Source organism: Canis lupus, chromosome 21 (assembly GCF_003254725.2).
Source record: "Canis lupus dingo isolate Sandy chromosome 21, ASM325472v2, whole genome shotgun sequence".
NCBI lineage: Eukaryota > Metazoa > Chordata > Mammalia > Carnivora > Canidae > Canis > Canis lupus.
Window position 1 is genome coordinate 7093351 of NC_064263.1, and position 62267 is coordinate 7155617.

General features: G+C 44.6%; 2 protein-coding genes across 3 annotated transcripts; one reads left to right on the plus strand and one right to left on the minus strand.

The window, feature by feature from the left end:
- Positions 1-213: 213 nt before the first annotated feature.
- On the plus strand, positions 214-32260 carry VSTM5 (V-set and transmembrane domain containing 5). 2 transcript variants are annotated; one of them, XM_049098953.1, is made up of 5 exons: positions 214-508; positions 29471-29797; positions 29887-30027; positions 30147-30482; positions 31692-32260. In XM_049098953.1, exons 1-4 carry the CDS (start codon positions 226-228, stop codon positions 30188-30190), a joined length of 795 nt encoding a protein of 264 aa, XP_048954910.1. In that variant the 5' UTR covers positions 214-225; the 3' UTR covers positions 30191-30482; positions 31692-32260. The 2 variants fall into 2 exon arrangements, with proteins under 2 accessions (XP_048954910.1, XP_025275068.1); XM_025419283.3 differs by lacking the exon at positions 214-508 and adding an exon at positions 518-793.
- Positions 32261-38568: 6308 nt separating this feature from the next.
- Positions 38569-61833, minus strand: MED17 (mediator complex subunit 17). Its single transcript, XM_025419284.3, has 12 exons — positions 61402-61833; positions 58942-59108; positions 56857-57076; positions 53013-53149; positions 52840-52924; positions 52325-52477; positions 51075-51205; positions 50228-50412; positions 46909-47046; positions 42180-42297; positions 40358-40517; positions 38569-39126 (listed from the first exon to the last, which is right to left on the minus strand). Exons 1-12 carry the CDS (start codon positions 61649-61651, stop codon positions 38915-38917), a joined length of 1956 nt encoding a protein of 651 aa, XP_025275069.1. The 5' UTR covers positions 61652-61833; the 3' UTR covers positions 38569-38914.
- Positions 61834-62267: the final 434 nt, after the last annotated feature.

The window sequence follows — 62267 nt, forward strand, 5'->3', positions numbered from 1 at the left end:
TGAACCAAACACTACTGGTTCAAACATTTCCTCCATGCTCTCTGAGTATCTACTATGTGCCAGTCCTTGTGCAAACAAGGAGGCTGTCAGTGAACACTTGGAGAGAGAGAGGGATGGATGGGTGGGGGGATGGAGGTGGATGGACTGCTGGATGGATGGGTGGATGGATGGAAGGCTGATGGATGGGCGAATGGCAGCTAGAGGCCTGGATGGATGGATGGGTAGATGATGGATGGTGGGTGGATATCACTACTATCCAATGGCTTCACCCAGAGCAGCCTGAGACTCCCTTGTCACCCTTCTCACCAGTTTGTCACTTCACTTTCAAAAAGCCTTCTCCTCGCCCACAGAGCCATCAGATGGTCTCTACTGGTCCTCGGGCAGCAGCCACAGCCGGTACTTCCCCTCCCTCCCGCCATCCAGCAACCAGCCGAATCTGGAATCGATACTAGTAAACTGGGTGTGAACGGAAGCAGACAGCTCATTATTTGCCATTATTTACTCCTGAGTGAGTGCATTCCCGCCGCTTCCCCTTCCCTCGGTCTCTCCTCCTTGCTTCCCGCTTCTTGGGAACCGGCTCCAGCGCAGGCCGGCCGGCTCCTCCGCGGTTGGCCGCGGGGACCTGCGCGGGGAGGAGGGCCAGGCGGGAGGGCGCCGCAGCCTGGGAGCCCGTGCCCGGCCCGAGCGGCCCAGGGATCGCCCATGAGGCCTCCGCCGCGCGGGACTAGGCAGCCCTGCGGCTTGGCCCTGGGGCTCCTCGCCCTCTGCCTGGCGGCGGCGCGGGCTCTGCAAGGTAAGCGCGGGGCGGCGGGGGGCCCGGGGGGCTCGGGGCGGGGCGGGGGGCCCGGGAGGCTCGAGGGGGCTCGGGGAGCTCGGGGCGCGGCGGGGGGCCCGGGGAGCTCGAGGGGGCCCGGGGAGCTCGGGGCGCGGCGGGGGGCCCGGGGGGCTCGGGGTGCGGCGGGGGGCCCGGGGAGCTCGGGGGGGGCCCGGGGGGCTCGGGGCGCGGCGGGGGGCCCGGGGAGCTCGAGGGGGCCCGGGGAGCTCGGGGAGCTCGGGGCGCGGCGGGACTCGGGGGGCCGCAGGGGGCGGGGGGCTCGGGAGCGGCGGGGCGCACGGAGCGCCGGCGCGGCCCCGGGAGCCAGGGAGCGGCGGCGGGGCGCGGGAGGGGCGGCGGGGGCCGCGGAGCTCTGGGGCGCACGGAGCTGCGGGCGGGTCCCCGCGTCGCGGCCGGCAGCCACAGGCCCTGGCCCACCTCGGGGCCCGGGCGAGGGGCGGGCGCGTTCCCTGGGGCGCCGACGGCGGCGGGGGCACCCGCTGAGCCGAGGCTCTCCGCCCGCGCCCCGGGGCGCTCCGAGGTGCCCGCTGCGGCCCCGCGCGGCCGGGCGTTATCAGAGCCGGAAGCCGGCGGGGAGATAACCTCCTTTGCAGTATTTTCTGTTTCTTTTTCCTGGAATAACGAGGACTGCGGCCGCGGCGTCCCCGACCCCCAAGGGCACGCGGGCCCCGCTCCGACGGTGGGGACCCCTCGACCTCCGCGGGCTTCCCCCGTCACCCAGATGAACCCACGGCCACGTCTCTTGAAGAAAAGGGGTTCTGGGGGTTCGGGTCGGGTACTGGGGCCTGGGTTCCTCAGGCTGGAGGTGTCCTCGCACCGTGCACCGAGTGGCGGGCCCCGGCGGGTTGGCCCCAGAGTATCCCTATTTGGAGGAGTCTGCGCAAACTCCCACGACACGAACCACAGATTGTACCAGTTTAACCTTCTCATCTCATCCAGAACATTATTGTCCTCCCCATTTTGCAGATTAGTCCATTGAGATTTAGAGTAACGGGTGCAGGGCCATTGGAGGTGGGAGCACCTGCAGTAAAAGCCAGCACAATTAAGAGCCTATGCATTCACCATCCCTCAGCCTTTACAGGACTTCTCTCTTCGAATCCCCAAGGCATTTCTGTAAGTGCCACTCTATCACTTTTCACTGTTTCACAAGTGAGGAAACCGAGGCACGCAGAGGTTTTTGCTTGTACAGTCACCAGATACTCAGTCCAGACCCGGGCAATCTCGCACTGGACCCTTTACACTGCTCTGGCTAGAGCCCCGCTTTGGAGACTGCAAACCTCAGAAACCTAGAAAGATTGGGATAGATCATATACACTTCTGGAGGCCTGTTGAGAAAGAAGTAACTGGTTGTTAGTCCTTCGGGTAGGTCGGTGTGTCTGGCGTTGCAGTGAGCTTTTCGGTTGTTTTTCAGCCCTCCGACACGTTTCCACCTGCCATTCTTCTACAACATCTGTGCAGATGTTCCTGACACTCTGGGCCAACCATTTGCTACAGTGCATAATTCATTCATTCCCATTGCTGGCACCCTCGGCCTGTAGGAAGCAGGCCACAGTGGGGGAACCTAGTTCACAGTCGTGCCCTTAGAGAGCAAACGAGGGCACCAGCTTGCAGCAATGAGCCCTGAGAGGCCGCAGATGCTAATGTTCTGGGAGCCCCAGAGGTTCAGAACCTGGCACGGAGAACTGGCCCGCTGAGTCATTCATGGCCCAGTCCCCAGGAGAACAGGGGAACAGAGAGCAGGCTGAGTCTGGGTCTGAGGAGGGAGTGGATAGGCCAGGAGCAACCACCACTAGAATGGAGCTGTGCGGTCAGGGCTCTGCTGGGGGTGGGACGGGTGGGAGGGGGAGGGAGAGTCAGTGTAGGAGGAATCTCACTGAAGCCCCTGGAGAGGCCCAGATCCATTACTCCAAGACAAGGCCCTACTGGTCACCTGGTGCTGCCATCTGTCTGGCTCACATTTACTGAGCACCTATTAAGCATCGAGCTCTTCACTGGCCCTTGACGAAACAGAGACATACAAGCTGAGGTCTCTCTCTGCACAGTCATTTTAGATATATATATGGTGGGTTTGTATACATATAAAAGTACTCAGCAAAAAAAAAAAAAATGGTGCAATATGCTCGTTATTCAGAAACCTAGTGTTTACACCACTTTCTTTTCAACTCTACCCACATTGAGAAGCAGAGATCTTGCACATTGCCCTTGGCTGTTATACCTGTGTCATCCTATAAATATTCTGCTTTGTACTTAGCCAGCCCTGTCCTGCTAGACATTTGAGCTTTCAGTGTTCAGCCCCCACTCAGGCGAGAGCAGCCCCCCTTCCACAGGATGGATGACAAGTACAATGGCTATGATATGCACATCATAGGGACAACATGGCATGCCTTGCACACACACTTCCTTTCCACAGGGGTAGTGCTCAAAAAAATTATTGGAGGATTAAATGAAGCTATTGAGAGAGTGGTGAGGGCTTTCAAACAGAAAATCATCCAGATTTCTTAATTTCTGATCTCCAAGAGAGATCTGATATAGTCTATGCTGGTCTGGGATGGGGCTATAGTCAGGAGACCCTCCTTTCTCCATTAATTATCACCAGGACCTAAGGACACCTATATATTTCATTCCCTATAAAACTTTTTCTTTAACATTTATTATTATTTACTTATGCATAATTGGCATACAATGTTATACTACCTTAAAGTGTACACCATATTGATTAGATAATTCTATATATTATTCAGTGCTCATCAAGATAAGTATAGTCACCAAGAACATTGTTAAGAAATGATTGACGGAGGGCAGCTGGGTGGTTCACTTGGTTAAGGGACCTACTCTTGATTTCGGCTCAGGTTATAATCTCAGATCAAGCCCTGTGTGAAGCTCTCTGCTCAGAGTGGAGTCTACTTGAGATTCTCTCTCCCTCTCACTATCCCTCTGTGCCTCCCCTGGCTTATTTGTGCTCTCTTTAAAAAAATAAATAAAATCTTTAAAAAAAATTTTTTTTTTTTCAGAGAGAGAGAGAGAGGCAGAGACACAGGCAGAGGGAGAAGCAGGCTCCATGCAGGGAGCCTGATATGGGACTCCATCCTGGGTCTCCGGGATCACGCCCTGGACTGAAGGTGGTGCTAAATTGCTGAGCCATCCGGGCTGCCCTAAAAATTTTTTTTGAATGATTGACTGTGTATCCTATGCTGTACTTTTTCATCTCCATATTGTATTTATTTTGTAACTGAAAGTTTCTATCTCTGCATCCTGTTTACCCATCCTCTGACCCACCTCCCCTCTGGCAACTACCAGTTCTCTGTATATAAGAATCTGTTTCTGCTTGTTTATTTGTTCATTGGTTTTGTTTTTTAGACTCCACATTTAAGTGAAGTAATATGGTATTTGTGTTATCCATGTCTTATTTCACTTAACGTAATTCCCCCTAGGTCTGGCCCATGTTGTCAGAAATGGCAAGGTGTCATTCTTTTTTATGGCCTAGTAATACTCCAGTGTGTGTGTGTGTGTGTGTGTGTGTGTATACATACACCTCATCTTCTTTATCCATCCCTCAGTCAATGAACACTTGGGTTGCTTCTTTGCTATTGTAAATAATGCTGCAGTAAACAAAGGAGTACATGTATCTTTTCAAATTAGTGTCTTTGTTTTCTTTGGATAAATATCCAGCAGTGGAATTACTGGATCGTATGATAGTTCTATTTTTAATTTTGGGGGGAACCTCCATACTGTTTTCCACAGTGGCTGCACCAGTTTACATTCCCACCAGCAGTACATGAGGGTTACCTTTTCTCCATTCTCACCAACACTTGTTATTTCTTGTCTTTCTGATAGTAGTTACTCTAACCTGTGCAAAGTGATAGCTCATTGTGGTTTTGATTTGCATTTCCTAATGCTTGCTGATGCTGAGCATCTTACAGATGGCGTCTGTTGGCCATCTGTATGTCTTTGGAAAAATGGCTAGTCAGATATTCTTCCCATTTTTAAATCAGGTTGTTTGGGTTTTTTGGTGTTGAATTGTAGAAGTTCTTTATGTATCTTGGATATTAACCCCTTATCAGATATATCATTTGTAAATATCTTCAATAGGTTACCTTTTTGTTTTGATGGTTTCCTTTGCTGTGCAAATACTTTGTATTTCGGTGTAGTCCTGATTATTTTTGCTTTTGTTCCCCTTGCCTGAGGACACATATCTAGAAAAATGTTGCTAAGGCTAATATCAAAGAGATTACTGCCTGTTTTCTTTTAGGAGTTTTATCAATTCAGGTTTCACAGGTCTTTAATCCATTTCAGTTAATTTTTGTGTGTGATGTAAGCAAGGGGTTCAGTTTTCCCCACATCATTTATTGAAGAGACTGTCTTTTCCCCATTATAAATTCTTGCCTCATTTGTTGTAAGTTAATTGACTATACAACCATGAGTTTATTTCTGGTCTTTGTGTTCTGTTCTTTTGATCTCTGTGTCTCTGTGCGCCTACCACACAGTTTTTATTATTATAGTTTTGTAGTGTATCTTGAAATCCGGGATTGAGATAACCTTCAGCTTTGTACTTCTTTCTCAGGACTGAGTGGCTGGCTATTTGGGGTCTTTGTGGTTCCATACAAATTTTAGTTCTGTGAAAAATGATATTGGCATTTTGATAGGGATTGCATTGAATCTGTAGTTTGCTTAGGATAACATGGACATTTTAATGCTATTAATTCTTCCAATCCATGACCATAGTATATCTTTCCATTTGTTTGTGTTGTCCTCAATTTCTTTCATCAATGCTATTTTTCATCAATGTTCTTTCATCAGTATAGTTTTCAGAGTACAGGTCTTTCACCTCCTTGGTTAAGTTTATTCATATGTACTTTGTTCTTGTTGGTGCTACTGTAAATGGAATTGTTTTCATAATTTCTCTTCCTGCTACTTCATTATAGTGTATAGAAATACAACCGATTTTTGTATGTTAATTTTGTATTCTGCAACTTTACCGGATTCATTTCTTTAGGATTTTCTACATATAGCATCATGTCATCTGCAAATAGGTTTACTTCCTTTTTTTTTTTTTTTTAAGATTTATTTATTTATTTCGGGGCGGGGGGCAGAGACACAGGCAGAGGGAGAAATAGGCTTCATGCAGGGAGCCCAACATGGGACTCAATCCTGGGTCTCCAGGATCACACCCTAGGGCTGCAGACGGCGCTAAACCGCTGAGCCACCGGGCCTGCCCCTAGGTTTACTTTCTTACTAGTATGGCTCCTTTTCATTCTTTGTCTCATCTGCTTGCTATAGCTAGGATTTCTAATACTATGTTGAATCAGAGTGGTGAGAGTGGATATCCTTGTCTTGTTCCTGATCTTAAAGGAAACACTTTCCATTTTTCACCACTGAGTATGTTATAAGCTGTGGATTTTATGTATGGCCTTTATTATGTTGAGGTATGTATCCTCTAACCGCACTTTGTTGAGGTTTTCACCATGAACGGAAGTTGTACTTTGTCTAATGCTTTTTCTGCATCTGTTGAGATAATCATATGGTTTTTATTCTTCCTCTTGTTAATGTGATGTATCACCTTGAATGATATGCAGATATTGAACCACCTTAGCATCCTTGGATTAATCCCGCTTGATTGTGGTGAATGACTTTTTTATGGTTTTGTGGAATTCTGTTTGCTGTTTTGTTGAGGATTTTTGCATCTATGTTCATCAGGGATATTGGCCTATAATTTTCTTTCTTTCCTTCTTTCTTTCTTTCTTTCTTTCTTTCTTTCTTTCTTTCTTTCTTTCTTTCTTTCTTTCTCTCTTTCTTTCTTTCTTTCTTTCTCTCTTTCTTTCTTTCTTCTTTCTTTCTTCTCATGTGTTTGGTTTTGGTATCAGGGTAATGCTGGCCTCATAGAATGAATTTGGAAGATTTATTTCCTCTTCTATTTTTGGAATAATTTGAGAAGAATAGGTATTAAGTCTTCTTTAAATGTGTCATAGAATTCACCCGAGAAGCCATCTGGTCCTGGACTTTCTGTTGGGGTTTTTTTTATTTTAACAGATTTTATTACTAGTAATTGATCAGTTCAGGTTTTCCATGTCTTCCTTTTTCTTTTCTTTTTTAAAGATTTTGTTTATTTATTCATAAGAGATACAGAGAGAGAGGCAGAGACGTAGGCAGAAGGAGAAGCAGGCTCCTCAAGGGTAGCCCGATGTGGGACTCGATCCTGGAACTCCAGGACCACATCCTGAGCCAAAGGCAGACGCTCAACCACCGAGCCACCCAGGTGTCCCTTTCCATGTCTTCTTGGTTCATTTCTGAAAGAGTGTATGTTTCTGGGAATTTATCCATTTCTTCTAGGTGGTTCAATTTGTTAGCATATACATTTTCATCATATTCTGTTGTAATTCTTTGTATTTCTGTGGTATTGGTTGTTATTTCTCCTCCTTCATTTCTGATTTAATTAATAGAGTCCTCTCCATTTTTTTCTTGATGAGTCCGGATAAAAGTTGATCAATTTTATCTTTTCAAAGCACCAGCTCTTGGCTTTCATTAATTTTTTTTCTGTTTTTTTTTTTTTTCAGTCTCTTTCGTTTATTTCTGCTGTAATCTTTATTATTTTCCTTATTTCCACTGGCTGTGGACTTTTTTCTCCTTTTCCAACCCCTTTATGTGTACAGTTAGATTGTTTGAGATTTTTCTTGTTTATTAAGGTAGACCTATTGCCATAAACTTCCCTCTTAGAACTGCTTTGCTACGTCCCAAAGATTTTGGACTGTTGTATTTTCGTTTTCATTTGTCTCCATGTATTTTTTTTCATTTCCTCTTTGATTTCTTTATTGACTTGGTTAGTAGCATGTTGTTTAGCCTCCATGTGTTTGTGGTTTTTCCAGTCTTTTTCTCGTAATTGATTCCTAGTTTCATATGGTTGTGGTGCAAAAGATGCTTGATATAATTTCAATCCTCTTAAATTTATTGAGACTTGTTTTGTGGCCTACTGTGGGACCTACTCTGGAGGATGTTCCATGTTCACTTGAAAAAATATGCAGTCTGTTGTTTTTGGATGGAATGTTCTGTACATATTTGTTTGTCTGGTCTAATGTGTTGTTCAAAGCCACTATTTCCTTGTTGATTTTCTGTCTGGATAATCTATCCATTGATGTATGTAGTGTGTTAAAGTTCCCTACTATTACTGTATTATGTTAATTTCTTCCTTTATCTCTGTTAATAGTTGCTTTATGTATTTAAGAACTCTGTGTTGGGCAGCCCTGGTGGTGCAGCAGTTTAGCACCGCCTGCAGCCCGGGGTGTGGTTCTGGGGACCCGGGATCAAGTCCTGAGTCGGGCTCCCTGTGTGGAGCCTGCTTCTCCCTCTGCCTGTGTCTCTGCCTCTCTCTCTCTCTCTCTCTCTCTCTCTCTCTCTGTGTGTGTCTCTATGAATAAATAAATAAATCTTAAAAAAAAAAAAGAACTCTGTGTTGGGTGCATAGATATTTGCAATTGTTATATCCTCTTGTTGGACTGATTCCTCTGTCATAATGTAGTGTCTTTTTTTCTCTTGCTACAGTCTTCATTTTAAAGCCTCTTATGTCTGATAGAAATACTGCTACCCTGGCTTTTTTTTCTCCTCCCATTTGCATGGTATATGCTTTTGGTTTTGTTTGGTTTGGTTTTGAGAGAGAGAGAGAGAGAGAGAGAGAGCCAGTGGGTGGGTGGTGAAGAGAGAGAGAGGGAGAAAATCCCAAACAGGCTCCATTCTCAGTGCAGAGTCTTGATGCAGGGCTGATCCCACAACGCTGACACCCTGACCTGAGCCAAAATTAAGAGTCAGCTGCTCAACCAGCTGAGCTACCCAGGTGGCCCCTGCATGGTATGTTTTTCAAGCCTTTCACTTCAGTCTGTATGTGTCTTTAGATCTGAAATGAGTTTCTTGTAAGCAGCATAAATGGGTCTTTTTTTTTTTTATCCATTCAGTAACCTTATGTCCTTTGATTGGAGCCTTTAGTTCATTTACATGTAAAGTAATTACTTTTTTTTTTAAGATTTTATTTATTCATGAGAGACACACGCACAGAGAGAGGCAGAGACACAGGCAGAGGGAGAAGCAGGCTCCAAGCAGGGAGCCGATGTGGGATTTGATCCCGGGACTCCAGAATCACGCCCTGGGCTGAAGGCAGGCGCTTAACCGCTGAGCCACCCAGGGATCCCCAATGTAAAGTAATTACTGATGGGTGTGTACTTATTGCCATTTTGTTCATTTTTTTCCTGGTAGTTATGTAGTTCTTCTGTTTCTTTCTTCTCTTGCTCTCTTACTTTGTGGTTTCGATTGGTTGTCTCTAGTGTTATGTTTGGATTCCTTTCTCTTTGCTTTTTGTGCACCTATTACAGGTTTTTGATTTGTGGCTAACATTGAGTTCATCTATAACATCTTATGTGTAAAGAAGTCTATATTAGGTTAACAGTTGCTTAAGTTTGAACACATTCTAAAAGCATGAAATTTTATTCCCCCTCCACATTTTATGTATATGTTGTCATATTTTACATGTTCTTTTTCTTTAACAGTATTTTAAAAAATATTTTATTTATTTATTCATGAAAGACACAGAGAGAGAGGCAGAGACACAGGCAGAGGGAGAAGCAGGCTCCATGCAGGGAGCCCCATGTGGAACTCCATCCCAGGTCTCCAGGATCATGCCCGGGCCTGAAGGCGGCGCTAAGCCGCTGAGCCACCCGGGCTGCCTCTATTTTACATGTTCTTATTTTGCATATCCCTTTTGTAGCTATAACTGATTTTACTATTTTTGTATTTTAATCTCCATATCAACTTTGTAACTGGTCAACCTGCTATTTAACTAGGTGTTGGCTTTTACTCATGACATTTTTTCCCTTTTATAATTCTTTAAATTTCTAGTTATGGCCTTTTCTTTCCACTCAAAGAATTCCCTTTAACATTTCTTGTGAGGCTGGTTTCATGGTGATGAACTCTTTTAACTTTTGTTTGTCTGGGAAATTCTCTCCTTCTATTCTGAATGATTACCTTGCCAGGTAAGGCATTTTTGGTTGTAGGTTTTTCCCTTTTAGCACTTTGAGCATACCAGGCCACTCCTTCTGACTTGCAAAATTTCTGCTGAGAAATCAGTGGATAGCCATGTGGAGTTCCTCTTATATGTAATTGTTTTCTTTTTTCTTGCTGTTTTTAAAATTTAAAGTTCAATGATTTTTTTGTTTTTTATTTTTTTTAAGATTTTTTTTTCTTTATTTGAGAGAGAGAGAGTGGAGGGGCAGAGGGAGATGGAGATGAAGAGGGAAAGAATCCCGAGCAGGCTCCACAGAGTGCAGAGCCCTACAGGGGACTTGGCCCCACATCCCTGAGACCCTGACCTGAACTGAAACCAAGAGTTGGATGCCCAACTGACTAAGCCACCCACGAGCCCCTACGTTTTGTTATTTTAATTATGTGTCTTAGTGTGAACCTCCTAGGGTTAATCTTGTTAGGGGTTCTCTTTGCTTCCTAGATCAGGATGTCAGTTTCCTTCCCCAGATAACTGTTAATTCTTCAAATAAGTCTTCTCCCCTTTTCTCTCTCTCTTCTCCTTCTGGGATCTCTATAATGCAAATGTTATTACATATGATGATTTCTCAGAGTTCCCTTAACTTATTCTCATTTTTTATGATTTTTTTCCCTTTTTGCTGCTCAGCTTAAAGGTTACTTTTCATTATCCTGTCTGCTGTGGTACTTTTTAAAAATATTTTTAAAATTTTCTAAGGTCAGAATGCATCAATAGCAAATCAGTAGCTTTTCTATAATCTCTGTTGGCCTGGACTAAAGTGAAGCCTTTCCTGAGAGGACATGTGTTACTTCTGGCAGTCACCAGGAGGCAGCTTATCTGGGGAGTAGGAAAGGCTTCATGGAAGAGGTGAGGCTGAGTCTTGAAGTAAGTGTGTAAGACAAGATGGAGAAGAGAATTCTAGGTATACAGCACGCATTCAAAAAATAGATGCATTATTGCTTTTGGGCCTGGCAGGGTCTGGACGTGCTAAAGAACAGAAGAGGAAGCTGCTGCCTTAGCATCCTCTACCAGGATCTTAGCAGAAACCTCACTCTGAGATCCTGCTGACGCTGTAAGTCCCTGGTCCAGTGCATTCAGGACCCTGGTTTGCCTGCACCTATGTTTTCCCTGGAGGTAGTAATCTATTTAGTTATCCAGAAGAAATGAGGGTAGGAGAGAGGCCAGATTGGCAAGTTCAGAGTTAGAAAATGATTTTCTCCTGAACTGGTTTGCTGGGCTGGAGAGGCACCAGTCAGCCCTGTGGGCAAAGGGGAGATGACACACCAGACCGTGAAGGGAGCACAGGATGTTCATCGTTCATGTGTGGTTCAGGAAACACATTGGCCGGTCCCATGCTAAGATGCACCCTGAGGGACAGCTCAGGCCTGTGCCATCCTGACTGCAGAGGGGCCTGACTGCTCTGAAATTTCCCAAGAAAGCCTCAGAGGGAGAAGGGGAAGAGCCTGGGTGACTGGTCCCAGTCCCAGAGGAAGATAACACATCCAAGTCACCTTCTTCCCTTGCTTGCACAAGACAAGGAGGATGGGCTGGCTCAGTGGCTCGCAGCCAAGGCCACACATTAGAGCCACCTGGGGGGACTTGTGAGCCCTACAGATATTCAGACCTACTCTAGAGAGTGAAGTGGGTATCTCCAAGGGCAGGACCCAGTACCGCTTTGTTTCTATTTTAAGTTCCTTGGGTGATTCTAACATGTGGCCAGGCGGTGCTCCTCGACAAGGCCGTTTCTAGGTCCCTTCCATTAGTCTTACTCTATGGAAACGGCTTGTCAGGAAGTATGCGTGTTTCTTCTACCTTCTGTTCTCAGAACATCCATCATTGTATGGCTGAGTCTCACATCTTTTTTTTTTTTTTTTTTAAGATTTATTTATTTACTTTTTAAAGAAAGAGTATGAGCTGGAGGGGGAGACGGAGTGGGAGAGGAAGAGAGAATCTCCAGCAGACTCCAAGCTGAACAAGGAGCCTGATGCGGGGCTCAATCTCACAACCCTGAGATCAGGACCCGAGCTGAAACCAAGAGTCAGACACTTCACCGACAGAGCCACCCAGGCACCCCTCATTTATGTCTTATTTATGGTTTGATCCTGACAAACCTATAGATAATTTCCCACCAGGCTTGGGTCAGGAGATAAGGCTGCTTGGCTTGGGAGTTCGGTTTGCTCAATAATAGTTCCTGAGTACCTACTATGTGAGAGGCACTGTGCCAGGAACTAAGGATACTCAGCAATAGGGGATGCCATGGCCCAGGGGGACGTCAGATCCTAACCTGATGATTTGCTGTTAGGTGCCCTGGGGCAAAGAAAGGGATTTACTTAGCTTGGTTGGAGTTGGAAAGAGGCTTCTTGAAGAGCAAGCCGGAAGGCCAAATAGGAGGTAGCCAGGTGAGCCAGGAGGGAGAAAGTTCTGAGTAACAGGAAATAATAAACACAGACACAGCACTGCCATCTTTTTTCCCTTTGTGCCAGTGGGCCAGTGGCAGGGTGACCATTCTTTAGTTAAACCAGCTTTTCCAACACTTGCCAATTTCTTCCATGTAATCTTACAAGTTCTGTAGCACGTAAAGGGATAGAGCTTGGGAAGGCTTTGGATCTTAGTGGAAGGTGCTGGAATCGTTCTTCTGATAGACCCTTACACTAATGCCACAGAATCAGGAGGGAGATGTGGGTCCCTTGGCACCAAGCAGTGACTCGAGAACCTCCTCTGAGGCTCCTTTCTCTACTCATATAATATCCCTGCCCCAGGCTCACCAGGGGAGTGGATCACATTCCTTTTGGAAGCCAATGCCCAGAAGCAAAACAGCAGGCCTGCTCTTTCCTGTTACCATCAACCACGCCTTCTGTGTACTTTGGGATGGGGTTTCAGGGGTTCCTGAACCAGAGCTTATTCTTTTCTGTCAGGTTTGAGAGCCGCAGCCTGATACCTGTCATATCATACACGCTGCTGGGCGCCGGCGATGCAGACCTGAGCTCGGGCCGTGCCCTTGCCGGCCGCTTCCAGCAGGGAGATGGGCAGTCGCTCCTCTAGAATGAACGCAAGGCAGGCCGGGAGCTGAAGAGGAGAAAAGCCAGCCTCTCCTGAGTTTTCTAATTGTTAATAACAGTTACAGGACAACAGTGTGTGTGGCTGTTTATGGAGCCCGTGCTTTGTGCCTGGTACTGCAACGGCTGCTTTCCATTCACCGTCACCCAGGTGCTATTAGTCCCCATTATACAGGTAAAGAAACTGAGGTTCAGAGGGTTCAGCAGTGACCATGGATCCGCCCCTGGGGTCAGAGCTGAGAGCTGATCTAGGAGGATGAGCCACTAACAGAGAGGAAATACAAGGAACTGGGGTAAGTGGGTGACAAGGAACAAGGAGCCCTGGGAACACAGAGCTGGGACCTCCAGCCTGGTGTTGAGCGATTAGGGAAGGCTTCCTGGAAGAAGTGATGTTTAAACTAAAATCTGCAGGATGAAGAATTGGCCCCTTTTTTTTTTGAATTGGCCCTTAGTCTCTCTGAAGGAGCAGCTTCGTGCCCTGGCCGTGGTATCCAGTCATGAGTGTGCCTGAATCCTTTGATTGCTCTATGCCCCTCTTCCTGGAGCCTTCAGGCGCCCTATAAACTCGTCCCAAGGAACTATTGGGATGTCACCTCACCTCATTTCTTCCTCAGTCCTCCTATTCCACACACATTTACTGCAGAGGAACCCGAGAACCGTACTTCCCAGTTTCCCAGGCTGGGCGCTGGCCCAGGCCCAGCCGTAAGCCGTGCAGCCCCGCTGTGCAGACGGCAGCCCCGGCGGTGCCCCACCCCCAGCCTATGCAGGACCAGCCAGCCGCCTCCACTGTGCCTGGCTTCCCTGGCATCTGAGTAGAAATGCAGCCCATGGCCATTCAGAAGAGCTCAGCTTTCCAGCAAGGATGGTAGAAAGATTCCAGAAGGAATTCCACAAGGAGGAGTTTCAGTTCATCCAGTCTCTTCACATACTTTCGCAAGGAAATCACAGATTTACAGATGCTCATTCCGGTCTATACCTGCTATGTGATTTGGGAAGGACCAGGCTCCTCCACCAACACTCCAGCCTCTAGTCTCAAATAGACTGCTTCAATCCCTGGCCCAACTCCAGCTTCTGCTTACACAGCCCTGGTGATGGGGAGCTCACTACCTCAGTGAGCAGCTCAGTGGATCTTCTAGGAATTTTCACTAATAATAGCTAGTATCGGGGATCCCTGGGTGGCTCAGTGGTTTAGTGCCTGCCTTCGGCCTGGGGCGCAGTCCTAGAGTCCCGGGATCGAGTCCCTCATGGGGCTCCCTACATGGAGCCTGCTTTTCCCTCTGCCTGTGTCTCTGCCTCTGTCTCTCTATGTGTGTCTCTCATGAATAAATAAATAAAATCTTTAAAAAATAATAATAATAGCTAGTATTTATTGAGTGATCACCAAGCATTAGAAACGGTGCCAAGCTCCTTACATGTACTGTCTCACTTCATTCTGCTGCAGGAACTGAGCACAGCACTATCATAGTATGTTTATTTCATAAGTACTATAACTGAGAATGACAGAAACTAAGGAATTTACCTCAGATTACTGGCCAACCTAAATTTTGACTCGAGAGTCCAAGAATGTGTCCATTATACCCTCACAGCCTCAATTCTGTTTACCAGAACCTGTGTCCTCTCAGTCTTTACCCACTAGATGTCATTCTGGCCATGATCCGGTCTCCCACATCGTCCTTTCTCCAAGACTACAAGTTCTGCAGCAGAGGCAGGTCCCCTGCGTCGTATAAGTGGTGTTGGCGTTGTTGGAGAAGAGGAAGGACTGGCCTGCAGGCATGCTAGCAGCGTCCTTAGTACCCCCCGGGCCCCAAAAGCTTGCAGAATCTTTTTTTTTTTTAAGATTTTATTTATTTACTCATGAGAATACACAGGAGAGAGAGAGAGGCAGAGGGAGAAGCAGGCTCCATGCAGGGAGCCCGACGTGGGACTCGATCCCGGGTCTCCAGGATCACGCCCTTGGCTGAAGGCAGCGCTAAACCGCTGAGCCACCCGGGCTGGCCAAGCTTGCAGAATCATAACTGTCAAAGCTTTAACCGTGGGGTCCTAGGACCAGCAGCAGCATTACCTAGCCACATGTTAGAAATGCCAACTCCGTGGCCTCACCCTTTACCTACTGAATGAGGAACCGGAGGGGGCCCAGCAACTGTATTTGAACAGGCCCTGCAGTGATTCTGATGCTGAAAATGATTATTGCACTGGGGAAGAAGAGCAAGTGGAACTGCTCCCTAAGCCCAGAGCATCGCTAGAAATAATACAGTTTGAAGATGCCAGAAAAAATTCATTTCCCCCAAATAGCTCACTGAAAGGGCTGTCGCAGACTTTCCTGTCTCACCTGTCAGCCCTTCACTGCTTTGGCTTTAGGCTTTAGTAAGTGTCCCTTTGAAGGGTTAGGAGTTTCAGCTGTTAACTCCTTACTGCAGATTCACTCAGGAGTCACCGAGCTTGGCTGCATCCCAGGGATTTTTAAAAATCCATAGAAGTGGGATGCCTGGGTGGCTCAGTGGTTGAGCATCTGCCTTTGGCTCAGGTCGTGATCCTGGGGTCCTGGGATCCAGTCCCACATCAGGCGAGGAGCCTGCTTCTCCCTCTGCCTCTTTCTGTGTGTATCTCTCATGAATGAATAAATAAAATCTTTTTTATAAAATCCACAGAGGCCTGGGTCCCCCCCCACTCCTACCCCCATCCCCACCCCACCCCCCCTAAAGATTCTGAATTCATTAGCCCAGGCTAGGATTTTTAAAAGCTTCCCCAGATGATCTGATGGTCAGTTGAGGATGTCAGGATTCAATCAGGATTCTCAGCCATGGTGGGAATAGGTGGATGAGGCCAAGTTTCCCACCTAGGCCCAGTCAGCGGTGGCCGGGGGGCAGCCGAGAGGCCTTCTCTTTGGGGACTCTGAGAAAGACGGCGGCGAGTGCCTTAGGCACGGAATTAATAACGGCCACTGACCCCAGCTGGTGCTCTGCAAATGTCAGTCCCTTCGCGTCCCTCCCTAAGTGCTTGTTGAGTGAAAGGAGACTGGATTGAGTTCTTAGGGCCTTTGTCTGGGCAAGAAGTCAGGGAAGGGAGGTCCTCCTGCACCCTTGGAAACTGCTCCTCCTGTCAAGTTCTCACCCCCACATGGATTTTTGGTTGGTTTATTATTATCATTATTGGATTATTGACAGCTGAGCGGGGATGGTCCCTAATTACAGATGAGGAAATGGCAGGCCAGAGGTCAAGGCCTTTCAGAGCGAGCCAGCCGGGGTGTGGCACCGAGTGCGAGTGCGAGTGCGGTGGCCTTCCCCGGCCGCAGCTGCCCCCCGCCCCCGACCCCTCTGCCCCCGCAGGCAGGGGGGCCTTCCCAGCATCTGAGGAAGGCGGAGCTCCTGTTGGCCTGTGGGGCTCCCACCCCGAGGTCAGAGGAGCCACGAGGGACACCGGGAGCAGGAAGAGGAATTTGGAGGGACTTGGTCGGAGGAACCGTGCAAAAGGGCACCCGTGGACAGGGAGAAGCGGGGAGACAGGATGGAAGGCCCCCTGGAGGCCACGTGCATGAACCCGTGCTGGAAACCGTGTGCTTTGCTGCTGTGGAGGGACGTCTGCCCGCGGTGTGGACTGCTCACATTTGAGCAGAGGGGAAGCAGAGCGTTGTTGGCCCTTGTCTAGGCAGATACGAAAGCACAGAGGCCGATGGCGCTTAAGGGGCTGGCAAGAGTGTGTGGAACACGCCAGGCCGCGGGAGCCAGGCTGGCTCGGAGGGAAGTGAGGACTCGGGGTAGGGAAGAGTGGAGGGAGGCGGAGGGGAAAGACTGAGGAGGCCAGCGGGAGCCGTGGATCAGCAAACACCAAGGAGAGAAGGCTGCTCCACTGGAGGCCGAGGGAGAACGTTCTGGTAGGCAAACATGCTGGATGGGTTGTCCAGGGGGTGGGGGCTGCTGGAGGTACTTACAACGATGACCCCATGATAGAGTTGCCAATGTGCTTGAGGAACGAAGAAGAAAGACTAGAGTAGGGGAGGGGCGCCTGGGCGGCTCAATCCGGTAGGCGGCTGCCTTCAGCTCAGGTCATGATCCCAGGGTCCTGGGATCGAGCTCTGCCTTGGTCAGCAAGGAGTCTGCTTCTCCTTCTTCCTCTCCCTCTGTGATCTCTCTTGCACTCTCTCAAATCTAAAAAAAAAAAACAAAAAAAAAACGACGAGGGACTTCTCATGCTGTTGAGGAGAGCGTGGAGCAACTTCAAGAGAACAGAATTTTATTTTGCAAGGCAGTGGAGAAGTGACTTTTTAAAATTTTTATTTATTCATGAGAGACACAGAGAGGCAGAGACACAGACAGAGGGAGAAGCAGGCTCCCTGCGGGGTGCCCGATGTGGGACTCGATCCCAGGACCACACCCTGAGCTTCATCGCTGAGCCACCCAGGTGTCCCAAGAAGTGATTCTCTTAAACCAGTGCTGTCCCAGAGAAATATAATGCAAGCCACATATGTAATTTTGAATTTTCTGGTGGCCACGTTAAACAAGTAAAAAGAAACAGGTGTAATCTAATACTATATTTTTAACCCAATATACTCAAGATACTATTTCAACATGTAATCAATGTAAAAAAATTACTGAGACCTTTTTACATTCCGTTTAACATACTGAGTACTGTCTTCAAAATCCAGTGTGTAGTTTACACTTAAAGCACATCTCCATTCAGACTAGCTAATTTCAAGTGCTCAGTAGCATGTGGCTAGAGGCACCTGGGTGGCTCAGCTCAGGTCATGATCCCAGGGTCCTGGGATGGAGCTGGGACTGGACTCAGGCTCCCTGCTCGGTGGGGGGCCTGCTTATCCCTCTCCCTCTGCTGAGTTCTCTGGCTCACAAGCATGCATCATCTCACTCTCTCTAAATCTTTTTTTTTTTTTTTAAGATTTTATTTATATATTCATGAGAGACACAGGCAGTGGGAGAAGGAGGCTCCATGCAAGGAGCCCGACATGGGACTCAATCCTGGGTCTCCAGGATCACACCCTGGGCTGAAGGCGGCGCTAAACCGCTGCACCACCTGGGCTGCCCTCTCAAAATCTTTAAAAAAAAAGTCGCATGTGGCTAGCAGCTCCCATTCTGGCAAGGCCAGGTAAGGGGACTGTTGCTTCTAATGACATGGGTCTCCTAAGTCTCTACCAGCACTGAGCCTTGTGCTATTTTGGGAAACATAAGAGGTATAATACTCCACTCCACCTCTATACTCAGTGTTTTATTTTATTAGAGGCAGTTGTGGGGGCACTGAAAACACATTGGGTTCTAGCCAGAGCTCTCATTTTCTACTTGGTGAGACCTCGGGCTCGGCATTCTTCCTCGGGGCCTCTGTGTCCTTGCCCTAAAGTAAAGATCAAATAAGCAAGTGAAGCAAAAAGCATAGTTTTTTTTTTTTTTTTTTTTTTTAAAGATAAGCCATTTCTTTTTTTGAATATTTTTATTTAGTTATTCATGAGAGACAGAGGAAGAAGCAGGTTCCATGCAGGGAGCCCGACGTGGGACTCGATCCCGGGACTATAGGATCTCGCCCTGGGCCAAAGGCAGGTGCTAAACCCTGAGCCACCCAGGGATCCCCCAAAGCACAGTTCTTTAACTCAGGTCTCCTGCCGGCCTCCCCGGCCTCCCCAGCCTCCCCGGTGGAGACAGTGCTTGTGAAGCACTTTGTTAATTGCACACACGTGCATTTTCAAATGCAAAAAAATCTGTTGCTCAGACCCAACGTTGGCATGCATCTTATTTATTTTTAGGACCATTTATTTATTTATTTATTTATTTATTTATTTATTTATAGCAATTCACAAACTTGCTAAGATAGTCCCAACTGTTCAAAAGGGTAGAAAGTGAAATGTAAAGCTTTCTTCCATGCAGACGTCCATTCCTTCTCCAGAGATCCCCACAGCCCTGGCTTTTGCAGTATCCTCCAGGAGATTTTCTGTGCTATATACGGATGAGCTGGCGTCTATGCACATAGAGTTACTTAAATGCAAGTATTCCTTACATACTGTTCTTCCTTGTGCGATTTCATTTCATGTTACTTTTGAGATAACCTAATATCTGTGCATATAGATGTATCTCATTTTTTAAATGTCTGTAGTATGAGAATGTGAATATTGATAATTTGTTTAGCCAGTTGCGACACAGTGAGAAATCTGTATTTGGTCCCTTCTGCCTGGCTCCTGACACAGAGCTCCTGAAGTCCTAGTCATTTCCTGGGTGACAAGAATGTTAGGAGCATCTCCTGTTAGAACATGTGGTCTTATCCCCTGGTTCCTAATGCATAACTTCCTAAGACCTTTGGAATCTCCAGAGTGCTAAGTCTGCTAACGAGGTGACTCTTGGAAAAGGAAGGCTGGCTGAGGGAGGAAATAAAGGTGGGATTAGGGCGTTGGAACTTTCAGCCCTAACCTCCCTCCCCACCCTCAGCCTCTGGGGAGAGGAGAGAGGCTAGGGATTGAGTCCATCACCAACGGCCAATGATGTCATCAATTCTTCCCAAGTAAGGAACCTCCCCCCAAACCCTAACTGAGGAAGTTTGGAGAGCTTCCGGGTTGGTGAACACATCAAGGTGCTAGGAGGGTGGGGGTCACCCAGAGAGAGCATGGGGGCTCCACACCCAGTCCCATATACCTGCCTGTGCATCTCTTCCATGTCCTGTTCTTGACTTGTATCCTTTATCATAAACGGGTAGTAGTGAGTCAAGTGCTTCCCTAAATTCTGTGAGCCATTCTAGCAAATTATTGAAACTGAGGAGGGGGTGGTGGAAACAGCTGATTTATGGCCAGGTGGTCAGAAGTACAGGAGGCATGGACTTGTGGTCGGTGTCCGAGGTGGGGGCACTCTCCAGAGTGGGGTGTGCACCAGGTGGTTGGTGTCAGAAGTATCGAGAGTAGTGGAAGAGCCTGTTTTCCTTTACTGGTCCCTTACCAGTGAGCACATAGGATGTCTCCAGTCCTTTGCTGCTGCTATGGTCCACACTGTGCATCCATGACAAAACCTACCTCTGTGTGCCCTTATCACTTGTAGGATCAGTTCATAAAAGTGGCATTTCTGGACCAAGGTGCATATGTGCTAATAATTATTATAGATTCTACCGTAGTGCCCTCCAAGAAAGTTACACCCATTTACAACCGCACGGTAATGTGGGAGTGTGACTTCTGCATACTTCTGATGACATGACGTTATCAAACTTCTTCATCTTTCCCAGCTGATAGTGGCTCAGGCGTTCAGCTTTCCCAGCCTGGGTTTCACTGGGCTGTGATAACTGCATATGACAGCTAGTACCCAACAGGTGGTTGGCTACCACTGAAATGGTGGCTGTCGCTATTCTGGAGTGATCTGTGTATCCTCCTGTGGTTGAAGTGCCACTACAGGAAACTGATGACAGGGAGCAGCCTGCCAGCCTCCGCCTAAGTCTGCATCTATCCATGTTGTTTGGGTTTGGCTGACATCTGGGTGACTCCCCATGGCCATCATGCAGCAAGATCACCAGGGAGCAGCATGGTGCCAGGGTGGGGTGGGGGGCAGACGAGCTGAGTGTTGGTCACCGAGTAAGCAGGCACCGAGAGGGGGAATTTACTCCTAAGCTAACAGGAGGGATGGAGAACCTGTAAACTGTGCACAGATGTCTGTCGACAACACTGTTCATGGCATCTCAGCCCCAAAGCCCCGATGTTTCGAGTTGCTCAGCTGACCTCCCACAAGGAAACCTGTTTCCAAAATTCCAGGCTTGCTTGTTTGAAGAATGACAGAAGTTGAGAGAGAGGTGTGGATGTTTTAGTTGCAGCTTAAAACTACCATTTCTCCTTTGAGTGGGTTTTTTTTTTTTTTTTACCCTCAGCAGATTTGGGGCTGGGAAAAGGGGTCTCACCAGCATCTCTGTCAGCTCAACACAGATCCCCCCGTTTCTGATTCCACCCTCTCCCCCAGCCCCGCAAAGGGGCAGCAGTTGGACAAGCAGGCCATGCGTGTCTACTCGTTCATTATACCAGTGTATCGTGAGCACCCACAAAGTGTCAGGCACTGTGCTGGGCTCCCGGGTTTCTGAGCTGCGTGATGGGAGGGAGTTCCGGGCAGGCAGGCCTCCCAGGCGCGTGCTCCTCCTGCTGCCCGGCCCTGCCCCGGGGCTGCCGGCCGGTGCCTCGGGCCACGGGCTGTCCTGGAGGGGCGTGGGACAGGCGCCCGTGGTGATCGTGGTGATGGGGCAGGGCAAGGGATGTGTGTAAACGATAAACCTGAGGCCAGATTGCCCTCGGGAAGCCCAGTTCCGATCATGCTGTGCCGCTATCCTCCTGCTACGGGAGAGCTTGGTTCTTGTGTCACGGGTCGAAGAATGAATCTCACGGACAACAGAGAGTGGGCAAGGACGACAGAGAGTGGGCAAGGCGACAGACGCTTACAGCCGCAGAAGGGAGAGGGGTCGGGCAGGGTGGCCCCTGAGGGCCTGCAGGGTCCCTCCTTCTAGGCAACTGACCAGGGAACCCGGTGAATTTCTTATCAGTAAAAGGGTGGATACTCAGAACAAACTGGGAGGACTTGTAACTATCCTAATAACAAACAAGATGTGTTTTTGTAAATATCCCGAGCGCTAACCAGGTGTTGCCTTCTCTCCGGTTACGTCTCCTCCCCACATTCCTACAGCTGGGATTTCTGTGATTACTTAGTAGCCATTAAAAGAGGGACACTCCCTAACATTTTGGAGCCAGGTTTATTTTTTGTTTTTACCGTCTTAACTCCGTTTTCTTGGGATTAGTAGGAGCGTGACTCTGGGGCCTTTTGGTGTCCTTGGGGTTTCTGGGAGCCCATAGATTGCTGGGAGCCTGGCCTTGGGCCTTTCCCTGCCTAGCCCCGTCTGTCCCTAACTCGTTCCATCACTCCCTGCCCGAGGGCTCGCTCCCTCACAGAACCTCTGGCCTGTCACAGGTTCCTCAGCCTATAACCTGGCTTCTTACTCAGCTGGGGAGAGCAGGGGATCCCTCGTGCCTCACGGGGTGGGCTCACCCTTCTCCCAGCCCGGATTGCTCTTCCTCTCTTTTCCACGCTTTTAAAATTATATTCTTCAAGCCTCCGTTTCCATGAGTATCTTTTCCCGCCCCTCCCCAGCTCCTGCAGGCTTCCTGGCTCATCACCCAGACAATGGAGAGGAACCAGGACTTCATTCTTGGCTCAGCCACTTTGATGTTGCAAACATCCCTAACCTCAGGGAACTTGCCATTGCTCCTCTGTAAAATGGGCATAACAGGGATGCCTGGGTGGCTCAGCAGTGGAGCGTCTGCCTTGGGCTCAGGCGTGGTCCCGAGGTCTTGGGATCGGGTCCCTGCAAGGAGCCTGCTTCTCCCTCTGCCTGTGTCTCTGCCTTCTCTGTGTGTTTCATGAATAAATAAAAGTTTTTTTTTAAAATGGGCATAATCATACTCTTCCCCAGGCCAGCGCCCATGAGCCAGTGCCCTGCCTCAGAGCAAGCGATGGCAGGTGGGGGTGGCATTCAGTGACCGTGAGGGTGTGGTGGGATCGCTGACCATGAAGGTGAGCTAGGAAGCCAGAGGGGTAAGGGAGGAGTAGCTTTGGTCCTCCCTCCACTCTGCCTCTGCACCCCACCCCTGGGAGCCTCAGAAATTGCTCTTGTATACCTTAGAGGTTTCTCTTTGCCCTTTAGCATTGCTCTGAATGTCTGGGTGCCAGCTGTCCTGGTTTGCTTTAAGCACCAAAACTCCCTAGTCCTGGGCAAACACTCAGACCTTGCCACCCGAGGACGGCTGGTCACCCCAAGGCCAGTGACACCGACCTGAGCCCAGGAAGGCAGGTGTGGGGGCCTAAGGGCTGTACGCTGCTAGGCCTCACACCGGTCCTGCCACCTCAGCCTCGCAGCCTTCCTCCAGAGGCTTTCCAGTCCTCGGTTCTGGAAGGTGATGATACTTCTCCACGTCTCACAGCGAGGAGGCCCTGGGGTCGAATCATGTGGATCCTGCTCACACCAGGTGCCTCCACCATACCTCCCTGCCTCCCGGAATGACATTTTTTAAAAAAATATATTTTACTTATTTCTTTGACAGAGTGCATAAGCAGGGGAAGGGGCAGAGGGAGAAGGAGAAGGAGAAGCAGGCTCCCCACAGAGCCGGGAGCCTGACAAGGGACTCGATCCCAGGACCCTAGGATCATGACCTGAGCCAAAGGCAGACACTTCACCGACTGAGCCCTCCAGGTGCCCCAAAACTCATTCTTGTTAATGGCTGCCTATATTCATTTTATAAGTAAAATCCCATTTATTGAACCAACCTTCTTGGATAGAACCTTTGAGCCAGGTCTGAGTATTGGGGTAGCTACTAGCTTTCTCTAGAATTGTTCTGAATGATTTTAGCATGAAGTACAGAGGTGGTTACTCATTAATTCAACTTCTTAAATAGGTGACAAGCAGTTTGCCTTTAAGTTCTTGGAACTGTTAATTTTCCATCTTTATTATAGACAATTTATTACTAATTCCATGTGATAGAAGGAACTCTCTGTTCCAAAAATCTAGTTAAATGCCTGGTTAGTTTGATTATTAAAAGGCTTCTTTAAATATTTATTTTTTCTTAGATTGATTTATTTGAGAGCGTGAGAGCAAGGGGGTGGGGTCAGAGGGAGAGGGAGAAGCAGACTCCCTGCAGAGAGCCTGACTTTGGGGTTCAATCCCAGGATCCTGGGATCATGACTCTTGAACTGAACCAAAAGTCAGATGCTTAACTGACTGAGCCACCCAGGTGGCTCTGATTAGGAGGAGGTTTTTATGGTCAAGAGAAAACAAAAAAACCAACACTGACTAATTGGCTAGTTTCCAGCTATATCAGCACCTCAGAAACTGGGGCTTGTTACTTTTGTTTATTTGCTTTTCAGTTTTGCTATTTCTTGGGCCAGAGTTTAACCTGAAAGGCTTAAAATGCAGGTCCCTAAAGGTATTGGAAGGGCTGGTAGTTCAGGAAACTAGCCTGGTGGTAACCTGGACCAACATGTTTAACACGGAGTGTACATGAAATACACATATGTTGTGATCCAGATTTGTCATGAGTTCAAAATGTGATTCTTCCAATCTGAGAGTAATTACTATTCTAACTGCTCATATTTGGGGTCAGAGATCCAAAAACATAGACAAATAGACGATAGTCACAAAGTGAAGTGGAAAAAGTTTTTTTGTTTTTTTTTTTGTTTTGTTTTGGAAAAAGTTTTTTGTCTGTTTTTATGTATGTCAGTTATACTATCATAAGAAAAAATCAGTTATTACCTTAGTTTCAAGTACACAGCTTGAAAGTGATTCAACAGGTCGTTGTTATGCCATCTGTGCTCACCACAAGCGTGGCTCTGTCCCCGTACAACACTATTGCAATATCATTGTCTATACGCCCTGTGCCGTACCGTTCATCTCATGACTTACTCCATAATTACAGGTCTGCACCTCCCACTCCCCTCCACCCATTTGGCCCATTGCCCTACCCCTACCCCTCTGGCAACCGGCAATTTCTTCTCCGAATTTATGTGTTTGCTTCCGCTTTTTGTTTGTTCGTTTTGTTTTTCAAATTTCACAGAGGTGAAATCACATGGTTTTGAGTTTCTGACTTATTTCACTTAGCATCATACTCTCTAGATCCATCCATATTTTTGCAAATGGCAAAATCTCATTCTTTTTTAAGAGTAATATTCCTGTGTGTGTGTGTGTGTGTGTGTACTTTGCATCTTCTTTATCCATTCATTTTAGAACACATGAGCTGCTTCCATATCTTGGCTATTATAAATAATGCTGCAGTAAACACACCAGTGAATATATCTTTTCAAGTTAGTGTTTTTGTTTTCTTTAGGTAAATGCCCAGCAATGGAATTACTGGATCATATGGTAGTTCTGTTTTCAGTTTTGTTTGTCTTTTCTTGAGGAACCTCCATACTGTTTTCCAGAATGGTAGCACTCATTCACATTCCCACCAACAGTGCATGAGGGGTCCTTTTTCTCCACATCCTCACTGACACTTATTAACTTTTTTATTTTAGCCACTCTGACAGGTGTGAGGTGATATTTCCTGATGATGAGTGATGTTGAGCATCTTTTCATATGTCTGTTGGGCATCTGGATGTCTTCTTGGGAAAGATGGCTATTCAGATCATCTGCCACCCATTTTTAAGATGTTTTGGTGTTGTGTTCTATAGTTTTTTTAATGTAGTTTGGATATTAACCTCTTATTGGCTGTACCATTTGCAAATATTTTCAATAGGTTGCCTTTTTGTCTTGTTAACGGTTTCCTTTGTATTTTGGTATACTCTTGATTCTTTATTTTTGCTTTTGTTTCCTGTGTCTGAGGAGACATGTCTAGAAAAATGTTGCTAAGGTAAATGTCAAAGAGATTATTGCGTCTGTTTTAGGAGTTTTATGGTTTCAGGCCTCACAGGTCTTTAATCCATTTCAGTTACATTTTTTTTTTAAAGATTTTATTTATTTATTCATGACACACACAGAGAGAAAGAGACGCAGAGACACAGGCAGAGGGAGAAGCAGGCTCCATGCAGGAGCCTGACGTGGGACTCGATCCCAGGTCTCCAGGATCAGGCCCTGGGCTGAAGGCGGCACTAAACCGCTGAGCCACCTGAGCTGCCCCATTTCAGTTACATTTTGTGTGTGAGAAAGAGGTCCGGTTTCATTCTTTTGCATGTGATTGTCCATTTTTCTCAACACCATTTATTGAAGAGACTGTCTTTTCCCCATTGTATAATGTTGCCTCGTTTGTCATTGGTTAATTGACCATATAATGTGGGTTTATTTCTGGTCCTTGTATTGTTCCATTGATCTGTGTCTTTTTGTGTCAGTATCATACTGTTTTAATTACTTTTGTAGTATATCTTGAAATCTGAGATTATGATACCTTCTTTGCTCCTCTTTCTAGAGAGTGCTTTAGCTATTCAGGATCTTTTGTAGTTCCATGTGAGTTTTAGAATTAATTGTTCTAGTTCTGTGAAAAATGCTATTGGCATTTTGATAGGAAGAAGCAGATGCCCCACTGAGTCCGGGGCCCAGATGTGGAGCTTGACCTCAGGACCCTGGGATTATGACTTAAGCCAAAGGCAGATGTTTAACAAATGCACCACCCAGGTGCCCCTTTAGGACTCCTTTAAGGAAGACATAATACCTATTCTTCTCAAATTATTCCAAAAATAGAAGAGGAAGGAAAACTAGGGGGAAAAAATGTCCTAGAGTTCACCTGTGAAGTCATCTGGTCCTGGACTTTTATTTGTTGGGAGTTTTTTGATTACCATTTACATTTTTTTACTAGTAATTGATCAGTAATAGAAATTTTCCATTTCTTCCCGATTCATTTGTGAAGGAGTGTATGTTTCTAGGAATTTTATCCATTTCTTCTATATTGTCCAATTTGTTGGCATATAAGTTTTCATATTTATTATTCTCTTATAATTCTTTGTATTTCTGTGGTGTTAGTTATTGCTACTTCATTTCTGATTTGAGTCCTTCCTCCCTTTTTTTTTTTTACTTTGTTGTTTTTTTTGGGAGGGTTTTGTTTTGTTTTTGGTTTTGCTGTATTTTTCCTTTCTCTCTCTCTTTTGTTTTTTTTCCTTAATGAGTCTGGCCAAAGGGTTATCAGTTTGGTTTATCTTTTCCAAGTAACAGCTCTTGGTTTCATATATTGTTTTTTTTTTTTTTTTTTTTTTTTTTTACAGTTTCTATTTCTGCTCTAATCTTCCTTCTACGAGCTTTGGGCTTTGTTCTTCTTTTTCTAACTCCTTTATATGTATGGTTAGATTGTTTGAGATTTTTCTTGTTTCTTGAGGTAGGCCTATATTGGTATAAACTCCCCACTTAGAACTGCGTTGGCTGTGTCCCAGATTTTGGCTTGTGTTTTTATTTGTGTGTATGTATTTTTTTATTTCCTCTTTGATTTCTTCATTGGGGTCTTTTACCTCCCTGATTAAGTTTATTCCTAGGTATTTTATTCTCTTTAGTGCAATTGTAAATGGAATATTTTCTGAACTTCTGTTTGTGCTACCTCATTATAGTATGTAGAAATACGACAGTTCTATTATATACCATCTATTCTGCAACTTTACTGAATTCATTTATTATTTCTAATTTTTTGCTCGTGTCTTTAGGGAAAAACACAGGGCTTTGAATCAGCTGCATTTAAGTCCCATCTTTTCCATTTCCTTGCTACATGGGCATGTTGCTGACTTATGTAAAATATTAGGGAAGGATTGGTAAGTACAATAAGTATATATTATAGTAACCGGCACATAAAGTCTGGGCTAAATTATAGTCCTCTTTTCCTATATGTGTGTTACTTTTTAGACGTTGCTGAAGGGCTCTGAAAAATTAGCACAATGTTTCTATCAGGAAAGCTCACCCTTCTTGTTATAAATATTTTGTCACTCACTTTTTTATTCACTCAACAAACACTTAACCAATCACTACATGTGAGGAATTGTGTTAGGGGACACAAAGATGAAGAAAATATATACCTCCTGCCCTCTGCGGGCTGATCTAGAATTTGACTTCTGTTTTCTGAGAGAGAGAATGCAAATACGGCTAAATGGTCCTAACTAGTGAATTAAGGAGAGTGTACATGTTAATGGTACTTGCCTTTCAACTTCTCTCTGAATTTAACATGTTTTAAAATACAGAGTTGGGGAAAAAATGTATTTCTGTTACTTGACAGTTGTAACTCTTGAAAACCATTATTACCTCCCAATTTTTCAGCATGACGTTTATCAGATTATTTCCAGTCACCTAGCCAAGAGCCTTAGAAGAATACTGATGGACTGTGCTGGGAATGGGATGGGAGAGGACAGTGAGAAAGTAACAGGTGTGGCTACCCGGAGCCACACAGCAGGGGCTCGGGGCAACTGGGCAAAGATTGAGGGGGCCGAACCGGAGTTGGACGTGGAAACCAGGGGATGGGCTCCAAGTGTAGGCCCTGCCCTGTTCATTATCCAGCGTCCAGCCAGCTCTGACCAGTTCTCTCCGGGTATGGGGGCACTTGTCACGTTCTGTGCTCTCCACTGCCAACCACTGACTACTGACATGAACCTAGAGGTCAAATATGTGAGCTTTGGAGCGAGCAGCCCTTGTGTGGCTGTTTGCCTTGCAGAATGAACTTTGACAAGCTAGTTAGTCCTGTTGACAACAAGGCTTCTCTATGCTTGATGGAACTGCAGTAGGTTGTGTGTGGGACCTTAGTGGGATAATGCGTATCAAGTGGTTGGCATGGGGCCTATGCGTGGTGTTTGCTTAATACGTGCACAACGGCATATATACATAACCTTGGTCAGCGGCGGGCACTACTGCACATCCGCACACTCGCAGGGAAAGCTCTGGTTGGTGCCTCGGCCTCACTCACGCCCACATCTAGGTCGTCAGCATGTTTTGTCCTCCCTGCTTCCAAATACACAGCTTCCCCTGTCGCAGCCACCTGCCGGCCCTTCCTGCTTCTGCTCTCGTCCCCTCAGCCCGAGAACGTTCTCCACAGCAGACATTCTCAAGCCTGATGGAGAGTGCCTCCTCCCGCTTAAGTCCTCGGTGGCTCCCAGCTGCCTTGAGTGAAACCCTGCCCCTAACCCTCACGTCGCGGCCTGTGTCCTGCCGGCTGTCCAGCCTCACCCCGTCTCCCCCCGGGGCTCACGCCTTCCAGCATGCCGGCCTTCCTTCTGTCCCTCAAGGAGCCCAGCGCTCGGCCTCACCTCAGCCTTTGTGCTCACTCCCTCCTCCAGTCTCCACAGCCGCCTGCCCGTCCTCCGGGTCTCCGTTCAAATGTCACTTTCCACACGAGGTCCTCCTGCCCGTTCTAAGGCCGTGTGCCATCTCCACCCTCACCGCTCACTGGTGCCCCGTCCCGTTGTATTGTCTTCCAAGCGCTTGGCACGATCTGAAATGATCTTGCTGGTTTAGTGCGGCCTTGCATGTCTCCCTCGTAGGATGGAGCTCCAGGGAGCCTCCCGTTCACCCAGGATGCAAGAACCTCGTGTCTTGTTCATGGCCTTAGACCATAGCAAAATCCCACAGCCCGTGGGGCTGAGGCACCAGAAGTTTACTTTCCTGCAGTTCCAGAGGCTGGAAAGTCCTAGATCAAAGTTCTAGCACAGTTCGATTTCTGGTGAGAGCTCTCTTCCTGGCTTGTAGACCAGCCACCTTCTCACCACAACCTTTCCGAGCACTTTCTCTCAATTCCCTCTTGTATCCCTGTGGAGAAATGAGAGAGAAAGAGATCTTTCCAGTGTCTCTTCTTAAAAAGACACTAATCCTATTGGAGCAGGGCCCCACCCTTACGATCCCATTGACCCTCGACTTCCTCCTTGGAGGCTGCATCTTCAAAGACAGTCACCCTAGAGGTTGGGGCTTCAACTTAGGACTCTCAGGGCCGAGGGGTACAGACATCCAGTCTATACCACTCACCACTGTGGCCTTGGCACCAGAACCTAGAAGACAGGCTGGCCCGTAAGAGGCGCTCAGCAAATATTTGCTAAATTAATTCACACATCCCGGAAGCCCACTGCCCTGTCAGCTCATCTGTACGTTGCCCCCCGCCTGGACTCCGTCCCGCAGGTCGGGGTGTGTCCCTGTACATCCCCCAGGCCGCCATCAACGCCACGGTGGAGGAGGACATCCTGCTGTCGGTGGACTACTCCTGCCATGGGGTCCCCACCATCGAGTGGAGGTACACATCCAGCTGGGGAGCCCAGAAGCTCGTGGAGTGGCGGCCCGGGACTCAGGCCAACATCTCCCGGAGCCACCGCGACAGGCTTTGCACCTTCGACAACGGTTCCATCCAGCTCTTCAGCGTGGGCGTGAGAGATTCCGGCTACTACGTCATCAGGGTGACGGAGCGCCTGGGGGGCAGCCAGCTGGGCACCATCGTGCTGCACGTGTCGGGTAAGACGGGCCGGGCCCCCTCGGCACGGCCAGGCAGTGGGAGCGACCCCCCACGCCCAGCAGAGGCCGACCTTCCCCTTCGCCCGCAGAGATCCTCTACGAGGACCTGCACTTCGTGGCCGTCTTCCTGGCCCTTCTGGCCGCCGCGGCCGCGCTGCTCGTCAGCCTCCTGTGGCTCTGCAATCAGTGCGCCTATAAGTTCCAGCGGAAGAGACGCCACAAGCTCCAAGGTAAAGCTGCGCCCCGTGGTGAGCCGGCCTCGCGCTCACGGCCGGACGGGTGCGGGCATCCGGGGCCCGGGAACCGCGTGCGGCCCGTCGCGGCTGAGCCACTTGCCTTTGCCTTGCAGAGAGCGCCGCGGAGGAGGTCGAGCTGCAGGACGTCGAGTGTTAGCCGCGGCTGCGCCCGCTTGCGTTCCCACCTCCCAGGGCGCACAGCGTCTTCCAGCCGAAGGAGCCAAGCGCCCCGTGCCCCTCCGAGCCTCCCGCCCCCGCGTGGAGGGCCTGGCGCCGGCCCCGCTGCTGCCGGGCACCCGCCCGCCAGGGTGGCCCAGGCCGCACGTCCCCGCCGAGGGCGCAGCCAGCCCGGCCCGGCCGCCCGTGCCCGTGTCCTGCCGCGGGAGCTGCCGCGAGGAGCTGGAGGATGCGCCTGCCGCGCGGGGGACACCCGGAGCCGCCAGGCCCTGGTGAGGTGGCCCGAGCACGCCCGGGCCCTGGGCTCACGCTTTAGGGAGAAGGAGCTTCACCCGTCCCCGTCCCCGAGGAGTCGGCCCTAGAAGCGGGAATAGGGAGAAAATGACCTTTCCGACATTCATCCGATTTCTCTCTCCTGTAGCCCCAACTTAGGCTGGTGTGAGAAAAAGAGATGTTCTTGTGCTCAGTGGGGGGACTGGGGTCCGGATGGTCACGGGGCCTGCGCGGAGGCAGCCTGCTCGGGGCGCTGTGACTGGCAGACGAGCGCGGCCTCAGAGCGATGCTCCTCAGGCACCAACACTTGGTGTCAAGTCGGCCCCGGCGCTCTCCCGAGCGGGCTGAGGAACGCTGGGCGCTCACCTACCCCAGGGTCCGGGTGTCCTGCAGCCCACAGTGTCCAGACCGCCCACCGAACAACTGGGGGAAAGCACGAGGATTCTTCAAGGATCTGGAAAGCAGAAAGCACTCTACTGAGTGCTCCCCACCGACAAAATGCTCTGGGGCCTTGGGGCTCCAGGTGAAACGAGGGACCGGATCACAACTGGCCTTGGCTCTCATCCTCGCTTGTTGGCCACTGTGTTTACTTGAAAGTGTCTCCATCCCGCCTTGCATTTGGCAAGCTCTAAAGTAGCGTGAATTTATGTTCCATTATCTTTTCTCTCTGTAACACTGTTAGCTACAGAGCAGAAGTACCATCCTGGTTACAGTGCAGGCTGAGGTCAGGAGCTATGTCACCCGCAAATTCACCCATGTGGATGTGAAGGAGAGCTAGAACATTCCCTCCTCTTTTCCTTAAGTCTTCAATGTCTACATCTGTTTTACTTCCCATGTGGCAAATAAGAATTTGCATGGAGAAGTTGGGTAAGAAGCCATTCTCTAAATTCACGGTTACCAGAAGAGATCTTTTGGAGTAGTCAGACAGGAGCTCTTCGAGCTTCCAGAAGGACTCCAAAGGCACTACTTGATTCAAAAGGCAAGAGAGCAGTTGGTCCACACAACTGATTTGTAGCTTGAGCACCTGCCACAGAAGGTTCTCACTCTCAGGCCACCTCCTGTGCACACCTGGGTCCTTTCCCCAGGCTCTGGGCTGGGACAGGTTTCTTGTACCAGTCCCCAGTGCCGTGAAGAAGTGGGGTGGGAGTAGCAAAACAAAAAGAGAGTCAAGGATAATCTGATTAGTTTTTTTCTCCTCTTTCACACAGAAGGCCCATCAGTGGGAAACCGGTTTGGATTTGGGCAGCTGCTGGCATCTCTGTGTCCTCTGTCACACTTCCTGCTTTCCAGAACTTCTCAGCTTGTCAGAAGTCAGGTGTGGTTATCTTCAGAATAAAAGGAGAAATGGAGGGGCACCTGGCTGGCTCAGGAGGTAGAGATGTGACTCTTGATCTCAGGATTCTTAGTTCCAGCCCCATGTTGGGTGTAGAGCTTAACTTAAAAATAAAATCTTGAAAAAGAAAAAGAAATGGAAAAGCATACCCAGTGAGAGGCTTCCATTGACAAACCCAAATGTAAAATAAACTGCCCCCCAAAACTCATGAAAAGTTGCTCCCCCAGCTTTCCATTTCTTTATTGTGCACTTTTAAAGCTCCTCCATTCTGAACATTGTCTTGGGAAGTATTTGATTCCTGAGCCTGAAGGATTTTTTTGTTGTTGTTGTTTTTCAAAAAAGAAAATACCAAATTCTAGAGGTTGACCACTGGAAATGTTAAGCTATAAGTTATGTTTTAAGCTGTGAACAAAATTAAAGAATGAAATAAAGCCTGGAAATAAAGCCCTGGTCCTTTGTGTGTGAGCCCAGCCCCGGCAGGCCCTGGGGGGCCCTGGGTGAGGTTTCCATCAGCTGTGGGCAGAAGCAAAACCCTCAGCCACCGCCGTGTGTCTGGCATATTTTTTAAATGACAAGGGAATAATAATATTGATTCTAACTATAAACATTCTTCTGCAATCCTGAAAAACGACCACTAATCAGCCCATCATTCAGCCCCGTGTCTTCCCGGAAGACGATTTCGAAATTTTTGCTTCCAGAATATTAATCGTAATTCAATTGGGTCCTTTCTGCTTCTGGGAAGGGCTGAAATAAAGATGCGCCCGTTGTTCCCCCTCGTTCAACAGTGTGTAAGGTGCAGGACAGAACGTCCTCTCAGATTGCAGTCTAAGAAATCAAAAAGGTATTTACTGTCCTTTCTCATTTCACGGTGTCCTGGGTAGGGAAGGAGGGAGGAAGGCTGTGCGGGGGTGGGGGGTGGCATACCCCTCGTGGGCTCACTCCAGGCTCCCTCGGGATAACCAGGTGATGGATGTGTGGCCAGGGCGGGAGTGCGGAGACCAGCCCCCCCCCCTCCCCCAGCAGAAGCCTGCTGGGAGACCGCAGGGCCTGGGGGAGGGGAAGCCCTCTCCTGTCATCGGTTTCATATCCCAACCCAGGTGTCTTGGGCCGCTGGTGGGGACACAGGACGCACCTCGGGTCTAGGGAGCAGGGGCAGCCCCGTAGCTACTGGTGGCCCATCTGTCCACAACACAGCTTCCCTTGGCGGTGGCACCTTTCCAGCCCTGGCGACATGCTCTGTGCTTGACTTCCACTGCCCTTCCTTTAAAACTTGGGTGGGTGTTTTGGCTTGGTTTCATTGCAGAGGTGAGAAATGCTTTTTTATTTTTTTTAATAAGAACTGATTCATTTGCGAGAGAGCAAGAGCACAAGCAGGGGCACAGGCAGAGGGAGAAGCAGGCTCCCCACTGAGCAGGGAGCCCCACACGGGGCTCTATCCCAGGACCCTGGGATCATGACCTGAAGGCAGAGGCTTAATCCACGGAGCTGCCCAGGTGTCCTGAGAGATCTTTCTTTAAAATTGATATTGGGACACCTGAGTGGCTCCGTTGGTGAAGTGTCAGACCCTTTCTTGATTTGGGCTCAGGTCATGATATCAGGCTCTGTGCTCATCACGAGTTTGCTTGTCCCTCTGTCCCCCCACTTGCCCTCTCTTTCTTTTCTTTTCTTTTCTTTTCTTTTCTTTTCTTTTCTTTTCTTTTCTTTTCTTTTCTTTTCTTTTCTTTTCTTTCCTTTCCTTTCCTTTCCTTTTCCTTTTCTTTTCCTTTTCCTTTTCTTTTCTTTTCTTTTCTTTTCTTTTCTTTTTCTTTTTCTTTTTCTTTTTCTTCTTTCTTTCTTCTTTCCTTCTTTCCAATGAAGAAATCTTATTTTAAAAAAATAAAATGAGGGCAGCCCAGGTGGCTCAGCTGTTTGGCACTTGCCTTCGGCCCATGGAGTAATCCTGGAGACCTGGGATCGAGTCCCACATTGGGCTCCCTGCATGGAGCCTGCTTCTCCCTCTGCCTATGTCTCTGCCTCTCTCTCTCTCTCTCTCTCTCTCTCTGTGACTATCATAAATAAATAAAAATTAAAAAAAATACATTCAGCTCTGTTCCTTGCAATCCTTCCCTCTTTCAGGACTTCAGAGCCAATGTTTTATAATATTGGTGGGGTTTATTTATTTTCTAAAGATTTTACTTATTCATGAGAGAGAGAGAGGCAGAGACACAGGCAGAGGGAGAAGCAGGCTCCCTCTGAAACGCAAGAAGCCTGATGCGGGACTTGATTCCAGGACCCTGGGATCACGACCTGATCAGAAGGCAGACACTCAACCACTGAGCCACCCAGGTGTCCCATGTTGGTGGGTTTTATTGTAAAGCTTATCAGAGGCCATTTAGGGGAGGGGGAAAGCACATTGTTCATGTAAAATCTAAAGGTTTAGGTGTAGATTTGACCTTATGAAGCAGACACACAGGTAGGTTGAATTCCTTTGATGCAACAGATTGGTGACTCTGCAGGTGGCTCTGGCCCTAAAATGCTCTTTTCCTTTAGGCTTCTCATGGTTTGCAAGAATATTTTACTAATCGAATGTATTGTACAGTTTTTAAAAAGATTTTTATTTATTTATTGAGACAGAGAGAGAGAGAGAGAGAGAGAGGCAGAGACACAGGGAGAAGCAGGGAGCCCGATGTGGGACTCGATCCCGGGTCCCCAGGATCATGGCCTGAGCTGAAAGCGGTGCTAAACCGCTGATTTTTTAAAATCAGATGTATTTAATCTTTTTTTTAAAATCACATAAATATAGCCAAGACTTTAAGAGAAGTGTACATTTTTAACTTCAGAAAGCATTGGTTTTTGTTTTAGTTGAAGTATAATCAACATGTAATGTTATGTTAGTTTCAGGTGTCCAACACTGATGCAACAATTCTATATATTACTGCTCACTCCAGGAAGGATAGTCCCCATGTACTGTTACTCCAATATTGACTGTGTTCCCTATGCTGTACTTTTAATCTCTGTGATTTACTTTATAACTTGAAGTGTGTACCTTTTAATCTTCTTTTTCACCCATCCCCGACCCACCTCCCCTCTGGCAACCACTAGTTTGTTCTCTGTACTTAAGAGTTTGTTTCTGTTCCTGTGAGTTTAGATTCCACATACATATAAGTGAGATCCTATGGTATTTCTCTTTCTCTGACTTAATTCACCTAGCATTATACCTTCGAGGTCCATCTGTGTTGTCACAAATGCCAAGATCTCATTCTTTTTTATGGCTAATATTCCATTGTGTATATATACTACATCTTTATCCATTCATCTATTGAACACTTGGGCTGCCTCCATACCTTGGCTGTTGTAAAGAGTGCTGCAGTAAACACAGGGGTACATATCTTTTTACTTCCTTTTCGTAAATATCCAAGCAGGGGAATTACTGGATCACATGGTGTTTGTTTTTAATTTTTTGAGGAACCTCCATATGTTTTCCACAGTGGCTGCACCAGTTTGCATTCCCACCAGCAGTGCATGAGGGCTCCTTTTTCTCCACATTTGCCCAACGCTTTAGTTCTTATCTTTATTTTAGCCATTCTGACTGGTATGAGGCGCTATCTCATTGTGGTTTTGATTTGCATTCCTGATGATCAGTAATGATTATCCTTTCATGTGACTATTGTCCATCTGTTTTTCTTGTTTGGAAAAATGACTATTCAGAGCCTCTGCCCATTTTTTAGCCAGGTGTTTTGTTTTTGGTGTGGATATTTATCAATTCTTCATATATTTTGGATATTAACCCCTTATTGGCTCTATCATTTGCAAATATCTTCAGCAGGCTGCATTTCTGTTTTGTTGATCATTTCCTTTGCTTTACAGGTTTTTATTCTGATGAAGCCCCAATAGTTTATTTTTGCTTTTGTTTCCATTGCCTGAAAAGACATATCCAGAAATGTTGCTAAGGCTGACATCCAAGAGATTATGGCCTAGGTTTTCAGTTTTATGGTTTATTTTGTGTATCCTTTAAGAAAGACAATTTATTGAAAAGACCATCTTTTCCCCATATACTCTTGCTGCCTTTGTCATAGATTAATTGATCATGCAAGTGTGAGCTTATTTCTGGGCTCTACCCTGTTCCATATATGCTACTTTTTTACCTCAAACTTCTCTCTCATCCATCATTTCAAGCCAAATATAGTCTGTTCTAGAACAAATGTTTTATAATCAGTAAATAGGGAAACAAATACAGTATATAATATGGAAGTTTTTCTGGTTCCTAATCAAGGGTGCCAGAATATTGAGAGAAAAACTCATTGGCCTTTTGAATTCAACTTTTAGGCAAGTAAAAATGAGTGCCGGTATTTGGGGCTCCTGTACCAGTAATCTAGTCCTCCTCTTTTGGATATTCAGATTGGTCTCAATTTTTCACTTCTACAAAGTAAGATCCTCAACAGTCCTTACACAGCAATCTTTGTGAATCTGTGCTTTGTCAAGTATGCCCACGGGATGAATTTCCAGAAGTAGACTTGTAGCTAGGAAACCACAAACTTTAGAACAAACACCGAGCTCTGATCAGTGACAGTCTGAGCAGCACTCGTGTCATGGTGCTTGCTATTTTGGAAACAGGGTTTTTCAGGGGTGAACTATTACGTCTGTTCCCATCCCGACATGAGAGTCAAAGAGCCTTTGGTCCCAAGTACATAAGGCAGCAAGGAACTAGAGTAGGGAGTGCAAGAGAACAAAGGTGTAGAAAGAGATCAGCCACAGAGCATGGCTTTCAAAATGAGCTGGAGAAAATGAAAATCTTCATGGCCACAGATGAGCTGTCTTTATAATCTGTAAATCTGAATAATGCAGGACATTCTAAAATGCTTTCTCCTACTGATAAACAAAAATAAAGCTGGTGTCTTAACCACTTACTGAAATCTAAAAGGCTTGACTTTTAGAAAACAGTCACTTGATGTTTCCTATCTGTATAGCACTTTAGAATTTCACCCCCATTACCATAAACAGACTGAGACCTCTGAACCACCAGAGCTGAGCATGGGCCTCCTTGTTGTCATTGTACACAGAGGGTAACAGGTTCAGAGAGGATAGCCTTGCCAAACAGATACAGCTAAGCAGAGGGAGAGCCAACATCTGAACACAGCTCTCGCCAGCCTGTGAAACTGGGTGAGGGCCTAATTAGTTTTCTCCAATTGGCCTCCCAGGTTTTGCAGCACATCTTTCCAACACCATGTCATTTGGGGTTGCAACATTAGACAGGAAAATGCAAATCAATACAAGGCACAGGAGCTGTTGGCACAGTGGCTGAGCTGCCATTTCCTATCCCTCTGCCACCTTTACCTGTTTCCATACTAGGTGACGGCTTATTCACTACCCAGTGATTCAAAATAATGGGGATAGGAAGACCTGAAGATCATCAGTCTTAAGCTGTCCCACTTTCCCCAGCTGAAGCTTACGAGAACAGGTGGTTAGATCTGTGCGTGTGCTCTCTGCTCCAGTGCTGTCCTGTTGTACTGGCCATGACAAGAGACATGACAAAGCATTCAGAAAGTTCTCTATTTGAGAGCCATCTTATGTTTATTATAATAAAAGGAGGCAGCTTTTATTTTGTATCTCTTTAAAATTTAATTTTTCTAATTCATTTTTATTATGTTTACTGAAGTATCAATCTACAGTGGATAGAAATTAAAAACACAAAGCAGTCCTCTGGCAAAAGTCCCGAGATTCACGGTTATTAGAGTGTGAGCCTTCAAATATCACGTAAGGCTCCTCATGGGAGTAGAGCTGTACAGATGAGCTTAGGATAATTAGCTAAGGCAACTTGTGTGGGCCACCATGAAAAGATTTATAATTTAGAGTCATACCAATTTTTGAAAAATTTCCATGGATAGAAAGATGCAGTATCTTGATCAGAGGGAGATAAAAAAGCAAGAACACAAAGATGTTACAGTATTTTGTGGCTTAAATACTGGAGAATTAAAAGAAAAGGGGAGAAATACAGAAACCTTTTAAAGTTACCTCATAGTCATCTTATAAATGATTAAAAGGGTATCCTTTAAAAAACTGAAAGCCTTCCTCATAAGGAAAACACTACTTATGTATTATTTACAGTGGTTCCAAAAGACCTTTATAAGGGAAGTTCCTCGGACACACTTTAGGACTGGGGACTATTTCCAGGAAATTCAAACATGTTATTTGCAAAATATCCTCAATCCACCAATCCGTTTCCCCTTGGAGAAGAAACACAGATAAAAGAAAAGAAAGATAATGGAATAAGTAAGACAGGACGAGACTCTCACTGGAAGAAGAATCCAGGGTTCCTGGCTGGAGGCTCAAAGAATTGCAGGGGCAGGTGGGGCAAAGTGTGAGCACATCCAGTCATCATGGGCGGAGATCATTCAAGTGAGGGAATACACTGAAAAGGGACCCAAGGGAACCCTAAAGATTCGTTTTGCCCTCTATACCTTCTGCTGGCACCTTCTAGGAAGCTCTCAAGTACCTGCTGAGAGCACACGTTAAGCAACTGGAGGAAGAGGTACCTGATTTGCTAAGACCAGTGCAGGCTCTCTGGTAGAGAGGGGAGGATGGGCCCGCCTGCAGGCATGTGGTCTGTTACCTTTTGCGGAACTGGTTGGCTGCTTACAGTGAGTGCAGGCCTGCAGGAATGCTGAGTCACAAGAGTACTTAAATATTCTTATGCAATCTTTTTAACAAATAGTGAAATGAGACAAGTTGATTAAAGACCATTCATTTAGGTTGCTAAGAGTTCAGAGAGTATCTGGAATTTTTAACCATATGCTTTATTTGATGTCAACATCAAAGGAATATTTAAAAAGTTGAATTCAAACCCATAAATTAGTAACATTTCAAGTTAATTGCATAAAAAAGTTGCTTTGTGTCTTCCCACACCATATATATCTGTACATAAGCCTCTGCATTTCAAAGCACTTGTCACTTATAAAGTGAAAGCTTTCAAAATGCCAGGTAAACATTTGCTCATTATTTTTTTTTAAAACAATACTCCTTTGGAAAATTTCTCCTTGTGCTTAAAGTTCATCTTTGCATGTCCATTTCTGGAAAATTCTCTGGAAAAAAATAATCTAGAAACTGTTCTGGAAACAAAAATCATAGCAGGCAAGGGCTAAGTGCAGACATAAGCAGCTCCATTTTATAAACAAAGTTTCGACCTTCCATTTTATTCCACTGAACTTCTTTGAATGGTCCACGAAGATGATTCCATTTGCTATCTTGTAAAACATCACTTTTGGGAAGATCTTTACACTGGTTACGGGGAAACTGAACCATGATCTTGCTGCCACTTTCAGGGCCGTTACGAACTGTGGAACAACACAAAAATAATACAGTCAATTTCCAAACTAGAAAACAAAGGTCCCACAATTTTCTACCAACTTGAAATCTCATTTGAAAGTGCTTGTCACCCAGCCCCCCCCAAAACCCCAAAAGCCTTTTTATAATAGACTAGGTTGGTATAAATATTCATGAATTACTGTTTGTACCATAAAAATACAGCAAGATGAATTCTGGCTTAGGAAAGTCAAATGTCCTATGTGTTTTCAGAAAACCAATTGATTTCTTTCTAAAACATCTGATACACACTCAATATATAAGGAAACCCAAATATTCAGAATCAGTACTAGGAGAGATGAAGGCAAGATTATTCTGAATTAAGAACCTCAGGTTTTGGGCAGCCCAGGTGGCTCAGCAGTTTAGCGCCACCTCCAGCTCAGGGCGTGATCCTGGAGACCCGGGATTGAGTTCCACATTGGGCTCCCCATAGGGAGCCTACTTCTCCCTCTGCCTGTGTCTCTGCCTCTCTCTTTCTGTGTCTCTCATGAATGAATAAATAAATAAATAAATAAATAAATAAATAAATAAATAAAATCTAAAAAATAATAAAAAAAAGAACTTCAGGTTTTAACGAGGCTTCATTACTCAGCAAAGAAGAAATGGGTATTTTGAAACTCTTATGGATAAGGACCTAGCAATGATCAAGCCTGCAGATTCACAAGCTGTGATTCTGTGGGGAAAACTTTCAAATTACTCTTTCAAGTATTTACAGAGCAGGTATTAGAAAAGACCACACTAAACCTGCAAATACTCCACACATAATTTTCTACTAGATAATGTGTCTGTTTACTCAAGTGCCCTAGTCATTGTGGGTGCTTAAAAATCACCTCTCCTCTCTATTCCATCCCTTTACATCAGATGGATCTTTAGGATCAGATGTGACTCTTGCCTATTTGCAGCTGTACATTTTTCCCAAAGCATTTATCCATCAAAGATTTTGAACTGCAGGAGTAACAATGCTGATGGCAGTTTTCAGAGCTCTTGGGAGAATGTGTCACCAAGCAAAACATTTTTTATCATCACTAGAAAGAGAAGTAATTATCTGTTGCTCTGAATAAGGACCGTGATCAAATAAATGCTCAAACTCCTATATGAACTCGCTGCAGAGAGAAATTACTCTGAAGTACGTCTAACTAGTACAGGTGAAGACTAAGGCCAGACTCCCAAAGGTGTCCTCCCATTCAAAGCAGCAGCTGGTACCTGAAATAGCATAGTCGCCACTCGGGGAAGCCACCGTGATGGCAGACGCATTGCCGATGCTCTCTATGGGCCCAAGTCCCACATGGTTACTGAAGCTGAGCACCTGCCAGCCCATAACCTTGGCGAGCTGCTGAACTGCATGCACCTGATGCTGTGACATCTGTGAATGAAAAAGGAAACTTTACGCACAACTACCATGGAGACTGACTTTGCAGCAACTTGATGGCAGGACTGGAAACTCTTGTTGGGGTGCTCACTGCCTGGTACAGGAATCTTCCTCCGTGACTACTGTGGGGAGGATCCCGCCTTCCACTGTGGAGGCTAGAAGAGCCTGATACTCATTCTCCAGGCCCATCGGCAGCATGACTGCAGGAACAGGATCTAGAGTTGGCTGACTGGCGACTCCTACCTGGATCACAGCATGTGGAGCAGCATCAAAAGTAGCAGGGTGTGATTATCTTGCAGTTTCCCCTTCAAATCTACTCGCCACCCTTCTCTGCCCAGGGAGGATCACCCATATAGTTACATTAGTGGGCTTTGGGTGGGGTTCAGATAATAGGAGTAAGGTCAGGCATTTATTCCCCTGGTGCCCCTCCCCTGTGAGGTTGTATCCTGTGACAGAAGGTGTGGTTTTCTCAAAGTGGTGTGTTCCACATGACTCTCCTTCAGGGTACCCACAAGCCCTCCTCTTATCTCTTTGGCTTAGGACTGCTGACCACTGAGTCCCCCAGGCCTGGTTACCCGGTTATGACTAGCATTAGGTTACCAAGCTTTCCCTGGTGTTCACCTACACCCACACTTTTGTAAATCCTTAGTGAAATGACTGAGCGTGCCCCCTAGCTCCTGTTATAATCCTGAATGATACACTGGGGCAATGTGGAGTGCAGTCCGCCACCAGTGCTGAAGGCAGTAGGGTCAGGACGGCAATGGTGGCGTTGCCCTGGCTGTGGTTCTCACCAGGAGGCTTCCTTTGATCCCTGCCCATTTGCGAGCCTTCCCATTGATTCTACCCTTCCAATATATTTCCAATATATTTTCATGCTTAGGGTGACCAAAGTCATTTTAGGTGTAACCAACCAAGAGCTGCCAAACCTCACAAATGCATTTTATTTACGTGACGCCAAAGAAGCTAATCAGTATAAAAGATTACTGCTTTCAGGATGGAGGGCATCAGTATTTTTTTTTTAATTTTATGTGAAATATAAAGGTGTATGTTGTGAAAGGTATATTATTAGCATTTCTGAACTTACCCCCTTTCTCCCACAACTCAGTTTTTCATTAGATTATCACAACTCCATGAAGAATGTAGGAAAAATACTCTTCTTCATTTTTTAGATCAGGAAAGAAAGGTCCAAAAGTTTGTCTACTGTCGCAAAGCAAATTTGTGGTGGAGCTGGGACTAGAACCCAGCACCTTCCATGCTGCCCCTGAACACTGAAGAACTCTTTCGTAGGGCTTAAGTAAAATAGTCCACTTATCATGGAGAATGGTCATTATATTTTTGTATCTGATCTCCACTTCTCTGGTTTTCTGGGGTTAATACTTCTTCACTTTTATGTGGTCCCAAAGGGGTTGTAAAGTTTGGCTAACATGAGAGGAAGTTTGTAATCTCAGAGCTGGTCCTTCATCTTAAACTAACTGGAAATAAATCTAGGATAGTTTATCAACATTTTTCAATTAACCCAGAGGCTGTAACATGTAGATATTAGATAAATGGCAGAAAAAAACTGGCTTTCTTTTTATAAATTTAATATACTTGAACTCTGTTCTTTAAACGGTGATGAACAGCAGGGACTTAGGACTTGCCATCCATAACTCTTACCTGGGACAGAAGGAAATCCTGGAGCTCCTGCTCCTGATGAGACAATGCAATCACTCTTCCATCTCTGTGTACCACTCGGATCTGCTCAATTCCGACATTTAACTGCAGCTGAATGGACCTTTATAGACACACATACTAAAAATCAGAAATGTTCAAAATTACCTTATACTGAGCCACAAACATTAAACCTTAACATCAAAGACACAGAAAATACTAATTTTGAGAACCTGTGCAAACACCTAAGGGGGAAAGGAGTCTTCTTAGGGTCAACGTACCCCTCAGAATCCCACAGCCTCCCCTGGGCCACTGAGCTCTGGTCTGCTTAGAAAGATGCAGGAGAAGAAGCACAGCCTGCCAGCCAACCATCATCCACTGCTCCTCTTCTCTGGCAGTCCTTCCACCTTTGTTGCAGTGAGAGGAGATCTATGCTGGGCACATATGGGGCCCACACTGACTTAGAAACCTCATTCCCTGTAGGAGCCACATGTTCTCATAACAACTCCATAGGCACAGTTTCCTGGGGCTCCACAAAAAATACTGCCCAGTTTCAGAAGTCACCTCATCTGGGGAAATCGAAAAGCATCTCTGTCAGGCATTTCTAATCTCTTCCAGTCCAAATCTATTTTACCAGTTTGGGATCATTTTTGTGAAAAGTAATGTTGCCTAGTAACCCAGATGGCATCCTTTCTTCTCAGGTTACTAGGGGACAACAGCTAGAGAATTAACCAAGGAGCAAATTCTCATATAGAAAGGGAAAAAGCAAAAAAAAGAAAAAAAGAAAAAAAGAAAAAAAAAGGGAAAAGCTTAAAGGGAAAAGCTTTTTGTTAATTCTATGTCTATGGCCTCTCTTGAAATAATCAGCAAACAAGTCAGAAGAGGTAGTACTACATTAAATTGGCTTACATCAAACAAAGAAACCCATAAAATAACATGACAATGACATTCTTCCAAACCAATCACAAATTTTTAGCATTAGTATATGACATGTACAAGAAATGTGAAATTCCTCAAATCTAACCACCTAGATGAACAATGCTTATCTTTCCACATTTGAGAGTACCTGTTTTTTAGACTTTACAGTGAACATTTAGGGATAAAACATTTTGGCAATTATCCCTATAAAATTATAATTTTGACACAGTAAAAGTTTACACATTTCTTTCAAAGAAAACCACAGAATTCAGAAGCTTCAAAAGACAAAACTCATAAACTTAACCAAATTTAAAAAATTCTGATTACTATTGGTAGGAGCATAGTTGTGGCAGCCACTCTGAAAAGCAATTTGGTAACATTAATAAAAATTTTAAAGGTTCTTATCTTTTGACCCAGCAATTACACTTGTAGGACTTCACCCTACAGATATATCTAAACATGCAAAAGTTGTGCTGGCATCCAACTAAAATTTTCAGAAGCAAAAGGCTGATTAGAAGTCATGGTCGGGGATCCCTGGGTGGCTCAGTGGTTTAGTGCCTGCCTTTGGCCCAGGGCATGATCCTGGAGACCCGGGATCGAGTCCCATGTCAGGCTCCCCGCAGGTAGCCTGCTTCTCCCTCTGCCTGTGTCTCTGGCTCTCTCTCGCGCGCTCTCTCTCTCTCCCTGTGTGTGTCTCATGAGTAAATAAATAAAATATTAAAAAAAACCTCATGGTACATATAATGAAACACAATAAAGCTTAAAGAATGAAGTAAATCTGATATAGTGATAAGGAGTATTTAGTAGTATTCACCAATACTACTAAAACACCCACACACACAAATTGGAAATGACTGTTGATAGGTATAGGGTTTTTTTTTGGGACAATGGAAATGTTCTGGAATTAGATAGTGATGACGGTTATATAACATAAGGAATATACTCAAAACCATTGAACTGTAAAATGTTTTTTATTTTTTTTAAGTAGGCTCCACACCTAACATGGAGCTTGAATTCATGCCCCTGAGATTTAGAGATTAAGAGTCATATGCTCCAGCATCCCTGGTGGCGCAGTGGTTTAGCGCCGCCTGCAGCCCAGGGTGTGATCCTGGAGACCGAGGATGGAGTCCCACATCGGGCTCCTTGCATGGAGCCTGCTTCTCCCTCTGCCTGTGTCTCTGCCTCTCTCTCTCTCTCTCTCTCTGTGTTTCTCATGAATAAATCTTAAAAAAAAAAAAAAAAAAAAAAAAAAAAAAAAAGTCATATGCTCTACTGACTATATCAGCCAGGCACCCCTCAACTATATACTTTAAAATATTGAATTTTTGGTTATGTGAATTATGTCTCAATATTTTATTTTATTTATTTTTAAAAAAATTTTATTTTTTACATCTTTTAAATTTAAATTCAATTTGCCAACACATAGTATAACACCCAGTGCTCATCCCATCAAGTTATGTCTCAATGTTTTAAAGCACACAATATTGTAGTTTTAAAAGCAGGTTATATATGCTTGTAAATGTAGACTTTCCTGGAAGAAGGCATAGAAAAATATTTTAAGTGCTTGCTTCTGGGGGTGCCTGGGTGGCTCAAGTCCATTAAGTGCCTGACTTTGGCTCAGGTCATGATCTCGGAGCCCTGCATCAGGCTCCTCACTCAGTGGGTTAGTCTTCTCCCTCTCCTCTGCCCCTTCTGTGCCCCACCCCCACCCCATGGCTCATGTTCTCTCAAATTAAAAAAAGAAAAAAAGAAATGTGATTACTCCTGAGAAGTTCCAAGAGAATTACTTTCAACTTTAAGGAGAGTAAGTTGACCTCAGGTATAAAAGATGAAGAAAGGGGTGTTCTAGGATTTTCTTTCCCTCCTGATGCTGTCAAGACCACATTATCACTAACTCTTCTTCACAGAAGTTTAGAACCACTGGGTCCTATAGCCATAATCTCACATTTGTTTGGTCTTAGTCCTAAATGTAAATAACTCAAAATTGATGATTCTTTCCTTTTCCACTCTCACTCTCTTTGTGCTCACTCTCTTAACATTTTATTATGGAAATTTTAAAACACAAAGTATATAGTACTATAGGACTCTATATAAACAGTAGTATACACGAAAGTTAATATAATGAAAGCCAATGGCCCCATCACCCAGCTGTAACGGTTAAAATGCATGCCAAACTTGTTTTATTTTACTCAACAGCTACTCTCCCACCATGCCCCAAATCACCCCAATTATTTCTTTAGGTATAGGGGAAGAAAACCATAATCCACCTTTACCCACCATCTTTTCCAGACTTATTTCCATTGTGTATTCTTTTCTATGTCCCATCTTTTAAATCATGCTCATGGACTATTTTTCATTTTTAAAAAATAGTGAATTAAAGCCTTGATATTAGAATAATTTGGGATGCCTGAGTGGCCCAGTGGTTGAGCGTCTGCCTTTGGCCCAGGGCATGATCCTGGAGTCCCAGGATCGAGTCCCACGTCAGACTCCCCGCAGGGAGCCTGCTTCTCCCTCTGCCTATGTTTCTGCCTCTCTCTGTGTCTCTCATGAATAAAAAAATAAAATCTTAAAAAAAAAAAAAAAAAAAAAAAAGGAGCAATTTAAGGGTATTATACCCCCCTACACTTAAGGGTAGTGATTTTGTTTCTGGTGTGTTTTGCTCACTAGAGACCACTGCAGCTAGTCAGTCTGCCTAAAATAAACACTGAAGTTTGAAAAATAACAGGTACTCATGGACCTTGATAAATGTTTGCTAGTGGTTCTCTCAGACTGACCTGGGGAAGGACACTAAAACTGTATCATGCCAATTGTCAAATTTCCAAGAGGCTCAGATGGAGGCAAAAAAATGCCATTCATGGCTACTTCCTAATTTTACTAACTTTGTTTACCATGCCCCGCCCCCCATTTTATTAAGATGTAACTGATATATATCATTGATTAGCTTAAGGTACATGAGTATCATAATGATTTATATATATTGTGATTTATTATATATATTGTGAAATGACCATCACAGTATGTTCAGTTGACCCCTATCACCTCACACGCTTCCCCATTTTTCTTTTCTTCTTGTGATAAGAACTTCTAAGACCTACTCTTTTGGTACTTTCAAATATACAACATAGTATTCTCAACTAGTCACTGCGTTGTACACTGCATCCCAGAACTTGTATGTTATAACTAGAAGTTTGTACCTTTTGAACACCTTTACCCATTCTGTCTCTGACCCTCACCCCACCTCCACCACCTCTGGCAACCAACAATTTGTTCTCTGTATATCAGCTTGTGATTTGTGAATGTAAATCAAACAGAATGCTTCTCTGTGAATGGTGGGGTCAAAAGTCATTTCACCCCCCTCTCAATCCTACTTTAAGGGCATAATCATGAACTAGGTTAGACATAGGTATAGCCTCACACCATGAAAAATCTACAAAACTGAGGCTGTTTTAGGCCAATATATGGAATATAGGCTGTAATCTAAACAGCCCTATTCACTTCACAAATACCCCAGACTCACCACCACAGCCTCTAGGCAACATCTAAAGCAGATCACTCTGAGGTGTGGCAGCTTCCTCTTCAATGACCAGGTAAAAAAAAATTTTTTTTTTTTTTACCACAACTCAAACGAGTGACATTTACCTAACAGAGATTATTCTAGACATTCTGATCTCTTATTCTTATACTCTACAGTTAATACAATTTACCGAAATGTTATGCCACCATAGCAAATAAAATCCAAAAATCTCAATGAAATCACTCAGCAATCAACATATAAAAAGCAACTAAACATTTTAAATAACTTATTTTTGATACTTACTTGCATATCTGTTCATAACCTTGTGATGTGATTAAAACCTTCACACTAGACTCATAAACATCATTAATATTCGACCAGTGTGCCTGTATCTGAGGGTCCTCAATGCGACTTGCTAAGCTGTCAATGGTCGCAGCAGTCCTTTTTTTAAAGAAGAGAGGTTGACATTTTTAAAAAGTCACCATATAAAATAGTTTATAAACCACTTATCAGTGTTATAGTTATGTGAAAATGAGAGGACTACTTTTCAAAAGTACTACATTTGAAAAGCAAAGAGTTTTTCCTTAAAAAAAAAAAAAAAAAAAGAAAAGTCAGAGGAGGTCAGAGGCGATGAAAGCCTCCTTGGGGCGCCCACCACGAGGATGCTCAGGGCCACACTACAGTATGTGCTCACCTTCCTATGAACTCCAGTTTGTTTTCTTTCAGGAAAGCTTATCAGAAGGGCACGCTTAGGGGACAAACCTCAGCTCTGAAAAGAATGCAAGTCACTCCCAGATGGCAGTGCTTGGTCCCTAGTAACATGTGACATGCTCACAGCTGAGGCCCATTAGAGTCGCAGAATGAGAAACCCTTTTCCTGAGAAGCCAGAGTTTCTGCACAACAAAAACCTTGTACTCCAAGAAAGATAAATATGCTATGTACACATGACAGGTTATGATTCCAGTCCTTTTTATGCACCAAAGACTGGAATAAGTGCTTTGATGAGTCCTATCTTTTCATCTCATTAATGACCCTGTCGAGTACATACCACCTTCATCCCTATTTTTCAGTCTAGCAATGCTTAGTAATTTCCTTAAGGTCATACAGCTGGGAGCTGGGCACAAAACTGGCAGTCTAACTCCACAGCCAAAAACCTTGGAGTGTAACCCTAGAGCCAGTAATCCTTCTTTCCTTATCTTATCCACACTAATTAACAGCCACTGCCCAGCACCAAAGCACAAATCATGAAAGTCAACCAACTATGGAGGTTCTTGGTTTCCAGTTACATGATTCTAGCACTTGACTGGAAAGAGAAGGAAAAGCAGGAAGAAATGCAAACAGCCACTGAGGACAAGGGGCACTTACATAAACGGGCTTGGGATATGTTCTTTTATGCTTCTGCTCTAATACTGGTTTCTTTCGATCCCTTAACTTTCTCTTCCTTTTCTGTGATTTGTTTCCTTGAGTGTTTCAAAAATCCCTACAGTGGGGATGCCTGGGTGGCTCAGTGGTTGAGCGTCTGCCTTTGCCTCAGGTCATGATCCTGGGGTCCTGGGATCGAGTCTTACATCAGGCTCCTGCAGGAGCATGATGCATGAAAAAAAAAAAATCTAGAAAAAAAAATATCCCTACAGCACATAGATATGTATAGGAGACTGCTCATCTTAGTATTATGTTTCAACGAACTGGAAATATAAAGTATCTGGCAATTAAGAATTGGTAAAGAAATCAGAGAATATTCACATAATGGGTTATTACATAGCTAGTAAAGTATCTCTGAAAAACATTTAACAAAAGATGAAAAAGATTTACAAGATTAAGTGATAGCAGGCTATAAAATTTTATGATTGCATATTTTTTTTTTTAAAGATACACACTCTGACGCATATATATCAAAACACAGAAGCATGTTAATAGTAGGTCTTATTGTGCATGGTATTTATACGAATGAAGCTGATACACTGGAACATTATCTTTATAATGGGGTGAAATGGGAACATTTTAAAAGGTCTGCTTCCAAGACTGTAACTGTAACTCTGAAATGTGTAATGGTTCTAAAAACAGCTACTTTCATGCCCCTTTTGGTTATAATTAAAATGCACAAATGAAAGTAACAACAGTAACCTATCATATTTTATTGTTTATTGTTTATTTTTTTTAAAAGATTTTATTTATTTATTCATGAGATACAGAAAGAGAGAGAGAGAGGCAGAAGACACAGGCGAGGGAGAAGCAGGTTCCATAAGGGAGCTCGACGTGGGACTTGATCCTGGGTCTCCAGAATCACACCTGGGCTGAAGGCACTAAACCGCTGAGCCACCCAGGCCTGCCCTATTTTATTGTTTATAAGGAACTTCTGCATACTTTATTTAACTTGATCCTAAGACCAGCCTCCTGTATTCTTAATTGAAAGAGAAAAAGGTGGAGGGCCACAGACATGAAAACGAAGTTAGTTAGCAAGTGACTAAGCCCTGGCTTAGACACATTCTTTACCCCAAAGGCACCATGCTGTCTTCTCTAACATGCCTTCCTAATTCATTTTACTAAAAGCTTCAGATTTAAGTTTTCACTTGAAGACTATAAACTAATGTGCTATTAAAATCATGACTTGTATTAGCAGGGAAAAACTAAAAATCAAAAAAAAAACAAAAACAAAACAAAACTATCACCGATAGGAGAGTGAGCCCAAAAAACTATCACCGATAGGAGAGTGAGCCCATACGTGAAAGTCTGTTGTTCTAGCAAAGCACAATTCTGAATGAAGTTACCAACAGCCCTCTTCACCAAGGACCAAAAATAAAATCAAGAGCACTTCTAGCTTTTGAAAAAGATACACTGAGGTCCAATCATGCACAGTTCTTTTGTAAATGTGTACAGAAGTGAGATGAGCTTCAGAGCTACACAGACCTGGGCACAGATCCTGATTTTGCTACTCGTTAGCCTGTTTGAGCAAGCTACACATGTCTGTAGACTTCAACCTCTCATCATTGAAAATGGGCTACCACCATCTCTGCCAGAGAACAAGAGCTAGATAAGTCAACACACAGGAAAGTGCCTTCCAGAGTCCTGAAATGTGGGGCAGCCAAAAATTGGGAAACTGCAAAAGAAGATTAAAATCAGTTCAGGAACAAGTATCTGGTGGATGGGTCACTGACAAAGGTGAGCAGTTCTAGGGCATATTCCTAGTCAGGTGTCTTTCAAAACTGTAGCCAGGGGATGCCTGGGTGGCTCAGCGGTTGAGTTTCTGCCTTCAGTTCAGGGTGTGATCCTGGAGTCCCGGGATCAAGTCCCACATCGGGCTCTCTGCATGGAGCCTGCTTCTCCCTCTGCCTATGTCTCTGCCTCTGTGTCTCTCATGAATAAATAAAATCTTAAAACAAAACAAAACAAAACAAGAAAAACACAACAGAACTGTAGCCAGCATTAAAAACCATCTGGAAAGGTCACATGGGCCTCTTCCCCAAACCTGACAGACCATCCCCAGCTACAAACTCTCACCTTGCAGCCACCCTCCTTCTCCCAGAAAAAAGTTACTGTGTGCCAAAAAGAGCATGTATGATTTTAACAATAAAGGAAAAGGACTGTAGTTTCAAAGAAAAACAGTGACTTTGTTCATCCTTACCTGCTCCTCAGGAAAATATGCTTTGCTTGTTTAATTATTTTTTCCAGAAGCCCTTCACTGGATTGTAGTGAATTAATTTCATTTTTATCAAAAGCTTGAGGACCTGAAAGTCTCATTCTCTTGTGACCAAAAGGTGCGCTTGCTGGATGGGGCATCATGATGGAACTCAAGGTCTGTTTATGAAACTGTAACAAGAATAGCCATTTTTTATTAATTTTTAATTGAAGTATAATTGACATATAATTTATATTACTTTAAGGCACATAACATGATTTGATGTTAGTATTTATTGTAAAATGATTCGTAACAAGTCTAGCTAATATCAGTCACCATAAAGTTACAAATTTTAAAAACATTTTTTTAAAACAACTAATACTTATATATTAAAGGCAGGGGAGGCTGGAATACACACTTCTATTAAGTTTCTCATGGGATTCTTTTGAAATTAGCCTAAACTGTGAACCAGCTCTCTGGAAACACAGAACTAGATAACCTGTAAGTAGAATGCATCCTGAAATAACACAACTATCCTATTCATAGGCTCTGGCAAGACATCTTCCCCATCACACTATCAGAATCACTCTTCCCTCTGCACCCTGCATGCTTTTTTTACATGCCTATATAGAACCTGTGGTATATTTCTACCACTACAAGCTACGCTTGGGGACAGAGACTGATAAATCTGATTATCCGTGTATTCCTCCAGCATTGAGCAAGGATCTCTCACATCACAGACAGTGAATGTCATTACCATGAGACTAATGAGGACTTCGCAGAAAGGAACTGTGCATATTCACTGCACCAAATAGCCTTACCACAATGCAAAAAGAAACATTTCTGTCTTTACCTCTCTAATTAGTAGATGCAAATTATGCTCTAAGACATAAAGATGGTCCTCTGGACTTTGCTTCTCAGTAGCAGATTTTTGGGATTTCTTATCATTTGAGGAATGGCACAAAGAAATCAGTAACTGTAAGCCTATTTATAAAAAGGAATAAAACAGATGCAGATAACCTAAGACATGGAAAAACACAATTGTCTTCATAAAGTATAATCACAGTCCATTCTCAAAAGACCTATTCTAAACCTGAAGATCAGGCTTCATGATTAACATTTCCAGGCCAAAATGACTATTTGTGAGTAAACTACTATGTATTTTAACACTTCAAATTCTATTGACCTACAATGTGGCTGTTCACCTTCAGCTGTAGTGAAAGACAGGTGAACAGAAGCTGTATATTTAGTTTCTTCTTGCCTTGAAATTAAAAAAACAAAACAAAACAAAAAACAAAACAAAACCCAACACTGTTTTTGAGAAAAACAAACACAGAGTTGGTATCTGGTCTTACTGACGTTCAGAAGACAGATACTCTTCCTTGCTGCCATGAAAACCAGGATGCAATTTTTCACTTCTAAAAACCCATTCCTTTGACAAGACCCAAGAAGATACGTCTCAGAACTTATATAAAAAACAAATGCACAGCTAACTACTGCTGTTTTTTTTTTTTTAGATTTATTTATTCATGAGACAGGGGGAGAGAGAGAGAGAGAGAGAGACAGGCAGAGGGAGAAGTGGGCTCCATGCAGGGAGCCCAACGTGGGACTCGATCCCGGGTCTCCAGAATCACACCCTGGGCTGAAGGCGGCACTAAATCGCTGAGCCACTGGGGTTGCCCCTAACTACTGCTCGAGTAATATAATTAAAATCCCAATGCCTCCAAAGTTAGGAATTTTATGGGTACTGAATAATCACTGTCTGACTGACATCTCATTTAGACAGTAAGACAGGATCCATGAAAATCTTCTACAAACGTTGTTAGCATAGACACCTGAAACTATTGTTGCTGAATAAGAGCACTGCTAGTACAAATGTTTAATATATACTATTCAAAATCCAAGAGTCACACTATTTAGGACACAGAATAGAATTAGCAATGTGGTTTGTTCTGCATGCTTTATGAGCTGCCATTGTGGATAGAATGCCACCTCTTTGCTCTTACTGTTCCCCCTACACAGCCAAATACATAGTTACCCCCTTTTCTGTTCCCCAAACCACAAAGTCCTACTTATAAACCCAAAAGGGCTGGTTGCTCTTACTTGGGAAGGGTTGAGAGATAATCTGGTTTTTCACCACAATGTGAGGGATCTGTGACTTAATTTGAACAGCTTCTCGGGAGAGCTGGGCAAAAATTTCTTTACACAAGAGAACATTTTGTGCTGCTTCTAATTTTGTCTGCCAATGTGGGGAACCTGAAAGAAAGGGAATATTTGGATGTATCAATTGTCTAAATATATTATGCAAGAATTGGCTTAAATCGCAATCTGAATTCGTATAATGAAAAGTTCAGAAAATACTACATTAGAGCATATCCTTTCTAAAATACAAAAATTTTCCTTTTTTTTACACAGAGGAAATTGGTGAAGATGTTCAATCTTAAAAAAAAAAAAAACTGCACGGGTGTCCATTAATGTTAACAGATTATAAATAATAAATTTCCAAATGTTCTTACTCCAAAGTACCTATTTTCCTCTCTACATTTATTATCAGTTTTACTTGGGAGTGTAAACTCAGACAGAACCAGAAGCTATAGGATAGAGCATAACCACACCACCTGGTTTGGATTTGGGAAAAGGTCGTTTGAAGAGGTTGACTGTGCCCAGATCACCTATGTCCGGAGCCTGTTTTTGTATTGAAACCTATGAGACAATAAAAACATGAAAAAGTGTTAGCAAATTAGCTTCTGGGCTAATAAGAAATTAAGTATTTTAAATACTTGACAAATACCTTGATATAGGCAGACCCTTCTAAATCACTAGGAATTTGAACATCAAGAGGACAGTAATCTTCAGGTATCTTCTTATCCAGATCAATATCTGTATTCTTTATTACTTCAAATGTACCATGATGGGGAAAGAGAGATCCTAATCGGGTATTAAACACAGGAACCAGTCAACACATTATTTTAACATACATTAAGTGTATAATAATATTTCACTGAATATTGTATCACTGAATCATAAATTAAACCCCACCAAAAATGTGTTTTGGGGGAAAGGGGTGGGGGGAGTAAGCAAAGGGAAGAAAGGAGGCGGAAATAAAGTTTTGTTAACCTCAAAAAAAAAAAAAAAGAAAGAAAGACTTCTTGGTTTAATGGTATCATACTATGAACTTCATGGGCCATCAAACTGTTTTATTCTAATGGGATTTGGCTGATAAAACTGATAAAATGGATGTACTTCTAGAAAGTACTTCCTCAGATTTATGCCTTAGCGATTAAACACTTCTGGAGCTAAGCCTCTGTAATAAGGTTGCAAATTAAGTGTTCTGAATCCAGCCAGAAGAACAAAATATCGCCTTTTTTTCAACTAGTTCCTAGATTGTTATGTGATACTTTTCTGTGTAGTTCAGAAGCCTGAGTAAGTTATTCTGGGCTGCTGAATGATGTGAAGAGCAGGTGGTTATATGTACCTGCTGTTTTGTAACATAGGAAGACGTTCAAGATCTTGCAATTAAAACAGAATGTAGGGACGCCTAGGTGGCTCAGCGGTTGAGTGCCTGCCTTCAGCCCAGGGCATGATCTCAGGGTCCTGGGGTCAAGTCCCCCATTGGGCTCCCTTTGGGGAGCCTGCTTCTCTCTCTGCCTGTGTCTCTGCCTCTCTCTGTGCGTCTCTCATGAATAAATACAATCTTTATTTTTTTTTAATTTTTAAAATATTTATTTATTGAGACACACAGAGAGAGAGAGAGAGAGAGGAAGGAAGAGACACAGGCAGAGGGAGAAGCAGGCTCCATGCAGGGAACCTGACGCGGGATTCGATCCTGGATCTCCAGGATCACACCCCGGGCCGCAGGCGGTGCCAAACTGCTGCGCCACCGGGGCTGCCCAATATAATCTTAAAAAAACAAACAAACAAACAAACAAAAAACAGAATGTAATCAAGTCCTTTTATAATCATAAGTAATAGTCCCATAAAGAGAAAGTGGGTAAAGTACCTGCATATAACTATTTGTTGAAAAGAACTTAAAATGTCCAGAGCCAGAAAGAACTACTTCTACAGACCACCCATTAAATGTTAAAAAAAGAAAAGAAAAAAGCCTTTGCCATCTGAATTCATCTTTGTAGTGGGATATTACCTTCAAAGTTCAGAATTCCTCAATTCACATCAATGCGGAGACAGGGGCTTCAGTATTGATTTAAACCTGCCTGCTATTAACTGTGGGACAATGATGGCTTACTTTGGCAAATGAGTCCTTTTAAAGTATCACTCTACTACTGTTATCACAATGATCACAGCCAGGACTCCTTGCCTCATCCTTTGACATTCAAAACTTTTACTCTACTGAGCTGTGAAACTTGTAAACTTTTACTATGTAGCTCCTCCTGAATATACCTTAGCAGTTTACAAGATACTACTATGATAATCTCCAGAAACCTATTACAGATCAACATAGAATTTATACAAAAAGATGCGAATTCAAGATCATCAAATTTTGGCATATGCCAACACAATCCATTCCTGCAGCCTTGGTTGAATGGGAAAAAAAAAAAAGGCGGCAGTGTTTTCACGGCCTTCTCTCTTTACCTAGGATGTGAAAACAGCTTAGATGACTTAAGGGAGAAAAAAGAATAAGGGAGAATAAAAACGTTTCTTTTTTTTCCTTTTATGCTTAGTTTTTAAGGGTTACAGATAAGCCCGATTGAGACTAAATGTCAAGTATGGTTCTGGGTGTGTAAATCTATATACTCATTCTTTAAACCTTCTGCTAAATGTATCATTATTCACCATGATCAAGTGGGATTTATTCTGGGCTGCAGGGGTGGTTCAATATTTGCAAATCAATTGAAATGATACACCACATTAGAAAAAAGGTAAGAAACATATGATCCTCTTAAAAAATGCAGAAAAAGGGACACCTGGGTGGCTCAGCGGTTAAGCATCTGCCTTCAGCCCAGGGCATGATCTTGGAGTCCTGGGATCGAGTCCCACGTCGGGGTCCCTGCATGGAGCCTGCTTCTCTCTCTGCCTGTGTCTCTGCCTCTCTCTCTGTCTTTCATGAATAAATAAAATCTTTAAAAAAAAATGCAGAAAAAGCATTTGACAAAATGAGGCATTCATTCTTGATAAAAACCCTCAGAAACAGATGGAACATACCTCAGTGTCATAAAAGCCATATACAAAAGACCCACAACTACTATCACCTGCAATGGGGAAAACTCAGAGATTTTCCACTACCATCAGGAACAAGACAGGGATGTCCACTCTCCCCATTACTGCTCTTCAACAAAAGCAAAAATGAACTATTGGAACTTCATCAAGATAAAAAACTCCTGGACCATGAAGGAAACAATCAAAAAAACTAGAAGGCAACCCATGTAATATGAGAAGATACTTGCAAATGACATATCTGATAAACGGTTAGTTTCCAAAATTTATAAAGAACTTATCAAACTCAACACACAAAAAATAAATAATCCCATTAAGAAATGGGCAAAAGACATGAATAGGCATTTTTCCAAAGAAGACATCCATATGGCAAAGTGACAGGAAAAAATGTTCACCATCACTTATCATCACAGAAATGCAAATCAAAACCATGATGAGATACCACCTCACACCTCTCAGGATGGCTAAAATTAACAACAAAGGGAACAACAGATGTTAGCGAAGATGTGGAGAAAAGAACCCTCTTGCAGTATTGGTGGGAATGAAAACTGGTACAGCCACTCTGGAAAACAATATGGAGGTTCCTCAAAAAGTTAAAAATAGAGCTACCCTATAATCTAGCAATTGCACTGCTAGGTATTTACCCAAAGGGTACAAAAATACAGATTTGAAAAGGTACATGCACCATGATGTTTATAGCAGCATTATCAAGAATAGCCAAACTACGAAGAGAGCCCAAATGTCTACCAACTAATGGATAGAGAAGATATGATGCAAGCGTGCATCCGTGCGTGTGTATGAATAGAATATTATTCAGCCATCAAAAAGAATGCAATCTTGCCATTTGCAACCACTTGTGGAACTAGAGTGCATTATGTTAAGCAAAATAAGCTGGTCAGAGAAAGACAAATACCATAGAATTTCACTCATATGAGGATTTAAGAAACAAAACAGATGAATATACAGGACGATGGAAACAAAGAGAAACAAACCATAACAGATTCTGCATGGAGGATTGATGGACTGATGAGGGAAGCGGGTGGGGGATGGCCTAGATGGTGATGGGGATTAAAGAGGGCATTTGTTGTGATGAGTGCTAGGTGTTGTATGTAAGTGATGAATCACTGAATTCTACTCCTGAGACCAATATTGCACTGTATGTTAACTAACTAGAATCTAAATAAAAATTTGGGGAAAAAAAATCCGTATAAAAATAAACATTCTGCTAATTATACCTAAAGGCACCTATATAAATAGTTTAGATACAATTATGTAAATATATTTATATAAGGCTATGATAAAAGTAATTTTAGCTTATCAAGTTTTGTGCACAGAAATTAAAACTTCAAAATGTAATGTATAACTAAGAAGCAACATACTACAGAACATATAACATTTCGATCAATCCTATAGTTTTGACAAACTATAGTTTTAAAGCATAGTTTTTTAACAGTGATCTATACCTGCACTTCTGTAGCTCAGATCTCCAAGAATTTTATCCCCCACTTTTCTGAGTTTCCAATGTTGCCGTAATCGCAAAAGCTCAGAGTTGAAGTCTCTTTGCAGCTTATTTTCTTGGTTTTCAGTAACTGATTTGGTCAGTCTTTCTGCCCCTTTTAGCAGGATCTGCGCTGCTCCAGCGAGTGACTTCTTTTTAGAAATCAACTGCAGTGTCTGAGGATTCTGTCAAAAACAAGCGTGTAGTTCTGTAATTTTAAGTGATTTCAACATTCTCTTAAGATACCTACTGAAGAGAAAATTCAGAAATTAAAGAAAAGCAGATTACATTGTTTTTTGAAAAATAACAACCTTAACCTATTTCTCTGGTCCACTCAAACTTATGCCAAACCACAAACACCACACTGGACTACAGATCAGAACTTATACCAACTCTGCCCAGCTTAGATGGGATTCTCCTGTCAAGTTGTGCGAATGCCCACCCCCATCCACGTGTATACCCTTTTGTGGCACTCAGACTTCTCATGGAAGTCTGTAATCCCTGCTAGAATGTCATCCACATGATGGTAAAACCTACTATGTCTACAGACCCTAGAACAATGCCTGGCACATAATACTTGATTTCTGGAATAAATAAGTGACCCCAATGAGTAGAGTTGTAAAATTATTTTCTATTGTGACAAGCTACTAATGTGCCTTTGGAATAAAGACTAAAGCCACACAGCATTAAAACTGATGCACTTCACCAAAGGCTGATTTTTCAAAAACTAATGAAAAATCATACTATATATGTTATATATACATACATAAATATCCGTAATCACCACGAATCTGTACTGTGGTAACCAGATACACTTCCAAGAAGCCAAGTTTAATAAAACAAAGTCTTCTGACTGCGTGAGTCAAAATCACCAAGTTTCATAAAATGTCACAGTAATCTTCTGACCATATTAGTCTCCTGAAGACTCCCATGCGGGAAGAGCACAGGAAGGTAATAAAGGCTGTGAGCTAGGAATAAGGTGTTAGAGTTCTCATCTTGGCTCTTTAACCACTGGCTTTACTGCATCTGAACACATCACACATCTCTCTTGGCCTCAGCTTTCTCTCTGTAAAACAAAGGAACCAGACTGGTCTTTAGGAAGTCTTTCAGCATAACATTTCTAGATTCTGAAACTATTACCACGAGTCATTATATTCAATTCACTTCACTTACAAATGGGTAAAAACAACCATTACTTCCTCTCCTTGCCACTAACCTGGTCACTGACCTGATGCTTGTTTTAAGCATCAGGCTTAAGTGCTGATGTGGCCTAAGTGGCCTCCCTAGTTTCAGGCTCTTCATTCACCAATTCATCCATTTTCCCTTTTGTCTTCTAATATTCAAAAACTGAACATGGTCTTCATCAAACTTCAACAATTTTACCTACCTTTCAGTAGCTTCCATAATTTGGCCTAGCTTTTCTAACCAGGCCCTAAAAAGAGGTTGAAGGGGAAAACCGAGGCTCTGAGAAAATCACTTGTTGAAGGACCCAGGGCTAGTGAGGGCAGAGGCAGGATTTGAACCCAGGTCGGTCTGCCTCCAAAGCCATTTTACCATCACGTTTTTGTGTAATGCGCTACAGACCAGTGATCCAGGCCGTAAAAATCTGTTACGCTCTGGGAAACTTTAGGGGTGCCTTGGGGCTCAGTCGCTTGGGCAGCTGGCTCTTAGTTTCTGCTCAGGTTGTGATCTCAGGGTCATGAGATCGAGGCCCCATGTCAGGCTCTGCACTCAGCAGAGTCTGCTTGTCCCTCCCCCTCTGCTCCTCCCAATGCTCCTGCTCTCTCTCTCTCTCTCTCAAATAAATAAATCTCTTTAAAAAATCTAGAAAACTTTATTACATTATTAATGAAACTTAACTCTTCCAAGGGTCACAAGGCCATTAATAAAATGATAAAAGAGATGCTGTTTTAAACCGGTTTTGTCTTTTAGATCTTCATCTGGACTTAATTTTGCATGAAAGGAAAAGGAGACAATAGGCACACATCCTGAGAGGTGGTCCTGGGACTTCATAAAATGGTACCATTATTCAACTGAAGCCCACACATACCTGTTTTGGAGGAAGTGCATCCTGAGAGACAGGATCAAGAGTCATAAATTTTTTATCCCTCACAATACTGAGGACATCGTAGAGAACACACATCTCTGTCAGGGCACTTCTCAAATTGTTCCTCACTGAGTCCCAAGGCCAAAGGGAAGGTTGAAATTTCACCAATCCTAAAAAGAGAAAGAAAAAAAGAAATTCACAGGTATGAGTTACACTGACTAGAAGACAGAAATCTCATTTAGATGATGTTAAGTACTAAAAGAAGAAACAATGACTTTATTTCAAATAGTTTCCTGTTTTATCCCATTCCGTCCACATTTTCTTGAATCTCCCTTAATATTTAAGTTAGCACTCCTATAACGGCAAAACAAACACGGTTAAATCTAACATTCCATTCCAACATTATAGGGAGGTATTTCAGTATTTTTTAAGATTTATGCAACCCTTTGAAATAACCTTTTTCTTCCAGCTTTTAAAACTTGAATAATTGGAGAGAACTTTCAAAATACATTACAGTACAAAAGTAAAAATGACCTATAAGTGGCAGTATTCACATATTAAACAATGTTAACATCCCTTCCAACCTTTTATATCATTTTGTTAAATTTCACCAATACATGCTCACTACAGAGAGTTCAAAGGGAGAGAGTAAAAAAGTAAAAGTTTTCCCTTATTCCCCACCCCTAATTCTCTCCCCTCCTCAGAGGTAATCAATATTAACAGCTGAGGCATAAATGTCCAAATGTTTTTCAATGCACTTACATATATTTACTTCCATTTTCTATTACTTGTGTTTTTCTCCAATTATTATGTCCTAGAGATACTTCCACACCAGCACATATAGCTCTATTTCATTCTTTCAACACTGTTTGGTATTCTGGAGCATGGATGTACAGTAAGTTTAACCATTCCTATGTAATGGATACGTATGCTGGTTTCACTGCCAGTAGTGGTAAACAACTAAACACACATCTGTGTACGTGTACAACTTTTTCTGTAGGTTAAATTCCTAGCTGTGATTTAGTGGGTCAAAGGAGATGCACATTTAACAGTTTTGACACATCGTGAACTGCTAAGCCATCTTCCAAAAGGTTTTTCCAATTCACATTCCCAACACTGGATACTAGGTCTTTTAAGTTGCTGCTAATGTCATGCACGAGAATAGTGTTTTAATGATGTTTTAATTTGCCTCTCCCTACTAGTAAGATCTGAAGTCTTTTTCTGTGAGCTGTTTATACCTTTGGGCTATTTTTCAGTGAGTTGTCCTTTTTCCCCCCAGTTTGCAGGGAATGTCAGAGATAGCAACCATTGTGCGCCCTATATGCTACAAAAACTTTCCAGTCTCTCATTTATTTTCTTACTTTGTGGCACCTTTTTCCATTATTACTTTAAAATGTTATGTCACTCATTAATCTCTCTTTGGCTTTATAATTTCTGTGCTCCCTATCTTGCTTAAGGTCTTTTCTGCTCCCAAAGTTCTATAACTTGCTTCCAATTTTTCTTTTATTTTCTTCATTTGTGTTTCAATCCTTGTGGAGGTAATCCGAGTGTGAAGTATGGGACAGTATTTACTTTTTACTTCCAAATGGACCCCCAGCTGTCCTAACACCAGTGGCTCGAAATGCCATCTTTAAATTCCTACTTACAGGCGGTCTGTTGCACATACCCAAACACAGAATTGTATTTTTTAATCCCTGACCATAACGAGAATCCAAACCCCACTCATACTTTTTCTACTATTCTCTGCTAACCAACCTCCCTTCTGTTGTGTTTTCTCTGTAACCCATTTGCTACGTGGAATCCAGTAATCTTTTTAACAATCATCTGTCTACTTAAAATCCTTCCAAAATGTTCAGTTGTCCTTTAAAAAAATTTTTTTTAGTTTATTTATTCATGAGAGACACAGAGAGGAGGCAGAGACACAGGCAGAGGGAGAAGCAGGTTCCGGGCGAGGAGCCCGATGCGGGGCTCGATCCCAGGACCCCAGGGTCACGCCCTGAGCCGAAGGCAGACGCTCAACACGAACCACCCAGGTGCCCCTCAGACGTCGTTAATCTCGACCTACCGGCTCGACCCCGCCTACCTGTTAGCCCTTGCCTCGTATTCCACTCAATACCGAGCTCTCTCTCCTCAGTGGGTGTTGTTAGCACCCTCCAATTGCAGAAGGAAGCAAAGCAACTCGACACTAAGCGGCAGGGCAGCGCCAGGAACCGCAGGGCTCTTAACCGAGTGTGCCCCGTTACAGCCCCGGACGCCCCATCAGTGGCAGTGTCTCTAATGCCTCAGCTCCAGAAGCCGTGCAGGAGAATTAAGGGGCGGGCAGCGCCCTAACTGTCCAGCCGTACAAAGCCCCCGTACAAACACCCCAGCACGGGTGTTTCCAGAATTCGCTCACGTCCCGCACCTCCCGGGCGGGCGCCCGGACCCGCCGCCGACCGCAGCGGCCGCACGCTCGGGCCTCACCTTCCTCGTCGTCCTGGTCCGCGCTGGAGCCGCCGGCCGCCCAGTCCTGCGCGTCGCCGTCGGCGCCCGCCGCCTCCTCCTCCTCGGAGCCCGAGCCCTGGCTGAAGTCGATCCGCTGCGCCAGGCGCGCCAGGTTCTGCGACATGGACAGCGGCTGCAGGTACGTCTCGGTGCCATCCAGGCCCACCTCCTGGACCTGCTTCTCGCAGGCCGACTCGATGCTGATGCGCACGGCGCGGACTCCAGACATGCTGGCGGCGGCGGCCCGAAGCCCGAGGCGCGGAGCAGAGGCGCCTCCGCGGACCCCGGAATCCCCGCGCCGCGGTGGGGCGGGAGACAAAGCCGAGGTTCCTCGCGACGTTCCCGGAAGGCCCCGGAGCTCCCCGCCCCGCAGGGCCGGCGCTCCCGGCTTCCGGAGGAGCGTTTCCGGCTCTCCCCGCGCAGCTGCGGAAAAGACTTCCCGGCCCGCGGGGGGCGTGGCCTGCGGCGGGGGGCGGGAGGAACGCCTCCGGGACCCACGCTCCGGGCGTGGATTGGCCGGTCCGTACTGTCCGTCTCTCTGTCAAGTGTGCTCGCAGGGCTGCGGGGTGGAAAGCCGGGAAGGCCAAAGCAAGTAGAGAAAAGGCAGCGGATGAGTCCCTCTGGGGATGCTGAGATCTGAGGATCTACACCTAAAGAAACATGCCTGAAGAGTTGTAAAATAAGGACGTAATTTGAGGAAAGCAGTAAATCGTGCTTATCACTACTTAAAATTGTAGTGCATGGCTGGTTTATTATGAGTTCCCGCTAGTGGTGAACTCCTGGACAGCGACGATCTCCGGCAAGCATAATAGACACTGGCGGGTAATATGGGCTTAGTTTGTATT

Coding starts and splice junctions, on each gene's coding strand:
- MED17 (XM_025419284.3), bottom strand. CDS start 61,651: ATGTCTGGAGTCCGCGCCGTGCGCATCAGCATCGAGTCGGCCTGCGAG. Junction 51,206..52,324: donor TATCTCTCAACCCTTCCCAA/GTAAGAGCAACC, acceptor TTTTATAAATAG/GCTTACAGTTACTGATTTCT. Junction 40,518..42,179: donor AGGATTTCCTTCTGTCCCAG/GTAAGAGTTATG, acceptor TTTCATTCACAG/ATGTCACAGCATCAGGTGCA.
- VSTM5 (XM_049098953.1), top strand. CDS start 226: ATGATGGATGGTGGGTGGATATCACTACTATCCAATGGCTTCACCCAG. Junction 509..29,470: donor TTGCCATTATTTACTCCTGA/GTGAGTGCATTC, acceptor TCCGTCCCGCAG/GTCGGGGTGTGTCCCTGTAC. Junction 30,028..30,146: donor GAGACGCCACAAGCTCCAAG/GTAAAGCTGCGC, acceptor TTTGCCTTGCAG/AGAGCGCCGCGGAGGAGGTC.